General features: G+C 43.3%; 1 long non-coding RNA gene across 1 annotated transcript; it reads left to right on the plus strand.

Moving 5' to 3' along the window:
• Nucleotides 1-26,645: 26,645 nt before the first annotated feature.
• On the plus strand, nucleotides 26,646-27,454 carry LOC144761465 (uncharacterized). Its single transcript, XR_013595734.1, has 2 exons — nucleotides 26,646-26,747; nucleotides 27,187-27,454. It is a non-coding gene; the product is annotated as an uncharacterized LOC144761465 (long non-coding RNA).
• Nucleotides 27,455-72,089: the final 44,635 nt, after the last annotated feature.

A 72,089-nucleotide genomic window follows, 5' to 3' on the forward strand; every position in this document is an offset into this window, starting at 1 on the left:
GTCGTGCGGGGGCGTTGTCTGTGCGAAGCGGGTGAGAGCACCGAGAGGCGGTGCTGGTGGCGGTTCCTTTTCCTTTGCGGCGCTGGGGCCGTGCGGGGCGGCACCCGCGGTAGGCTCTGGTCACTCTCCCCGGGACAGGGGACGCTTGAGGCAGGCCGCGGGTAGGCTCCGCCGGCTCTGCCTATTTAAAGGCTCAATAGTTCTCCGGCACGGCAGGCTTCACTTTTCCCCGGTCTCCCGCCGCAGCAGCTTCACCTTGCTCACGCTGCGCGGCGGAGACCTGCCATGTACCTCGCAGGCCGCGGGTAGGCTCCGCTGGCTCTGCAGTGTCAATACACGCTGGGGTGCCGCCGGCAGGCCGCGGGTGGGCTCCGCTGGCGTTGCTGAGTCCTCCTTCGCTGGGGGCTACCGGCGGGCCGCGGGTGGGCTCCGCTGGCGTTGCTGAGTCCTCCTTCGCTGGGGCTGCCGGCGGGCCGCGGGTGGGCTCCGCTGGCCCGGACGACGTGGCGAGGGGGGTCGGGAGGCGGTTAGCTACTCCGCTCCCTCCCCCTCGTAGTCGTTGGTGATTGCGGGTCCGGCCGCACTTATGTTCACCGCGGTCTTCAGTCTCTGTGCCCCTGCCGCTTCCAAGCTCACACGCGGCGGGGGCGGGGGACGACTCGGGCAGGCCGCGGGTAGGCTCCGCTGGTCCTGCTTATTTATGGCACAGTTCGGGGCGGGCACTTCGCCCGCGGGGCTCACCTTCGGCCGGCGGGCCAGATGCTCCGTCGCGGTCGCGGCGGGTGGGCTCCGCCCGGCCCGGGTACCTCTCCGGTGGGGGTCATAAGCCTCGCGGCCGTCGCAGGTGGGCTCTGGGCGGTCCGCAGTTGCTTGGTGGCACTCGGTGGTGGCGGTCGACGCGGGTGGGCTCCGGTCGGCTTGCTGTGTGGCGCCGACGTGCCTACCGGCTTCAGGGCGCGTTGCGCCTCGCCACAGGGGATGCCCTCTAGGCGGGCAGCTCTCTACCCCTTTTCCTTTTTGATTAGCCGAGGGTAGTGGCACGCATGGGCTGCACTACCGGCCTCGTCGCCATTGTAGAGTTAGAGGTGGTGGGCCCTAGGCCCTCATGTTAGGCGCAGCAATGACCTGACACAGACACCAGATCAGGGTAGTGGGAATGGCCGCGAGCACGTGCGCTCTGCCCCTTTTATTGCCAGCGTCATGTGACACCATGACGTCTGTGGTGGGTGGGTGTAAAGTGTAATACAGACACTTGAACACTAGAACGTGTCCATGCTAGGACACTACAGAGATGTCGTTGGCTTGACGGCGGCTTCTGGACAGCCGCCGCGGCACGCTAGTGGTAAGGCTGCCTATGATATAATCAGGCCCTAAATATTCAAATACTTACATAGAGTTCCAGATTAGTCACATCCTCCGGAGAAGCTTTTAGGGGGTACCCTGCAAGATCAAAAATGGTAGCAAAAAATAGGAAAATGCTTAATTTGTTAGTCCAAAGTCCCAAAAATGTCTATAAATCCATAGATCATAGATTCTACTGGCAATTGAAAGAATATCATTTGCCGTTTTCCATGGCATCCTACCATTGTGAGGTAGAACTGATTTCCTTCATTTATATATTCTGTCCATTTTACATTTCTAAGTAGAATTGAAGTCCAATATTATAATTTAGAATCCACTGGCAGGTGGTGGGATGGAAATAGGAAAATGTATGCCGAACGAATAGAGAGAAGTCCTACCTCACATATTAGACAAACCTCACGGCAGGCACAGAAGTTGTAGCTACTGCTCAGGTTGAAACTGTAGACTGTGTAGAGTTGTGTCCCCCCACCCCTTGAAACAGAGGGTGAAATCAGTAGAAACATTATATGCGATCATAAAGTTATCATACTAGTATTCCTCTTAGAACTACATTTGATATTCCGCACATTAGGAGAGATCTCAGTTGCTGGTGCTGAGACCATCCTTTGGTAAAATATAGGGATATTTGAATTAAAGTTAAACAAATTGAATGTAAAGTATTAATATATATATTTATTTTAAAAGAAGGGCAAATAAAAAAATGCGCGAGCACTATAATTTAACTTTGAATTAAATTATTTAGTCAAAAAAATCAACAAAAGTGAAATATTTACATTTCTTTCTTATGTATTACAAATTATGAATCGAATTGATTTAACTTAATTTAATATTTCTAAAACACAATTGCTTTTAAAATGATTTCCTATGGAGTCCCTGTTTGTATTCTCTAAAGGAGAGTTTTGCAGTACAAGTGGTTGACAATATGTGGTGCTGGACTTGTTTCACCTCAGAGCTGGAGTAAATGTGCAACTGTTTTGGGTCTTTTTGGCTGTACCAATTACAGTGGTGCAATTTGTGAATGCACTGGGCTTACTGTTTTGTGAATGGGTGGTTATCTCACCCAAACCCCATCACTGACTCTCCCTTAACCTCTCCTTACGCCTTTCTAAAGCAGATCCCAATAATTTGTAAATATTGCCAATTTTCCATCCACACCCTTCTGTCCCTGCCACATTTATTACTAAAATATATTGGTCCTTGGTCAGACCGAGAGCTCCCCACATAAAATACAGGCATGGTAGTGGTGTAGACTGACCTAAATATGTTATTGAATAGCATTTTGTAGTACATTAGTAGTAATAATATAGTACTAATAAACACACTGGAAAACGTGCTTTGTGAATAGGCCCCTACATGTTTAGATAAGGGACATATTGTTAATGCATCATCTTGCAGGCTCTCATCTCACAATGAAGCACTGATGGATAATAATTCTAATTAATCAGCTTCATCAGCATACATGATAATGTGCCCGGCTATAATCACAAAATAACAGCCAAAGCTGCAATTCTTCTTTGGCACTAAGAAAATACAGTGAGTTAAATGCACACCTCAACATGAATTATTATTCAATCATCAGCGCTAAATATATGATGGAGATGTAATTATTAAATCCACAAACAACAGCTTGTCATATTCTGAGAAAAATAAGTTTGTCCTGTCTCCTCCCCCTGATGTCGTGCTAATGCCTATCCACAGGCATCTCATGCTGGGAATGCTGCACAGAAAGTCACAGACATCAGGTTCTGGTGGTCGAGCCAGCTTTTCAGCATTTGTAACCCTTGAACCCTTCAAACTCATCAACACCATTTGTTTTCCATATGCTGCCTTTCTTTGCCTGCGATATGTGACTCCTGCTAAGGATGTTGTTGGCCACCGTTTATAATGTGGCTAGCTTAGCAGACGGCACTGCTGCTGTCACTCTGTCTGTCTTCCATCACAGTGCCCGTTTCACTTGTGGAGACGGTTGGATATTGGGTGTACGGCAGGGCGGTAGGATGGTGGGGTCAGCGGGTGTCTTGTCACGCATTTTCTATTGCAATGCAATAATCCCCACATTAACTCCAAAACCGGAAATGCGACCTCAGCTGTGTGGGTGGAGGCGGCAGCTGTAGCATGGGGAGGAGGTAAATGAAGTGAACCACCATCCTTGCTGTTTGTTGCTTTGTTTGCCGTTGATTATCTGCACTATCTGTACCGCCTGTATCTCACTGGACAAGGACGTAACGAATGCGTTTGTCCCTGTTGTTGTGTCAGCACCACCCGGACTGCATTCGGCAATGTGTCACCCTGTGACCCCAGTTCCATGAAATGAACCACATGGACATAAGAGGAATTCACTGAACCTACACTCATCCATACTTTCACACTCGAAAGACCATAAACATGACAAATCTTTGTGATTAGGAATGTTTAATGCACATTCAGTGGAGTGTTGCATCTGCGGCAGTACAGGGCCATGCAAACCCCACATGACGATGTTGGCCCATGGAGGGCCAGCCAAAGTCCTTCAGGGAATGACAGGTCCACAGGAAGATGAAACGTTCAGTCTGCAGTCTGTTTGCTGTGTCATTGCTGATCAAACAGCATATGGCAGTCCATGTGGAGGTCCAAGGTGAGTGTCGCAGAGTGCATCGGGGGACAGTGGAAGGTGATGATGCAGAGGGCAGAACCAAGCAAAAACAGGACATATGGTGGGGATGAATTCTACTGCGCCCTTCTTACCACGATGGCAGAATCATCTGCATCTTCGTCCTCTGCTGTTGCATGTGCCTCACGTGTGGGTGGTGGTGTTCTGTTTGCTGCACTGTGTGGCAGTGACACCTCAGGGGCCAGAGGTGGAATGTCTGCCACACTGTGTGGCACTGACACTTCAAGGGGCGGAGATATGGATGTAGTGGTAGCAGCAGCATGCATCAGCCAGCGCCAGGCCTTGTGGTAGCAATGCTATGAGGATGGTCTTGAGGTCATTGAGGAACCCAGCTACCACTCTGTGGTGTGCAGCTGTGGCATCCACTCGTTCCGCTTTCGCCCGCTACATGTTCTCTACTAACCTCTGCATGTTTCTCAACTCCTGTGTGACATCACTAGAGCCACTCTGACTGGATAGGTGTTCTATTCTATGAGTCAGGGCTTCAGCGATGTCAGACATGGGCAATTGGAGATCATGGAGTGGACTGTGGGTGTCCATTAGGGACTGTGAGTGGTCTCTGATGATATTTAGACACCCACGTATGGCATCTAGTTTGTCTGCCATACGGTCGAAGCCCATTCAGAGATTCTCCTGGTACCCTAACACATGGCATTGGAATGCCATGTGTTGTTCTTGGGGGTCCTGGGAGGAAGCTGTGGTGGTGGGTGCTGCCTGCTTTGTGGTCTGTGCAAGGGGTGGGGTCTCCTCGTAGCAGCTGGGCTGCCCTGCTCCTAGAGGTGGGCTTTGGAGACTGTCCACGAGCTGTTGGAGGGTGTCGGAGTCAAAGCTGTGGTGGTCCTCTTCGTCTTCAGAGAAGAGAGGTTCGGCCTGCTCTGCAGGAGGTATTGATTGTCCCTCTGCAATGTGAAGGGAAGATGCAGTTTAACAATGTGTCCACATGTATGTTGTTGCATTGTACATGTTTTCATACAGTCTGCATGACTGTGATCATTGTGGCTGTTGGGGAGGAGCTGCCTGTTTGATGGAGGACAGTGGACATTTCGAAAACATGACATGTGTGTGTGTTTGCACTTGTACATTGTCCACTCATATAACCCTGCAATGCCAATGTCAGCACCAGTTATGTCCTGTGTTCTGTTGTGGATGTGTTGCGGTTTGTACCACATTGTTGTCAGTGTTTTGAGATGCTCTGCATGTTATGTGTGTGTGCTGCATTTTGAGGTAGTCACCCCTGCAGCTCTCTATTTGCTGCCCCTTATCCATTTCATGCGGTGTGCCTCTGACTTCTGTGCTTATACAGTGCTGAGATGTTGCATACCTGGGTACATTGGTCTCTTGGTGGGAGTTGGGGGCTGCGTCATGGTTTGTCTGCAGATGTGCTCGACTCAATTGCACATGTGTGCCATTGTGCCCATCTCCCCTGTCACCCCAGTCCCTGGTCGTCACTCACCCTTTTGCTGCTGTGTCCGGTCATGTTGAGCAGTGTTCGGTCCCCCAGCTCCTGCCAATGTCTCCCCACTGATGACTGCAGACATAATTTCCTCCATATCGCCCAGCTCCTCCTGTGGCGCTGGACTCCCACCTCCAGTCTGCATTGCTGCCTTCCGGTTGTTGGCAAGTTTCAGCTTGGTTTTGCGCTTGATATCATTCCAGCGCCTCTTGACCTCTTCTATTGTCCTCTTCAGCACCCCAACTGCATTCACCTTGTCCATGATGGGCTGCCATAGTCCATTTTCTGTTGCCAATGACACGGTGGAGGTGACGAACAGTTGTTGATGGTGTTCTACCACCTCCATTATCAGAATCCTGTTTTCCTGCAGACTGAAGCGCTTCTTCCTACTCTTCTTCTCCTTGGCCTTCCCTGACCCCGAGGTCCCAGGCAAGTCCTCCGGGGGCTTGTAGAGTTCTGGTTCTCCTCCGTACTTGCTCCGGCAACATCCTGTTGTTTGGCATTTGTCTGTTTTTTATTTCTACTTTTACGGTGATTTTTCCCACCTGACACGTGTGAATTGCAGGCCTGTTGCTGGTTTTTGCAGATTTTTGTATCACAATTGGCCTCATTGCAGCTTTTTTTTCATTCATGTTTTGCATTTTTGCGGCATCGTGTTAGTTTTAACACGGTCATTTGACGCGGTAGCATGGTACCGCCTTGTTGGGAATACTTAGTTAACATGGCGTTATTTTCCCGAGATAGACTGCGATGTTGCAAGTTGTGTTAAGCTAATTTTGCAATACTTATCACACGTTCTTGAGAATATCCCCCACAGTTTTTGATTCTCACTGAGGAACCATACACAGTAAGTAGTTCAGATGCTTATTACATTGTCACATTCACACTCTTCCTTTAATTGGTGTCATATCCCCGGCTAGGTGAGTGATCTGTGTTACACTGTTTACTGTGACTTTCCATGATTGATCTCCTTCTGAAGTCACAAACCAAGCATCCACGACATTGTTTGAGTGAAATTTAATTTTGAATAATTCGATTCTGTGGACTTTTGTTTTAAGAAATGCTTGCGACGGGACATTTGTTAATGGTTATTAGGTAAAAAAATTGCAGATGATGGCATCCCTCCTTGCTGATCCTGATGCAGAAGCTGTAGTGTATCTTGCATCAGCTTCTGCGCCTGGTCATTCTCCAGATTGTCCTGCTCCTCTTCGTCTTCTGGCAATGATGTGTTTGTCCATACACAGATGTTGTGCAAAATGGAACAAGCCAATATTATTTTACAGACAAGTACAGGCCTGTACATGGGCCGCCTCCACCCTGAAATATTAAGGCATCGGAACCTTAATTTGAGGACTCCGAAGGTCTGTTCTACAATGGCCCATGTGCGTCCCAGTGCAACATTGTGGTCTCTCTGTGTCAGTGCAGCAGCAGCACCCGTTCTAGAGCCTGCCCCAATCACAACATGCATGGTTTTGTGGGTCTCACCTGCCCCGTAAGGGAGTGGTATGGTGTGGGAAAAGGCATCTGTCCCACTCCGCACGTTGGTGGTTACAATGTCTTGCTTTAATGTAACCTTGCTGTTACAGGTTGCAATGCTTGTTTAGGGTGTTGCTTCAATTTGTTTTCCTTCTGCAGCTGCTGGGTTTTCCCACTGAAGTTTTACCCGCTAGGGTTTTCCCCGCTGTTGCTTCAATTTGTTTTCCTTCTGTAGCCGCTAGGGTTTTCCCTGCTGGGGTTTTCCCTGCTGCTGAAGACAGTCATCTAGGGTGTGGTCAAGATCTATATAAGCATCCCCACTGTTGGGGTGCTGTTCACTATTCTTCGATCGTGGGCAGAGCAGGAGCTCAGGTGTCTTCCCCCTTCAGGTTCCAGTGATGGCATATAAGCATCCCCACGGGGCAATTTCAGGAGCCCATCTTGGATTCTGTCTCCGGTGTGTAGTCCTGTTGTTGCTTGATAGCGCTCCAGTCATTGTTCAGCCCTTGGTCCAGCACTGGCGCGTGTCCTCCATCGAGAGCTGAGACGTTCCTCTGCTTGCTGCAGTTCCATTTTCGGCTAGCCATAATCAGGGCAAGCCATGCTCTGAGCAGTAAGACCACCCTGTGGGGGAACACGTTGATTTGTGTATTACTGTTATGTCCTCTCTTGAATTTCCACAGGGCAGTATTCTCAGAGTGTTTTCATGTATGTGTGTCTCAGGCTTGAGATTCATGACTTATTACATCAGTCAGCCCCTTTGACCATTGAACAGGGTGCTAAAATACACCAGCTATGTCTAGTGCTCATGTATCGCCATGCTGCAAGTAGTCATTGCAGAACTTTTGAGTCTCTTATAGTGCTGCAAGATGTTATTGCAGAAATCACATTGGTTTCTGTATGAGAAGGATCATAGCAGATCACAGAATATATCCAAGAGATATTTAAGATAAGAGACAGAAATGAATCTTGAAGGCTATTAAGCTTATTGTTGATTTAAGTGTGTTAACTGCTTTTTCCTCTCAGATCACCTTCCCCACAGTTACCTTCCCACAACGTTCCCCCCGCCCGGCCACTCTAAGCCTCACTGCTATAACAGCACACTGAGTTGGAGCTGCTTGGAGGTGGGCTACAATCTCGTTGTGCATATCCCGAGGAAGAAGGCAGCTGTTACACTCTGGGCCTGTGTGTGGGTCACATTGATGGGGGTCATTAGCTATGTGGACAGTGCATATCCTTGATTCCCCGAAACAGAAAATGGAGAGAAGTGTCCATTAGTATTTGTGCCCCCTGTGTTTGCAGAGTGGGATTTTTAATTTTGTGTCCATTGTGCAGCGTTGTACCTTCTAATTTGTCATGTTGTGGTACATACAATTGGCATGCATCACTGAAATGGAATTGCATGTACTTTACAGCCTACACATCACCATGATGTGATTGGTCAGGCGCTGTGTATTAACTCCATGTTGTGACTGCCAGGAAGTCTGTACCTCAGAACACCTTTGGGTTTTACAGGCCCATTGTGCAACCGGTACGCCACATATGCACGGAGTGTACATGTGGCAGCAGTGGCGCATGGTGCTTGTGAAGTTGCCCCCTTGACTTTTGGGCCATTACTATGTTTGTGCATTGGCAAGATACATCATGGTGAAATATTGTGCTGAGGGTAGCTGGCACAGGAAATACTTGGAGGCTAAACGTAGTACTAATTGTCAGTTATTGACATCCCCCTTGCTCCCCAGGTGGGCCACTGTTTGAGTCGCAGTAGCACTGCTACCTGATGCACTTGTCTTAATGGGACATGTCAAGACAACAGACATGTCTATTGATGTCCTTGTCATATGTTAACTTTGTATGCGTGTTGGGGTCATGCTCATGGATGTTGCTGTGTGTGTTTCCACTCAAAACACATTTCGTTGGCTCCATTTGCGCATCTGGTAATACTTTCCCTGCCAGGAATGCATCTGATTAATACACCTCACCAGGGGAGGTATAGGGATGTGCAACATGTGCCGAGATTTACATTTCTCTTGTTTGGATGCTGTTTCTATGCATGCTACATTCTTACTTGACTCAGACCAATGCTAAATCAACTCTTGTGATTGTTTGTGTGCAGTTAGGTGTCCCTTCATGCAGGAATAATTTACTCCCCATGAGGCAGGTACACTTGCAGACTGGATCATGCGAGCCTGTGTTTATGCATGTCAGGTAATTGTGCACATGCGCATGGGATAGCAGGGTGATCTGTCATCTTGCTGTGCATATGCCACATGTCTTTGTTTAAGGACGAATGCAGGCCAGCGCAAGCATATGTTTTGTGTCACATGCTGCATTCATTACTATACATTTTTGTCTGATGAGTTCAGCAAGATCTATATTCCGAAAGTGACTTAGTGGTTTGTGAGAGTATTTCTGGACTACTCCCTTGTTGAGCCAACTTACATATGTATGTTTCTTTTCCATTATGTGTTTGTGTTTAGTAGTTGGCCCCGTTACAATGTATGTCAGATTCAATTTGCTACATGTAAATTCTCACATGATTGAGCTAAATGATTGGTGACTTGAGGTGTGTGGTATCTTCAGTTTGTACTTACCAACGAGCAGTCCATTTCCATATGTGCCGTTCTCGAAGAGCTGATTGATGACCGATGTAGAAGTCATACACACTTCCTGGAAACTTGACGACAACATTGATGAACAGGCCCAGGTGGTCGACAATTGCCTGCCCATTCACTGAGTGTGTGTGCTCCGTGTTCCTACATATAAGTGCAGTGTAGGCAGGAGGCAAAGTTGCACATGGGTGCAACCGATTTCCCCCAACACATGCTGGAAGTCAGCACTGGCATAGAAGCCTTGCTTGTTGGCAAGTCATTCTTGCTCAGTGTTGGGGAAGCATGGGTGCTGCAGAGTCAGGCTGATAATGGCATCATAGACAGTGGGGAGGATCCTTGAGAAGGATGCCCGTGACATTCCTCCCACTCTGGCAGTGGTAGGGTGAAATGTGCCTGAGGCCAACATGTGCAGCACGGTGAGTAGCTTGGTCTGTGGGGGGATGTTGGGGATGCGCTGGGATGGGGCCTGAAGCCTTGGTTTTATCTGAGTGAGTAGGCATAGGATGGAGGTCCTTTTTAGACTGCAGTGGGCTATCACATCCTCTGACCGGAGGTTTATCAGGGTGATCCATTGGCGTAGACCCGCTCTCTTCTGCAGTGCTGCCTCTGTGTTGGTGCTGGTGGGGAGGATGGAGGTGGTGGTTGTCTTGGAGCTCCAAGCTGCAAGAGTAGTATCTCCATGGTATCCTTGAGAATGTCAATGTTGTTCTGGCATTGTCTCCCTTATATATAGGTGTGTTTGCACTGTTTTTAGACCACCTAGGCAGCTTAAGTGGTTAACTGGCACATGCATCAGCCAAAATTGCCCCCGGTAAAATAGCGAATCGGTAAAACAGGCCGTTACCAAACACAAAACCTGAAATCCCAATGCATCAACCCCAATACCTAAAAAATAAAGAATCGCAAATAAACCCATGCGCTAAATTACCGAATCGCAAAATATCAATTTGTTCATACAGAGAAAAGCATCAGCCCCAGGAAATACCGAATCCCAATTAAATAATCACAATGGAATGCATAAAAATTGCAAATATCGATAATCACCAAAATCGCTATTTAGCATGAGCAAAATAAGAGGAATGTCAACCAGGAGGTAAAGTTGGTGAAAGGCAAAAAAAAATCCTACAGGTGGATACAATCAAATACCTTTCAAATATGCCACTGGAGACCCTGTATGTCATTAAAAATGGCTGCCCTCTACGTGCTTGCTAGGAGGCTGTGAATCAATGCAGCAGCACAGCACAGGAGGAGGAACCAGGAGAGGGTATTCAGGGTGCGCATCACATTGCTGGGTCAGAATGAGGACCTAATCTATGACAAGTACAGACTGAATCGTGCCATGATCATGCGGCTTATTGCTGACCTGGAACCACAACTGCAGCACCAGACCCGTAGGACCAATGCCATCCCTGCCCACGGCCTGGTCCTATGCAGCCTGCACCTGCTGGCGTCTGGAAGTCTCCAGGGGGTTGTAGCGGTTGCTAGAGGCATATCGCAAAGCGCACTTTCACGCTTCTTCAGCAAATTCCTAGATGCCATGCTGGCAATGATACATACCCACATCACCTACCCCACAACCCCACAGCAGTTGAACCGGACCAAACAGGACTTCTACCTGGTGGCACAATTTCCCCATGTCATAGATGCGTTGACTGCACGCATGTTACCATCTGTCCCCCCTCAGCCAACGAATACATATTCCGTAACCGGAAGTCCTATCACTCCATAAACGTGCAGGTCGTGTGCAATGCCAAGCACATCATTACGGACATTGTAACACAATTTCCTGGCAGCACACACAACGCCTACATATTCAGACACAGTGGCATCCACAGGCATCTGCTCAATGGTGAATTTGGAGAGGGACACCTACTAGGTACATACTTATGCCTAATCATTAACTTCATCATCACATATGTAATTGTATTCATGCCGCTAACCCTTTGCTCCCTACCCTGCAGGTGACAGCACATACGCCTTGCGTGAATATCTCCTCACTCCCTATCTCAACCCAGCAACACCTCAGGAGCAGCGCTACAACGCAGCACATATCAGTACCAGGAATGTGATAGAGCGAACCTTTGGTATTCTCAAGAGTCGCCTTTGAATCCTACACAAGACAGATGCAGTATAACCCTGTAACCTGCTGCCGGATAATTTCAGTGTGTGGCATGCTGCACAACATTGCCACAAGAAGGGGGATACCAATAGAGGTGAATGGAGATGACAACCTTCATGCTGAGCAACCCCCTCACAACACCGACAGGCACACGTGCCAAACACATCTGAAGGTCAAAGGAGGCGGACATACATCACACAATATCACTTCAGAGACAGGTAAGAATGAGCGATCACTATATATTCTGGTGTGCAGATGTTTAATACACATGAGCACTTGTCAAGTGAATATGAATAATACATCAACATGACGCAGACTCAAAACATTATGAGCGATCCATTGCCATCACAGGAGTGTCTTGACGAAATGTAGGTGGCCCATGGTTACATCACTATGGCCAAATAGCCGGTTGTACATGGCTATTTGCGCCTTCCACATACCCCCAGACGCCTGTCGCGTGACTCCTCTACATCACCACAATGTATGTTGGTGGCTGTAGAGCTGCGCAAACTGGGCCTCATATCGCTGGTCTCCTGCACAGAGACGCTGCTGACGCTTGATGCAGCCTCACACCCCTCCTCCACTCCCAAATTACTGGCACTAAATGTCCCAGACTGCAGTGGTCACTTGGTCCAAGGCCTTGGCCACATCACCACAGTAATGACCCAGGTCAACCTGCAGCGAGACAGATCTGTGTGACAGTACAGCTGTGCTGTTGCAGAGCTTAGTGATGGCCCGAATAGATGCATTAGAACGGAGCAAGTTCTGGTAGTGCCTCCTGCGCTCGCTGTGTTGCCCTGCTAGGATGGCACGGGTTAGCTCCTGTAGGCACTGTTTGATGTCTCTATTCCCCTCTGCTACGGCTGTGGTCATTTGACGGACAGCGTCTGTCATTGTGCACACGTTGCTTGCCAATTTTGCTATGTTCATGTTCATTGCTTCCATGTGTCTCCCCTGCATGCGCTGAACACGCAGCATCTGGGACTCTACCCCACCGTAGCCATGTGTAGGCTCTTCAGATACCTCAGCAAGTCTTCCCAGGGGCCTGCGTCATTGTCTGACTCGGACATGTGCTGGTGTTGGAGCTGTCAGAGTGACATGTGACTGGCAGGAAACATTTGTGGTTACTGGCCTCTGCTCCGTCTCCATCACCTGCAGGGAGGGGACATTTGCCCTGCATCTTGGTGGTGTTGCCAGTGGTAGTGGTGATGGTGTTGATGGTGTTGGCGGTGGTGGTGTGGATTGACATCCCTATGGAGTCTCTCCATCGGTCTATGCCGGTGTTTCTGATATGATAAGGCGTTCACTGTCATCTGAGTCCACGGGTGATGCATCTGTGTGTGAAACAGTGCATTGTTATTTTTATTTCAAACTGTATCTGTTAATCATTTTGCATACTTTCTACTTCATAAATTACTTATTTGGATAGCCTGTTAGCCCTATGCTGCTGGTCTCATTTCTTGCACATTGGGGATCATACAAGCACACTTGGATGACATGTCTACAACTCCTATGATGCAACACTTTTCTGTGAGGGGAATATGTGTAAGGCACTTCTACCTGTACACTGTGATTGGCCTGGGGAGATGGGCATGGGTATACAACACGCAGCATATCAGCACATGCATCTTACCTTGTTCTCCGGTCGCTGCACTGGAAGTGGCCAGTTGGGTGGCTCCCACGACTGCGTCAGGATCAATGTTACCCTCGACGAGTGCCTCCAGGGCAGTGTTGGGAGTGACTCTGGATGTCCCCCCTCCTGTGGCAGCTGCATCCTTCACCCTTTTAGCGATTTTCTCCTTCGCCCTTGTTCTGAGGTCATACCACTTCTTCTTCAGATCATCTATGCTGTGGTGTTGACTCCCACCGCATTCACCCTCTCCTTGATGCGCAGCCAGATCCTGCGATTCTCAGCCTCAGGCATCTTGAGTGACAGCTTTCCAAACAGCTTGTCATGCTTGCTGCTCACCCCCTCAATCAAAAGTTCCAGTTCCTTGTCAGAGAACGTTCTCTTCCTCTTTCCGGGCGTGTCTGAGGTTTGGGGTGCATCTTTGTCCATCCTGGATTGCTGGTTTGTGAGAGTTGAGGCTGAGTATCTCAGCTCCTGTGCTCTGCCTCCTCCTCTGAGCTCCTCAGGACACTGAATGAAGCATGGGATGGATGACTTCCTGGTTGTGATGTCATCAACCAACTTCCAAAGTGACCTGTTTTGTGCGATTTCACTAATACCGAAATCGCTAATACCGAATCTGTTGATGCATCGCCAAAAACCAATCCTTATATTCGATTCCTCATTTATCGTTAATAAGGACTCCTTTTTCTGAATTTTGATGCATGGGCCCAATGGTGTTTTTATTCCACCTTTCCTTTTTTCTTTTATTTGTAAAAGATTTAACATGTAAGTCATGTCATAGAGAAGGACAATAATTGTTAGAAATATTCAACACAAGATCAACAATAATAACACACATAAAGTTCGACATGTACATAACCAATAAAGTAACAAAACATGACAAGAAATGACAGAAAACAAGATTGGCCAGTCCTACATTTTTCTAAGAAACAATGGTGGCACAGACTGTTTATGTTTTTACACTACTGCAACCTGCCATACAACATGCAACCATTACACCAGGTTGAATGCCTTGTTTGTACATCGTATTACTCAGTGAAGTGGCAGTAATAACAGCTAGCTGGGATAGGTCGACGCGTTTCGGAACCCTCCTTTTCTTTTTGGGTTCTCTTCGGGACCAGGACAGGTCGAACACTAAGGTATTGTGAAAAAAATTAAAACAAATGAGTCAGGTAAGTGCCCCTGTATTCTAATTGCCCAACTTTCTTATGGCAAAATTATAAGGTCGATCCTTACCATGCAAAGATGATAATCACCGGTGCTGTTTGGTAATTAATAACGCGAAAAACCATGTAACGAAGTGAGATGTCTAAAAAGTAGTGGAAAAATAGACAATTTACTGGGCTGTAGAAAAAACAGCTATAATTTCAGGGCACCACATTAAAACGTCATGGTTGAGGAAATGCTCATTGATCAGATCATTGCCATAATGTTAAGAACCTTGCCTCTTGCCAATGATGAAATGTACCATTAAGGGATTCCATTGGTTAAATTAGCTCAAGGTTGTGTAGATTAGAGCCATAGGGCCTGTCTGTGCAATATAAAGGAAAGGGGACAATTGTTTTACTTGAAATAATATTCGTACTGAACAAACACTTGCGTTATTCTATTAACATAGACGGCATACCTCACTGGGTTGAATTCAAGCTAGAGCTGTGACCTCAGGTATTTCCTGGAAATTATTCGGAAAAACGCCTCTGTTCCGTTTTCCAAATTGCCAGGAGAAGGGGTGCAGCACTATGCATGATCTCCATATGGAACCTAAAATACACAGAAGATTGCATCCCGTGCTTAGGTCTCTTCTTTACCAATATCAAGAGTGTTTTACATAATGAAGCAATGAAACGTACTCAAATTGCGATAATAGTTGTCATAGTTCACGACTGAGGGCGTTTACCTTCACTTATTTTAAAATAACATGCTAGGAAACTAAGTGTTAGTGCCGTGTGCCCGTCAGATGGTGAGCGGATCGACATCTTAAAGCACATTTAGAAAGAGTAAGAACTTGCCTGATTTTGACGTGCACTTACTGACAAACTGTGCACCATTCTTCCATCGGCAACATCTCGACAATGCGGAAGTGGGTGACACTTTCTTGATGGCCTACTATATCAGTTCTAATGTGTGTGAGTGCTTGGCATGCTGGTACTTGTAGTTCAAAAAGACAATTGTATATGAAATAAATCATTTGGCAATTTCTTGTGGCAAGGTATAATCAAGATTATGGGCCTGATGTAGGAAGCCTAATACCGGTCTGTAACGGCCGAAATTACCGAATTTTGGCCGTTACCGACCGGTATTAGGTTTTTGGGATGCAGGGGCCTAATTTAAGGATTCGGTAATTTACCGAATGGGTAATTTAAGGAATCGGTAAATTACCGAATTCTTAAATACCGATTCGGTAAATTTGCCGAATCCTTAATGTAGGAAGCACTCCAGGGAAGCACTTGTAAGGATTCGTTATTTATCACCAACTACAAGTTGGTGGTAAATAACGAAAACCGTTAAAAAAGCAATTGTGTGCTTTTTTTAACAGTGCCATGTAGCAGACATGCCACATGTGCACCCATGCACTATACAGGGGTGCAACAGGGTGTCAATGTGCCACCCTGCCACCCTTGTAGGTCTACCCCCTATTACCGATTTGGTATTTACTGAATCGGTAATTCTCATTCATTCCTATGGGCCTGGAGGTCCATAGGAATGAATGAGAATTGGGAATACCGATTCGGTAAATACTGAATCGGTATTTACCGAATTTTACAGATTCGGTAAAATTTACCGAATGATTGTCTACATATCAGTTACCGATTCTGAAGTACCGAATCGGTAAAATTCGGTATTTTATTATCGGTAAATGATATTTACCTACATCTGGCCCTGAGTGTATTAGGATATACCAAAAATTATTAGTTTGAAGTCTATGAACTTTGGACAATTTATTCAATCCTACAGAGTCAGTATTGAAGCACATGGTTAAATAAGCTTCCCATTGAAGGAGTGTTCGGTCCATATCTCCTCCTCTTGGGTTGGGTTTAATCACGCTCAGCACTGTCCACCGTAGGTCTTTCTCAGCATCTTTGAGATCTTGGAAATGAGCAACGAGGGGTGCATTGGGTACTTTGTTTTTTATCCTTGAACGATGCTGGCTTATTCGATGTCTGACTTCTTGTGTGGTTTTCCTGATGTACATCAGCAGGCAGGGACAAATGACTGCGCAGACCACATTCTTGATTTTATAAGTTGTGAATTCGATTAAACCAAGCAGCAGATTTTCTCTCCTGGTTACCCCAATGTGATAGAAAAGAGGAAATGTATGTGGAAGAGGATTTTGATGTTGTGACCAGTATGTGGAGGTAATGTTGAAATTGACCACGAAACATGTGGATTTACAAATATTCCAAGGATGTGGAACTCAATTTAGTCATACAATATGTGGTTGAAGGGTGGCCTAGTATTAAAAGCCTTGTTGGTCCCTTTCATTCCTTAGCCCAGGAGGCTCCTGAATTGTGTAAGAATGGGGAATGTCTGTTCAATAATGACAAATGTATTTCACCCGTAAATGTATGGAACTGTCTTCTCGAATGGAGCCACCAAGGGCATATGGGTATGACCTTATTAAAAAATCAAATGCTGGAACATTTCTAGTGGCCTGGGATGGATATGGATGCTGATCGTTTTGTGAGACAGTGTGAAGTGTGTAAGGTCGCAGACAAAATTTGCAAGACACAGGTTCCTCCCATGCAGGCTATTCCAAGGCCAGAATATGCATGGCAGAAAGTGGGATTAGACCTTGTGGGACCACTAGTGAGCTTACCAAGTGGAATGAGGTTACCCATAGTCCTTATAGACTATGATTCCAAGTGGCTAGAGGTAAAGTTTGTGGAAAACATAAGCACCAGGAGCGTGGTTGAATTCATCATGGAGGTATTTAGTAGAGAAGGCTTTCCTGAGAAACTGGTCAAGGACAATGATGTGCAATTTGTTTCTAGTGAGATGAGTCAGTTTCTCCATACCCACAAGATAAAGCATGTTCGCACAGCCCTGTATGATCCATAATGTAATGATTTGGTTGAATGATTTAATCATTATTTAAAAGAAAGCATACATTTGGCTGAGGTGGGAAAAATTTGACTTATTGTTCATGTTCATGTAAGGTTGTGGGCATATAGAATCACGCCCCATGCAGTCACAGGTGTATCTCCTTTAATACTTTTGAGAGATAGACAATCCCCTTTGCTTATTTGTCCTTGGTGGTTCAAATTCAAATTCTCTAACCACAAGTTTATTAATAAGCATGACATGCATGCTATCAGAAAGAAGGTCAATGACAAGCAGTGTGTGTCAAAGAGACAATATGACATGCATAGAGTTGCTCCTTGTAACATCTCTGAAGGTGATTTCGTGAGAATTAGGCAGAAGGAAGAGTAAAGGTTTGAGCAAATTGTCTGAAACCATCCAAGTGATTAAAACTAATAAGAGAGGTGTTATCATGCAAGATGGCAAATGTTGGATTATGAGGAGGCTGTCTAAGTGCACTTTTGATGGAAGTGGAAAAATATATGGGAATGTAAAAGTGGCACGGAACAGGATTTCATGGATGCACCCAGTGAAGTGGGCAGTAGGTCATTGGCGAGGAGAATACACAGGTAAATGAATATTTCGAAACTGTATGAGAAAAATATTGAGGAGCCTATGGCAGAAGAAAGTTTTGTTGTCTCCGAAAGCCTGGCAGAAAATGATGAGGACTCCATAGCCAACCGAGTGAGAATTGATGATAGTTCTAGAATCTCATCAAGGAAAATATAGTTTGATGATGAATCCTTCTTTATTCATTGTTGTTAAGAAGAGAAATGTGTAATGTTTTAATGTGTATTATCATTGTGCTTCTCCCTTAACCTCTCTCACTCACTTCCCTTCCACCATCCACCTTTTCCCCTGCGTACCCATTGATCGAGGGACTCATGCTCAGAGTGTTCATGGTTGGGCGTTCGGGGTTTTACAGTTAGAAACAAACGTTGGGCATTATGTATGTACGAGGCTTGGAATAAAGACTGAAGATAAAGACGCTCCAACTTCCTTTACCTTGTATCTTCATCCTGGATGTTACATACCTATATATATCATGTTTGATATTTAAGAAAAAGAACAGTGGCATGAGATCATGCTACAAACTGACCTGAAATCCTCCCTAAATATTATCGTAAAATCCGTAAATATATGAACTCCAGATGTGTTCAAATATTTTCAATTGGTCATTTAGCTTATAAATCACTTGCTCATGATATGCCACTGCCATCATTGCATCTGCCTATTCCTCAATCGTCTGGCGTACATTTGATTTCTAGTGTCTCAAAATGCAGATAGTAGCCACTGTAAGAGTCAAATCCAACTATGTATTTTTTATGGTTAATCAATGCAACAATATCTTGGCTGTCATGAAGTAGAGCCTTTTTCAACAATGCAGCAGTAGTTAATTCACTGGCCTTGTTTAGTTTGAGCCAGACAGACCAGTACACCCGAAAGGCTGGGCAAGGCTATAGAAAATGTGCCATAGTTCCTGATCTGCAGCGGAATCTCCAACAGTTTGAATTAGGTAGTGACTTAGCTCTGTGTAGCCTGTGAGGCGACCAATGCCGACCATGAATTATATTAAACAGTTACATTTGAATTGGCTTAATGTAGGGTTTTATCATGAGGAGATAGGAGTTCAGATCACTCAGGTTATTTGCAAGCTTTCTGAATTGATGACTGCCGTTTATGTCCAAGCTCCACTGCTGTGGATTTGGAGTACATTTCCTTAATTTGCATCTCTTAGAGATTCCTAAATGCTCTTGGTAAGTGTGCAGAGTAGATTTAGTCGGAATAGAAAAACTATTACTAAATGTATTCCTCTACCAGTGTTTCAGTTGCAAGCAATACAACAATTGCCAGGATTTGGAATTGTATGTATAGGTTTATGAAGAGTACATGATTAATGAACATGATGTCCTTCAGAGCCCATATTTGTCAATTAGGTGCCTTGCTGGCAATGTATATAGTAGTACAGTTCAACAAGCATTTGCAATGCAATTGGACTCGCATTACTGGAAGCTTGAGCTACTGTAATTGTAAATAATAATACAACGGCAATAGCTTAAACGTTTATTAATGCAAAACTTATTGGATTGCAATTCCTTGTTTTATTTGTGTTTCCTACTTGTATTTGTAATTCTTAATTGTAGAACATCTTTTGTCGAATATTGTTTGCGTTTGCATATGACAACGGGGAAATGATCTTTGTGATTAAGTATAAAGGTCCTCGTGCACTCAAAATGCATTATTTTTTAAAGACAGCACATGGTTTTTAAAAGGTCTGTCCAACTACCTCAAATTGTATGCAGCAGATCTGATTTGTTTTGCCACAATTCCAAGTTCGGCATCCAAAAATAGGGAGAAAAAAGAATTTTCTGTCCTGCAGATTTTTTTCCAGAAAATCTGACCTGGCAATTGTACAGCAATGTATGCACTGTAGAAAATGACATTCAACATGCTTTAACATTGAAATGGTTTTTGCTTCCTGTTATAGCTAATCGTCAGTCATCAACATTTTAGGACTTTACTGAGAAATGCTATTACTCACTCATTCAGACTCTCTCATAGAATCGAGAATCAGCACAATAAACACAAGTGGCATCATCTCAGTCCTAGATGCCAGAATCTTTCTCAAGTGGTCTGAATGTTTTAGCTCCTGGAATTGATCACTACTTCTGGGTATTTGTTATGTGACCATGTCGCATTGGAGGCTTGCCTGTGTTAAATAGCAGGACAGAGGAATTGTTTTAATTTGCTTATTTGTTTTAAACTCCAGTGGGCATATTATCAAGGGGGTTTATCTCTGCTTTTTTGGCTTTAAAAGCCAAGAAAGCGGAGATAAAATTATCTCCCTATTACCTAGCTGTCGCTAACACCAGTTAGCGACAGCTAGTAGGAGATAGCGACCATCTTGGGCCCCACTTTGCATGTCAGTGATATTTATCACTAATGACATGCAAAGTGGGCATCTCTAATAAAAGAGAGAGGGACCCCAAGACCAAAGGGATAGGGTTCCACAATTGACACAAGTCAGAATATAATTCCCTTTGGGCGAATTACCATAGAAACACAAAATCTTACAAACATACACATATAAACTCAACAATATCAAATCATAACAAGGAAGCAATATAAAAATATTAAAAAAGCAGTGAAAACACTATAATAAAAGTATATCTGCACAGTTTATTAGCATACACTATATTTTGTTAAAAATGGGAAACATATACAAAACGGAACATTATAAAAGAAATAAATCCAACATTCCTATAAAAAAGGAGGTACAAGTAAAGGACTAAATTCCAACAAAAGCTCAGAATTTTCCTTAGTCTGTTTTTCACGTATTACTCCTTGTGCATCAACGCGTTTCGGCGGTTTGTTTAGTGTTTAACCACCTTCATCAGGACAATTACGATAAATGTTTCCCAATGGTTCTGAAATTCAAACAAAACCAATCTTAGTGACATATAATTCAATCTTTGTTTTAAAAAAACATAATGTATACAAGTTTCTACAATCCTAAGTACATATAAAATCCATAACATTGCTTCCATGTTACACTAGACAAACAATACATTCTATTTCAACATAACACTAGTTACTATCTCCTGTATATAAAAAAACCAAATCATAAACAGTACATTCACTGATTTTGGTCACATGAGTATATTCCTCGTGCTCACAATGTCTCATAGGGTCTATACATGTTAGTCATCTATTTATAAGTAGCCTACACAGTGCTCCAGTCACTAAACGTACAACATTAAGTCCACATCAATACATTTCTTAGAGAAAAAATAGCCAAATAGTATAATTAGGGCCTATTTTGGGCAAGAGAGGCGGCTAACGAGATAAACTTGATATTTCACCTACCTCAATTGTTATATATCAATCAAAACAGAGTCAGGGGTACTCTGCCTCCTTCTGCGTCTCAAAAGAAAATAATGTTATCCTATATAGAGTAGATAAACAACTGATTTTAGTGTCTGTAAAAGGTGGTAATTATTATCACACACAAATATTTTCTAAAGGCATTATTAGTTATCTATACTAGGACTTGTAACACGCAAATATTTTCAAAGGGCATTAGGATACTATTAAGTAGTGGCCTCATTGGTTATCTATACTAGGCTTATGCTGAGCAGTTATATAGGCAGTCCACGCAACAGCCTAAAAGCAACCAGAGTCCAGAAGTATCTATACTACATCCGTGACTTTTTAAAGAGGACAAAAAAGTGGCATGGAATTACGATATTCACTCGCCACAACAACGCTCACCTCCTAATGTGTCTTGATCGTGATTAGGTGACCTCGGCACTTATATTCTGCCTTGTTGCCAGACTTAGTAACTGACAGCATGTGCCAATATAGATCTGTGGACATATATAAACAAACGCCTTTATAGACTGCTGAGGATATATGGTCCAAATAGCTCTTCCTATACCTATTCCCTATTATACTTACATAGATGTGGAGTGATACAGCCTCGCACGCGGTATCAGTGTGATCGTATATACACACTCTGTCAGGGTTTGTGTTTAAAATACCATTAAAGACAGGAAAAAGAAGAAACCGCATCTTATTCCCTCATCTATACTTGAAGGCTCGCTACTTTAACAGACCCCTAAGCTTATCACAACCATAACGATAAAGAATATCTTACTTGCTAAACGGGAATCCCAGGATCAGGGAACCATTAGTAACACGTGAAATTACCAGCGTGTAAACCCTGAAAGACATTTAAACCGATACGACACGTTTTGAGTGATAAATTCAAAAATAATCCCATTTGCCAAAGCAAAGCAACGCCAGCTCCTTACCTCTCGGCGCTCAAGCAAAAACGTCCCGCGTGCTGGCAATCAAAGCTGGAAACGGCAAACAACAACGCCGTTCCAGCCGCCGGTTTAAATATCCGGTCCCTCCATATTGTATAGCGGAGGTTCCTGTCACATGACCTAATCAGTAACAGATACAAATAACGGACTACACGATGGAGGCAGAGCTAGAAATACTCACTTCCTCCCATATGTAAACAAAACATCGTAGCCTTCTTATTTATCCCATTTGGATATAGCACTAAGATAAAGAGTAGTTTTTGATGAGCCTAGAATGTTTTTATTGGTATAAAACAGCACAAAAGATCGTGCTTGATTCGTGCTCTTTTCAAAAGCAGATTGTTTACGGCTCAAATGGAGTCGACTCTTTTAGACAGTTTTAAATTAGCACAGACAATTTTTGTAAGTTTTAAACAGCACAAAAATCATGTTTAAGTCGTGCTATATTCAAAAACAGTTTACATCCATCCATTATATGGTATAGGGTTATGTTCAAAGCAATTATTATTACACATAGATGTTAATAATTAAATTTGCCAAACACTCCCATAATCTTTGTGGCTTATTTTCGAGGAATAGAAATCAATTAAGAAAAGAGATGGATCATCACTACATCTTCAAGCTTCCGTGGATATAAATCATACTCTTAACTGTTTATGGTTTCCTAAATTTAGTTTAGCCATGCATTAGTAAGTGTCAAGGACGTCATTCTCATATAAATTTATCCCTATCGAGTGTTTATGAAATAAGATTGCTAGATACTCCCATAATGCTTATGGTTTATTTTCAAGGAATATGTGATCGTATTAAGGAAGTAATTAGTCATCATTATGATTTATTTTCAAGGAATATGTGGTCATAATAGGAAAGTAATTAGTCATCATTACATATTTACGCTTTTATAGATATAGATCCTACTATTAACTAGTTTTAATTCATACTACAATCAGTATCAAGGACGTCAGTCCCGTATATATTTTCCTTATCAAGCTCTCCCAGCTTAAACCATGAGTTGAGAGAGGATGGAGGGAAGATATTGTAAACTAACAACTCTAACATTCTGTAAGATGGATCAAATCAAGAAGAGTTAAACCGCTCCAATAATGCGGTCCCATTCTTCTCTCGAGTTGAGTCCCCTTCTTACCGTGTCGAGATAGGAGATATACCATTGTTCTCTCTCTTTTCTTCTAGAAACAATATTGCCACCTCTCTTGCCTATTTTAATTTTCTCCAAAATGAACCAGTGAAAATCTGATTCCTTATGTCCTTTCTCCAGGAAATGGGCAACAATTTGGGCAGTGATCTTTTTTGTCTTGATAGCTGATCTGTGTTCCTGAAACCTAGTCCGTGCCTCCCTTCCTGTTTCTCCAACATAACAAAGGCCGCACGGACACCTGAGGAGATAAATGACATTCTTGCTCCTACAATTATTATGGGTCTTACATCTAACCGTCATGGTGTTACAGGCGATTTCTGACCCTACAATACATTGAGCACAGATATTACACATATCGCACCTAGTTGTTCCAACCACCTTTGTGCCATCAAATGTTCTTTGATTTTCCAACACCTCATCTTTGTACGTGTGTACCAGTAGATCGCGCAAGTTTTTGTTCTTTTTAAATGCGAACAACGGTTTCTCTAAAGCTAATGCCTCCTCATGATTTAAAATGTGCCAATGCTTATTCACTACATTTTTTATCTGGTTGCTTATATTGGGAAATTTACTAACAAACACAACTTTGTTTAGAGGGCCCTTTTCTTTCTTTTCATTCCGAATTAGTACCCCACGGTCATAAAATCTCGCTCTCCTCATTGAGTGCGACAAAAGTTTTTCGGTTATCCCCTCTCTTTAAATTTTGTTTTGAGGGCCTCTGCATGTTTATGGTAATCATTAATATCAGAACAATTTCTCCGGAGACGGAGAAATTGACTGAAGGGGATGCTTTCCCTTTGTGATTTGGGGTGAAAGCTAGAAAAGTGTAATAGTGTGTTTTTTGCCATTGGTTTAGTGAACAATTCGACAGCCAGGACTCCATTGCAGTTTTTAATGGATATATCCAAAAAATCGACTTTTGTGGTACTATATGTTGATGTGAACCTTAGATTTGGATCACCTAAGTTGATCCAAAGAAGGAACTCATCAAGAAGTTCAATGGAGCCTTCCCAGATAAAGAAGATGTCGTCAATGTAGCGGTACCAGCCCGCTACATTTTCGAAAAAAGGGGCTATCTCATTATCGATATGTTTGGTCTCAAAATTACCAACATACAGACAGGCCAGACTAGGAGCACAGGTGGCCCCCATGCTGGTCCCTTTTAATTGTCTGAAGTACTCGTTTTTAGGAACACGTTATTTGTTAGGATGAGTCTAACACAGTTAACTATAAACTCCCTGTTAGCACCACCAAGATCTTGACCAGATAGAAGTTCGTCTATAACCTCTATTGTATCAGTCTGTGGAATGTTCGTGTAAAGAGACTCAATGTCCAGGGTAACCAGACACTGAGTCTCTTCACAGAACGACAAACCCTCCACCATAGATATAATATGTGCTGAATCACGCACATATGATTTTAGGTTACATACAAGGGGTCTCAAGAAGTGATCTACGTACTTACTTATTGGTTCTAAGAGTGAGTCAATACTGCTCACAATAGGTCGCATTGGTGGGTCTAGTCTGTTCTTATGGACTTTTGGTAAGCCGTAAATGGCTGGTGTTTTGGGTTCCAAATTATTCAAAAAACGAAATTCATCGTCACAAATGAATCCTGCCTCCTTAGCTTCAGTCAGTAATTCTAGGCATTTGCGTGCCACTCTCTTAAGGCTAGTTTCAGTGGTCCGGACATAACGTTCCTTAACATCAAGCAACCTGAGCATCCTCTGCTCATAGTTGCTTGTGTCAAAGACCACCACTCCACCTCCCTTATCTGCTGGCTTTACGGTAAGGGATCCATCTTCCTTTAGTCTATTTAGAGCTTCTCTCTCAATTTTAGAGACATTATATGTGTGACATTTATTCTCCTTCTCTAGAAGTGTATGGATCCCACTCTCTACAGCGGTCTCAAATGCTTCTATGTTCTTATTTACCATACTCAGTGTAGGTGTAAAATTTGACTTAGGTTTTAGCCCAGAAATATTAATCCGATCTCTGCTCTCCCTGTTCTCCAAAAATCTTTTTAGTCTGATTTTTCTGAAGAAGGATCGCAGATCCTTCTCCAACTGAAATTTGTCTAGGTTGGTCGAAGGAACAAAGCTAAAGCCTCTACTGAAAATTCCTATTTCTACATCGCTAAGGTCTTTGCATGATTGATTGATTACTGGTAATTTACTGGTTTCCAGTATCTTTTGCTCCGGGTGCTTAGATAATCCTGTCGAGGAGGTCCCTGGTTGTAATTCTGCTGAGGGGGTCCCTGATTGTAATTCTGTTGGGGGTGTCCCTGATTGAAGTGCTGTTGTCGGCCTCAATTGAAATGGCCCTGTCCTCGGTGCCCATTGTAATTCTGACCTCTCCTCGGGCGTGGTTCTAAAAAAACACCCTGATCACACCCATTTCTCCCGGGATCAATGCATCCTTCTTCCTCAGAACTAGAGCATGATGAGTTGGAAAAAGTCACCTGCTTGTTACCCCCTCTAGAATATATTTGTTTGTTAGCAGGTCGCTCCCAACTCCCATTATATCTATTTTGAAAATAGTTTTCTTGTAGAAAGGGGTAAACTCTCTCTTCTGCATATTGCTCAATATCCTTTTTCAATTTATTGGTCTTTTTATTGAGCAAGTATGTACTATATCCTTCTACATCTCTATTTATGTCGGTCAATTTCTTTTTAGCCTCTTCCAGAGCAGGACAGAGTGTGTATATACGATCACACTGATACCGCGTGCGTGGCTGTATCACTCCACATCTATGTAAGTATAATAGGGAATAGGCATAGGAAGAGCTATTTGGACCATATATCCTCAGCAGTCTATAAAGGCATTTGTTTATATATGTCCACAGATCTATATTGGCACATGCTGTCAGTTACTAAGTCTGGAAACAAGGCAGCATATAAGTGCCGAGGTCACCTAATCACGATCAAGACACATTAGGAGGTGAGCGTTGTTGTGGCGAGTGAATATCGTAATTCCATTGGCCCTTTTTTGTCCTCTTTAAAAAGTCACGGATGTAGTATAGCTACTTCTGGACTCTGGTTGCTTTTAGGCCGATGCGTGGACTGCCTATATAACTGCTCAGCATAAGCCTAGTATAGATAACCAATGAGGCCACTACTTAATAGTATCCTAATGCCCTTTGAAAATATTTGCGTGTTACAAATCCTAATATAGATAACTAATAATGCCTTTAGAAAATATTTTTGTGTGATAATAATTACCACCTTTTACAGACACTAAAATCAGTTGTTTATCTACTCTATATAGGATAACATTATTTTAACTTTGAAGAGATAATTCGCTGGACGGATATCTTTTGAGACGTAGAAGGAGGCAGAGTACCCCTGACTCTATTTTGATTGATATATAACAATTGAGGTAGGTGATATATCCAGTTTATCTCGTTAGCCGCCTCTCTTGCCCAAAATAGGCCCTAATTATACTATTTGGCTATATTTTCTCTAAGAAATGTATTGATGTGGACTTAATGTTGTACGTTTAGTGACTGGAGCACTGTGTAGGGTACTTATAAATAGATGACTAACATGTATAGCCCCTCTGAGACATTGTGAGCACCAGGAATATACTCATGTGACCAAAATCAGTGAATGTACTGTTTATGATTTGTTTTTTTTATATACTGGAGATAGTAACTAGTGTTATGTTGTAATAGAATGTATTGTTTGTCTAGTGTAACATGGAAGCAATGTTATGGATTTTATATGTACTTAGGATTGTCGAAACCTGTATACATTATGTTTTTTTAAAACAAAGATTGAATTATATGTCACTAAGATTGGTTTTGTTTGAATTTCAGAACCATTGGGAAACATTTATTGTAATTGTCCTGATGAAGGTGGTTAAACACTAAACAAACCGCCGAAACGCGTTGATGCACAAGGAGTAATACGTGAAAAACAGACTAAGGAAAATTCTGAGCTTTTGTTGGAATTTAGTCCTTTACTTGTACCTCCTTTTTTATAGGAATGTTGGATTTATTTCTTTTATAATGTTCCGTTTTGTATATGTTTCCCATTTTTAACAAAATATAGTGTATGCTAATAAACTGTGCAGATATACTTTTATTATAGTGTTTTCACTACTTTTTTAATATTTTTATATTGCTTCCTTGTTATGATTTGATATTGTTGAGTTTATATGTGTATGTTTGTAAGATTTTGTGTTTCTATGGTAATTCGCCCAAAGGGAATTATATTCTGACTTGTGTAAATTGTGGAGCCCTATCCCTTTGGTCTTGGGGTCCCTCTCTCTTTTATTAGAGATTCTGTGTACGGTCCGTGAGGACTGGAGAGTTTTGCTGCTTGATAGTAAAAATACTGTTAAAAGAAAGATATTTATTCTTCTATGGATCAAATTAAAACCTTTGGGTTTAGTGAAGACCAATTACATCGAATTATAAGCACTAAAAGTGGAAATAGAATTACTGTTGCTTCTGGTAAAGGAGAAAACTGGGGTAAGCTACTGAATTTAAAGAAAAAGCTTATCCGAACCGAGGCACATGCAGACTTTTTAGTCGAATATGTGACATCTGGGACTATTCCCATCGGCTTACAGGTTCGTAATGAACCTGGGGTTTTCACAGAAAACAGAAAATTTCTTGAAACTTGGGCACTGATCTCGAATAGATGCAGCAGAGATTGGATGCTGTTAATAATTGAAACAGCCCAAGGTTTAATAATCCTTGAAAAAGAAGAAATTGATAAATTGGAAACTGAACTCAAAAACTGTCCTGCTCTGGAAGAGGCTAAAAGGAAATTGGTCGACATAAATAGAGATGTAGAAGGATATAGTACATAATTGCTCAATAAAAAGACCAATAAATTGAAAAAGGATATTGAGCAATATGCAGAAGAGAGAGTTTACCCCTTTCTACAAGAAAACTATTTTCAAAATAGATATAATGGGAGTTGGGAGCGACCTGCTAACAAACAAATATATTCTAGAGGGGGTAACAAGCAGGTGTCTTTTTCCAACTCATCATGCTCTAGTTCTGAGGAAGAAGGATGCATTGATCCCGGGAGAAATGGGTGTGTTCTGGGTGTTTTTTAAGAACCACGCCCGAGGAGAGGTCAGAATTACAATGGGCACCGAGGACAGGGCCATTTCAATCGAGGCCGACAACAGCACTTCAATCAGGGACACCCCCAACAGAATTACAATCAGGGACTCCCTCAGCAGAATTACAACCAGGGACCTCCTCAACAGGATTATCTAAGCACCCGGAGCAAAAGATACTGGAAACCAGTAAATTACCAGTAATCAATCTATCATGCAAAGACCTTAGCGATGTAGAAATAGGGATTCTCAGTAGAGGCTTTAGCTTTGTTCCTTCGACCAACCTAGACAAATTTCAGTTGGAGAAGGATCTGCGATCCTTCTTCAGAAAATTCAGACTAAAAAGATTTTTTGAGAACAGGGAGAGCAGAGATCGGATTAATATTTCTGGGCTAAAACCTAAGTCAAATTTTACACCTACACTCAGTATGGTAAATAAGAACATAGAAGCATTTGAGACCGCTGTAGAGAGTGGGATCCATAAACTTCTAGAGAAGGAGAATAAATGTCACACATATAATGTCTCTAAAATTGAGAGAGAAGCTCTAAATAGACTAAAGGAAGATGGATCCCTTACCGTAAAGCCAGCAGATAAAGGAGGTGGAGTGGTGGTCTTTGACACAAGCAACTATGAGCAGAGGATGCTCAGGTTGCTTGATGTTAAGGAACATTATGTCCGGACCACTGAAACTAGCCTTAAGAGAGTGGCACGCGAATGCCTAGAATTACTGACTGAAGCTAAGGAGGCAGGATTCATTTGTGACGATGAATTTCGTTTTTTGAATAATTTGGAACCCAAAACACCAGCCATTTACGGCTTACCAAAAGTCCATAAGAACAGACTAGACCCACCAATGCAACCTATTGTGAGCAGTATTGACTCACTCTTAGAACCAATAAGTACGTAGATCACTTCTTGAGACCCCTTGTATGTAACCTAAAATCATATGTGCGTGATTCAGCACATATTATATGTATGGTGGAGGGTTTGTCGTTCTGTGAAGAGACTCAGTGTCTGGTCACCCTGGACATTGAGTCTCTTTACACGAACATTCCACAGACTGATACAATAGAGGTTATAGACGAACTTCTATCCGGTCAAGATCTTGGTGGTGCTAACAGGGAGTTTATAGTTAACTGTGTGAGACTCATCCTAACAAATAACGTGTTCCTATTTAAAAACGAGTACTTCAGACAATTAAAAGGGACCAGCATGGGGGCCACCTGTGCCCCTAGTCTGGCCTGTCTGTATGTTGGTAATTTTGAGGCCAAACATATCGATAATGAGATGGCGCCTTTTTTCGAAAATGTAGCGGGCTGCTACCGCTACATTGACAACATCTTTTTTATCTGGGAAGGCTCCATTGGACTTCTTGATGAGTTCCTTCTTTGGATCAACTTAGGTGATCCAAATCTAAGGTTCACATCAACATATAGTATCACAAAAGTCGATTATTTGGATATATCCATTAAAAACTGCAATGGAGTCCTGGCTGTCGAATTGTTCACTAAACCAATGGCAAAAAACACACTATTACACTTTTCTAGCTTTCACCCCAAATCACAAAGGGAAAGCATCCCCTTCAGTCAATTTCTCAGTCTCCGGAGAAATTGTTCTGATATTAATGATTACTATAAACATGCAGAGGACCTCAAAACAAAATTTAAAGAGAGGGGATATCCGAAAAAACTTTTGTCTCACTCAATGAAGAGAGCGAGATTTTATGACCGTGAGGCACTAATTCGGAATGAAAAGAAAGAAAAGGGCCCTCTAAACAAAGTTGTGTTTGTTAGTAAATTTTCTAATATAAGCAACCAGATAAAAAATGTAGTGAATAAGCATTGGCACATTTTAAATCATGAGGAGGAATTAGCTTTAGAGAAACCGTTGTTCGCATTTAAAAAGAACAAAAACTTGCGCGATCTACTGGTACACACGTACAAAGATGAGGTGTTGGAAAATCAAAGAACAATTGATGGCACAAAGGTGGTTGGAACAACTAGGTGCGGTATGTGTAATATCTGTGCTCAATGTATTGTAGGGTCAGAAATCGCCTGTAACACCATGACGGTTAGATGTAAGACCCATAATAATTGTAGGAGCAAGAATGTCATTTATCTCCTCAGGTGTCCGTGCGGCCTTTGTTATGTTGGAGAAACAGGAAGGGAGGCACAGACTAGGTTTCAGGAACACAGATCAGCTATCAAGACAAAAAAGATCACTGCCCCAATTGTTGGCCATTTCCTGGAGAAAGGACATAAGGAATCAGATTTTCACTGGTTCATTTTGGAGAAAATTAAAATAGGCAAGAGAGGTGGCAATATTGTTTCTAGAAGAAAAGAGAGAGAACAATGGTATATCTCCTATCTCGACACGGTAAGAAGGGGACTCAACTCGAGAGAAGAATGGGACCGCATTATTGGAGCGGTTTAACTCTTCTTGATTTGATCCATCTTACAGAATGTTAGAGTTGTTAGTTTACAATATCTTCCCTCCATCCTCTCTCAACTCATGGTTTAAGCTGGGAGAGCTTGATAAGGAAAATGTATACGGGACTGACGTCCTTGATACTGATTGTAGTATGAATTAAAACTAGTTAATAGTAGGATCTATATCTATAAAAGCGTAAATATGTAATGATGACTAATTACTTTCCTATTATGACCACATATTCCTTGAAAATAAATCATAATGATGACTAATTACTTCCTTAATACGATCACATATTCCTTGAAAATAAACCATAAGCATTATGGGAGTATCTAGCAATCTTATTTCATAAACACTCGATAGGGATAAATTTATATGAGAATGACGTCCTTGACACTTACTAATGCATGGCTAAACTAAATTTAGGAAACCATAAACAGTTAAGAGTATGATTTATATCCACGGAAGCTTGAAGATGTAGTGATGATCCATCTCTTTTCTTAATTGATTTCTATTCCTCGAAAATAAGCCACAAAGATTATGGGAGTGTTTGGCAAATTTAATTATTAACATCTATGTGTAATAATAATTGCTTTGAACATAACCCTATACCATATAATGGATGAATGTAAACTGTTTTTGAATATAGCACGACTTAAACATGTTTTTTGTGCTGTTTAAAACTTACAAAAATTGTCTGTGCTAATTTAAAACTGAGTTGACTCCATTTGAGCCGTAACCAATCTGCTTTTGAAAAGAGCACGAATCAAGCACGATCTTTTGTGCTGTTTTATACCAATAAAAACATTCTAGGCTCATCAAAAACTACTCTTTACCTTAGCGCGATATCCAAATGGGATAAATAGGAAGGCTAAGATGTTTTGTTTACATATGGGAGGAAGTGAGTATTTCTAGCTCTGCCTCCATCGTGTAGTCCGTTATTTGTATCTGTTACTGATTAGGTCATGTGACAGGAACCTCCGCTATACAATATGGAGGGACCGGATATTTAAACCGGCAGCTGGAACGGCGTTGTTGTTAGCCGTTTCCAGCTTTGATTGCCAGCACGCGGGACGATTTTGCTTGAGCGCCAAGAGGTAAGGAACTGGCGTTGCTTTGCTTTGGCAAATGGGATTATTTTAGAATTTATCACTCAAAACGTGTCGTATCGGTTTAAATGTCTTTCAGGGTTTACACGCTGGTAATTTCACGTGTTACTAATGGTTCCCTGATCCTGGGATTCCCGATTAGCAAGTAAGATATTCTTTATCGTTATGGTTGTGATAAGCTTAGGGGTCTGTTAAAGTAGCGAGCCTTCAAGTATAGATGAGGGAATAAGATGCGGTTTCTTCTTTTTCCTGTCTTTAGGGGTATTTTAAACACAAACCCTGACAGAGTGTGTATATACGATCACACTGATACCGCGTGCGTGGCTGTATCACTCCACATCTATGTAAGTATAATAGGGAATTGGTATAGGAAGAGCTATTTGGACCATATATCCTCAGCAGTCTATAAAGGCGTTTGTTTATATATGTCCACAGATCTATATTGGCACATGCTGTCAGTTACTAAGTCTGGAAACAAGGCAGAATATAAGTGCCGAGGTCACCTAATCACGATCAAGACACATTAGGAGGGGAGCATTGTTGTGGCGAGTGAATATCGTAATTCCATGCCACTTTTTTGTCCTCTTTAAAAAGTCACGGATGTAGTATAGATACTTCTGGACTCTGGTTGCTTTTAGGCCGTTGCGTGGACTGCCTATATAACTGCTCAGCATAAGCCTAGTATAGATAAGCAATGAGGCCACTACTTAATAGTATCCTAATGCCCTTTGAAAATATTTGCGTGTTACAAATCGTAGTATAGATAACTAATAATGCCTTTAGAAAATATTTGTGTGTGATAATAATTACCACCTTTTACAGACACTAAAATCAGTTGTTTATCTACTCTATATAGGATAACATTATTTTAACTTTGAAGAGATAATTCGCTGGACGAATATCTTTTGAGACGTAGAAGGAGGCAGATTACCCCTGACTCTATTTTGATTGATATATAACAATTGAGGTAGGTGATATATCAAGTTTATCTCGTTAGCCACCTCTCTTGCCCAAAATAGGCCCTTATTATACTATTTGGCTATATTTTCTCTAAGAAATTTATTGATGTGGACTTAATGTTGTACGTTTAGTGACTGGAGCACTGTGTAGGGTACTTATAAATAGATGACTAACATGTATAGACCCTATGAGACATTGTGAGCACGAGGAATATACTCATGTGACCAAAATCAGTGAATGTACTGTTTATGATTTGGGTTTTTTATATACAGAAGATAGTAACTAGTGTTATGTTGTAATAGAATGTATTGTTTGTCTAGTGTAACATGGAAGCAATGTTATGGATTTTATATGTACTTAGGATTGTAGAAACTTGTATACATTATGTTTTTTTAAAGCAAAGATTGAATTATATGTCACTAAGATTAGTTTTGTTTGAATTTCAGAACCATTGGGAAACATGTATTGTAATTGTCCTGATGAAGGTGGTTAAACACTAAACAAACCGCCGAAACGCGTTGATGCACAAGGAGTAATACGTGAAAAACAGACTAAGGAAAATTCTGAGCTTTTGTTGGAATTTAGTCCTTTACTTGTACCTCCTTTTTTATAGGAATGTTGGATTTATTTCTTTTATAATGTTCCGTTTTGTATATGTTTCCCATTTTTAACAAAATATAGTGTATGCTAATAAACTGTGCAGATATACTTTTATTATAGTGTTTTCACTGCTTTTTTAATATTTTTATATTGCTTCCTTGTTATGATTTGATATTGTTGAGTTTATATGTGTATGTTTGTAAGATTTTGTGTTTCTATGGTAATTCGCCCAAAGGGAATTATATTCTGACTTATGCAAAGTGGGCGTGCCAAGATGTTAGGGACTGGAAACAGTCGCTAACATCGCTATCTCCTATTACCAACTTTTGGAGATATTCGCGCTAAGCGCGAATATCTCCAAAAGCTAACACCTGCCCTGAGCAGTTCTTAGCCATGTTATCCAATGGGAGGTGCATAACATGGCTAAGAACATTAGCTCGGTAATGCATGAATATCACTGACTTTTCAGCGATATTCATGTATTGCAGCCGTTTTTTATCTCATTTGCGATAAACCTTGGTAATACCAAGGTTTATCTGCGATAAAAATCGCCGCAGCTCAGCGGTAAAATGTTGTCTCTAACCAAGCAATAGCGATAATTATCGCTATTGCTTGGTAATATGCCCCAATATTTCCAAAATCTGCAATCTAAAATTGTTTATGGTTATTGTGACATTCAGCCCAAAAGGATTCGAGAATAACTGCAGTCTCATTATTCCCAATTTGGTGTGGTGTACATTTTTGCCTGATATTCCTTTCTCCTTAATGCTTAATTTATGCAGGTGCTGGACACTGGCAATCATTTTTGGGGACCAGGACCTATTTTTCAGAGAAAGAAAGACAGTAAAGGAAAAAAGGTAGAAGAGTAAGACAGGAACACTTTTACCAAATTGTGGAAAAGTAAATTTTGCCATGTTATATGTGCCTACGTGTTCCCCATGTTATGTCATATGTGCATGATCGATATGCATGTATTCCCCTCTGATCGATTAAAGACGCAATTACAGTTGTGTCCATCTCTAGTATGCCAGTTTCCAGTTTTCGTGAATATAACGAATATCAGGCCTATGTAAAGCTACGTTGCCACGTTTTACAGTGTGCACGTTAATTCATTGAATTGTCCCCGTTTCTAGGCCTCAAAAGGGCCCGGACTCAGATTCAGCTCCTGTCTCCTGAACCCTCTCCGAGGAGCGATACAGCCCCCACCTGTATCCCTGACCCTTAGCTTACTTTTTGCCACGCAGTGCCCGGCCCGGCCTGGCTCTGCCTCCCAGTCTGCCAAGAATATGTTATGTTTCTAGTTATCAGTCCAGCCCTCCTTCTCTGCATTCCTAAGCTACTGAATCGCATCAATAGTTTCCGTCATGGTCTAGCCTTTATGTCTCCATGTAAGAGAAATACTGTATTAATATTCATAGAATATTCCTCGCACATGCAATACATTTAGAATAATGCATGCACCAGTCTTAATGTCTGTTAGCCTTTACCCTGATAACTTTTGGATTCTATCAACATGTACTCTAAACACCAGATACTAGATATGCCTAGGTACATGTCGCTCTGACCCTCCAGACTTTCGTCTCCTCTTCTAGTGCAGAAGTCATAGCCCCAGTTCTCCCTGGTAACACGTCATTGCCAGTTTACGCGCACCACTAGGTTAGAGGTCCCAGCTGCTCAGGTAGCCCCCTCCATGTTTCCGCCCCGTTTATGACATATTCTGTTACATTTGCATCACATGTCTATGTATACGCCCTGTACACACCTCTTGTTACACCCACTTTATGCCTTATCTTTCGCGACTGCTACAAACTCCGCCTACTGCTACGCCTACTGTATTGAATGCAATGTAATTGTTTTTAGTATATATATTAATGCACTGTTATTAAAAGCCAGCCAATTCCCAGATCCTGCCCCCGGCAGCTGCCATCCTATTCCCATGCAGGCTGTCCTGTTCCTGTCCTTTTATGCCTGATTAAAGCCTGTATACTTCAGCTACCTCGAATCTTGACTCTTATTTATTGAGCTATCTGTTATTAGAGTATCCTGAAAAATAGAACCGGTAATTAATTATTTATTTACCACATAATGGCGCCCGAATAGGGACTTGCCCTTTCCCCACGCGCCGGAGAAGCCACGCAGGCCCCCTGATCCTCTGCAGCCGTGACGGAACCATACCGGCCACGTGCAGATATTTCTGCTTCAAGTATCCCTCAGGCCCACGGAGGAGACGGAGGTTGCGGTCCAGCGTCCAGACGAGGCGGTGGAGGAACGCGGCGAGTCCCGACCAGAGCCCAAGCCGAGAGTCCAAGGTCCGAGGTATCCGGAGGCCCACCTGTAACTGAAGTCCGGAGTTCGTCCGTCCGTCGTCGTAGCAGTCCAGTCCAGTCCGAGGCCTTCCGTTCTGCTGCCCGGTGAGTACCGTTGCTGGGGTAGTATCTAGACAGGGTCAATTAATTTGTCTCTGGTCTGTGGGTTTGGGTACACAGATCCAACACGAAGTGTCCACCTAGGTGGATGCGGGTCCTGACGTGTCTCTTTATGAGACCGGTAAGTTTCGTACTGTTTTAGCAGTGCATCTAGTCATTCCAGTAAGTTCTGTTCTGTTCTCGAGAAATTCATGTGTTTCTGTTTTCAGTATTCCAGGTAGTATTCTGTCCGAACTGTTATTTTAAATGTTATTTCATGTGTTTTCAATGTTCTGGTATGAGTGATTTGTTTTCAAGTTATTATTGTGTTTATCGTGTATTGTATTTGTGTCCAGATTCCAGTCTAAGTCATGCCTCTGTTCTCGAAGTTACGTCAGTTAAAAACCAGAAAAGGTCTGCTCGAAGAAGCAGTTCCTGTCCCGCCTAGGGACAGTCCAGGTCATTTTATGTATCATAAGCATGGCATAAGTGCCATATTATATCTAGACTTATGGGTCGAGTATACTAAAGATCTAGAAGAGAAATATAGATGGCCTGTATCAGGTACATGGGATGCCGAGTGCATCATGCGAGTAGAAGAAGCATTATGGAAAAAGAAATCCAGACAGTCCCAGAAAGATGCCATCGAGTTATGGCGCAAAGAATCTCATAAAAGAACCGAAAAAGAAATCAGAAAGTCAGAATTAAGTAGAGAATCCTCAGAAAGAGCCCAAGAAAGGGAATTAATCGAAGTAGGTGAACGAGTTAAAGCCGAACAGTCAGACAGACAGAGAAATGCCCTTATTAAGGGTATGTATCCTCTTCTTGCCGAGGGCTTGCCAAAAGCAACCCCGGAAGCACCATATAATTTTCCGCCGACATTGGTTCCGATTAAGCTACGTCACAAACCGACCGCAGCTGATATTTTTCTCTCGTCCTATTTGGACGACACAGTCCCAGAATATGCAAATCCTGTTCCGCCAGCTCCTGTAAATAATGTAATTCCTGTTCCTCCAGCCACCGGGGCACCTGTTACAGCACCTGTTACGGTACCCCCGGTCCAGCCCGTAGTACAAGTTCCCGCTACATCGGTCACTCTGCCAGCCCGAAGAGTATCAGTCGACGATTCTAGTATAGGGGCCGCGGGGGGAGGTCCTCCTGGTACCCCGCCGCCACACAAACGTGTAACATTAGTCGAGTTACATGAACGTGCGTTACAGCGTACGCCCAAACATCAGTCCGTTGCAGATATCAGACGAGCTCTCACCGAATGCCGTTATGATCCAGTCCCAGGCGATGATAATATGGTTATATATTCATTGCGTGTAAGACGGGTGACCGAGTATTTGGACACCCTACCGAATATGAAAGAAGATCTAGACAGAATATATCGTTTCATCCGTACAGGAGAAGACCCAGAAAGTATTGGCGAAATCATGTCTCTAAGGAAAGCTGAGACTCAGCTCATGCTATTAAAATTTCTAATCAATTGTTTAGTAAGGGAACAAGATTGTCCGACTAAAGATCCGATCGAAATGAGAATTCTGACAAAGTGGAGTGATCATATAGCGGAGGGAAGACACAAGACACTCAGTAGTATAGAGAGTATGTACAAGAAAATTCGTAAGGAAATAATAAGGTTACACGAGAAACGCAAAGCAGCACAAGTAAGCGAGAAAGAAGACAACACTGATACTGAAGAGGTAGAAGACGAGAATACCGCCAGAATAGCGTATGTAGGTAAATCTAGACTTCTAGACCGACATTCACGCCTAGAACACAAGAAAGTTTTTCACCTTCCAGCACTAGAACAAGAGAATCTTGAACAAGTATTTTAAGCTACCGATCACATTCTGAAATCACGTATCGGTTATAGTGAACTTAGTACCATGCATGAACTAGAACTAGCCCGATCAGCAGTCCGATGGACTACTGATTCTACCACTTTTCCAGACGAAATAGTGGCACAAATGTTTCTGAAACTGCCCCCAGCCGAGCAGCGACTGGTGGGTATGTATATGATCCAGCACCTCATTACACTGTATGAGGGACAACATTCTGATCCAGGTCCGTTACATGATGTTCTGAACGAGTTGCTCCAGTATAGATGGAAAGGTTTAGGTACCGATTTAATTAGTGTCATTCTAGAACAGCGCCACAAATATAGAACGTTCCTGAATCCGCATTTTGTTCACGTCTCACCTCCAGAAAGTAAACCATTTTACATAGATAGACAGCATCCGTTATGAGAAGTACATCCAGTTAGGACCGCGGGTGGTGAAATGCAACGAGTATTTGTTTACACCCCTATCACAAAGATGGAACTCTTAGAGATGAAGAAATTAATTCCTTGTCATGACAAAGATCCAGCAGGGTTCCATCGAGAATTAAAAGACATGCTCCGTATGGGAGAATACACGTATCCAGATGTCATTAAAATGCTAAAGGTCCTGTTGCCCGCAGGGGTATATGAAAAACTCAAGGAAAAAGAATGGGAGGTGGGAGAGAAAAAGATTGATTGGACAGCTCTAGAAGCTGAAGATAAAATACGAGTACCAGGTACCGGTCTTGGGGACAAATGTAAAGAATTGCCCGAGTTATTGATACAGGTCTTGCCAAGGTTACTAGCCACGAAAAAGGAAGATTGGGATGCAATCTCAGCATGTAAACAGAAACAGGATGAAGACACTAGTGATTTCTATTCTAGATTTGAAAAATGTTTTATTATTAACAGTGGTTTGAAGACAGGTAGCGAGTCATACCCTCATCTTTTTGTTACTAAACTAGTCGAGAATTCAAGCCCACAAGCCCACAAGTTAAAAATCGAGTTTTGAAAGTCGAAAGTACCTGGCAAGCTAGTACCCCGTCACAAATGCTTCAAATGCTCCAGTATCACCAGAATAGAATCAGGGAAGAGCAAGAACACGAAAGGAGACGTATGAAAGACACGAAAATGAAAGTACTAGTTGCACAATCTGTTCCACAAGACAGTCAGAAGAGGGGTCCGAATCAAGCCAGTCATCCTGCAGCTCCCGTTAAAGGGACATGCAATTATTGTAAACAGCCAGGTCATTTTATAAACGAGTGTGCAGTTCTGAAACACAACATAGCTACTGGTAAGACTAAAGAAAGACCACGTCCGCCTAGACCAGAACAAGTCTCACAGACTTCTCAGTCACCGCAGAATGCACAACAGACAGTTCCAGCACCGCAGCCTATCGCTGCAACACAGCATGTTACACAGCAAATGTACCAGTATGCTCAGACAGAGTATCCAGAGTATCAACAGTATTCATGAAACAGCCTAGAGAGGGAGGTAGGCTTGCCTCTCATCGAGATACCTGTAGATCAAGAGGGTCCCTATGTACACAGTCAAGTATTAGGGAAAGACAGAAAGTTTTTGATTGATACAGGGGCAAGTAGGACTACTATCAGTCATGACGAGGTTCCAGAGGCTCCGCTCTCAGGCTCTAGAAATGTTTCCCTTGGATTTTCAGGAAAGCCTATTGTTAACGAGATTTCAAAACCAGTTACTCTAGAAGTTGGTCCATTGTCCCGAACTACTGATTTGTTACTTACGAAATCATGTCCAGAAAATTTGTTAGGCATCAAAACATTGAAAGAATTAGGTGCAGTAATTTGCTGCTCTCCAGAAGGAATACGATTGTTTTTGCGTGACTTTAAAGGTCACTATGTATTACGCGATTTTGATCCAAGATTATCAAATGTTCCACAGCATCTATGGGCGCAAGGTCCAACTGATGTAGGTTTTATGCAAATCACACCCCATCGTGTGACTCTCAAGCAAGGTATAGTCTTGCCAATCAGACAATATAGATTGCCACCTGAGGCTGTAGCAGCCTTATCCAAAATTATTGATGAGCTCATTGCTCAAGGAGTGGTTGTAGAAACTGACTCCAATGTATGTAATTCTCCTATCATTCCAGTCATGAAACGTACTGATCCAAATGCACCTCCAGTATATCGATTAGTGATTGACCTTCGAGAACTTAATAGATGTATCATACCCCAGTATCCAGTAGTCCCAGATATTTCATCCCTATTGACAGCCATTGATTCTGAAGCTACATTTTTCACTGTCATCGACCTCAAGAATGCATTTTTCAGTGTCCCCATTCATCCAGACAGCCAGTACCTTTTCGGTTTTTGTTTAAATTGAAGGAGCTATAAATTCACACGAGCTCCTCAAGGTTTCACAGAAAGTCCTAGTATTTACAGTCAAGCACTTAAAAGGCAACTAGACAATATCCACATGCCAACTGACACTGCCCTGCTCCAGTATGTCGATGATCTACTGATCACAGCCCGTTCTGAACGTGACTTCGAGCGTGCGTCACTTACAGTTCTGTATTTTCTGGCCGAACAGGGGCACAAGGTGTCCCCTTCCAAATTACAATTCTGTGTCCAGCAAGTGATCTACTTAGGCCACTTACTGTCCAAGTTGGGTAGGCAGTTGACACCAGACCGTATCCAGTTGATAGCGAGTCTTCCACAGCCCAAGACACAGAAGGAGGTACGTGCTTTTATTGGCCTCACTTCTTACTGCAGACAATGGATTCCTCAGTATGCATTTCTAGCCAAGCCACTGATACAGTTAATGACACAGGAGGCAGCCGTATCGACTGTCCTCCCTTGGACATCTGAACATACACTTAGTTTTAATGAATTAAAGAAAGCCTTATGCCAAGCACCTGTTCTAGCAACACCGAACTACAGTAAGTCTTTTACACTTTTTGTCACAGAACGTGATGGTACTGCATTATCTGTTCTCACACAAGATCAAGCAGGACAGTACAAGCCTTGTGCTTATTTTTCGAGCACATTAGATCCAGTAGCCCAGGCTTTGCCTGCGTGCCTCAAGTCAGTTGCAGCCACAGCTCTAGCTATCAGACAAAGTGATTCCATAGTATTAGGACACTCCTTGACAGTACAAGTTCCACACTCCGTGGAAGTTCTTTTAAACCGAACACAGACACAGCACTTGACCATTGCACGTTTAACAGGTTATGAACTGACACTGTTCCAGCCACACATAGAAATCAGACGCTGCAACGTTCTAAATCCTGCTACCCTGTTACCATCAGTTACTTCAAATCCTGCCACACATGACTGTGTGGAAGTCATTAATACTATGACCAAGCCAAGACAAGACCTGACAGACATTGCATTACCTAATCCCGACCTGACACTTTATGTGGATGGTTCATGTATGAGAACTAGTACAGGAGAACTAGCAGCCGCGTACGCAGTGACTACTGAAACCGAAGTTATAGAAACACGTCGTATTGACACCCTGTCTGCTCAAGCAGCAGAGCTAGTTGCTCTGACCCAAGCCTGAATACGTGCCAAGAACCTGAAAGTAAACATATATACAGATTCACGTTACGCATTCGGAGTTGTACACGACTTCGGAGTACTCTGGCAGGAGAGAGGTTTCATGACTTCTCATGGAACCAAGATTCAGCATGGTCTCCTCATTCAAGCTCTGTTAGATGCAATACATTTACCGACAGCTATCGCTATCATGAAGTGCAAGGCACATACGAAAGTTACTGACATCATTTCCCAAGGTAACGATCTAGCAGATCGAACAGCCAAGCTTACAGCTCAGACACCAGACATTCCAGTTAACAAGACACAGACATCCACTCCAGAACAGACTACCTGTATGACAGTTAAGGACCCTACACAAGATGTCATAGACATACAGTTACATGCTACTCCTGAAGAAATCAAGAAATGGTCCGAACAAGGAGGGGTCCAGACAGATCAGGGATGGGTGACGAAGGGAAAAGCCACATGGTTTCTCCCCGACTCCATGGTTCAAGTCATTATCAATACCGCACATAGTCCAGCACACCTAGGAGAAAAAGCCATGTTAGACAGTATACAGAACCTCTGGTTCAACAAGCATTTACGAGCTGCAGCCAAGCAGAAAGTCTGTACCTGTATGATATGTTGCCAGTTCAATCCAGGTAAAAGTGTCCCGGTGGAACAAGGTGGATTCCAACCTCCTGACCACCCTTTTGAAGTCCTCCAGATGGATTATATTCAGATGGAGCGATGTCGAGGTTTCAAGTATGTCCTTGTAGGTGTATGCGCTTTGTCCAGGTGGACAGAAGCATATCCAGTTCCAGATTACACAGCAGCGACCACTGTCAAGCAGTTGGTTCGTGAATTTTTTCCCCGTTATGGACTCCCTAGGGTCGTGTATTCTGATAACGGCCAGCCATTCTCATCCGAGTTAATGAAACATGTTTCCCTTCTGTTAGGGTACCAGTGGAAGTTCCATTGTGTGCGCCATCCTGAAGCAGCCGGTCTCGTAGAGAGACATAATCAGACCCTGAAAATCCGTATTGCCAAGACATGTAAAGAGAAAGGTGTAGACTGGCTAGTTGCCCTGCCAGTTGCTTTATTCTTCATGAGGATGGTTGCACATTCCAGATCAGGTCTGTCCCCTTATGAGGTCGTATTCGGCCGCCCCCCAAATATGTGGGGTACACCTAGACCCCGCAGTATTACAGATGTTTCCAGTAATATGTTGACAGATTACCTAGCTTCCTTGATGTCTGCCCTACACTCTTGTCGTTCACAGGTTGCCGCTGCATTTCCAGACAACACCGAGGTGAAACCGCATGAGGTCATTCCAGGCGACCTCGTATTGGTCAGGAACTTTGATCGTTCAAGTCCGCTGGAGCCTCGTTGGAAGGAGCCGAGACTTGTCCTTCTGACCACCCGTACGGCCGTGAAGTTGGAAGGCCGCAAGGGGTGGGTCCATCTGTCCCATGTAAAGAAATTCCATGGAGTCCGGAAAAAGACATTTTTAAAGGACACTTCTAAAGACTGTTCCATTCCTAAAGACTGCCTAAAAACAAACTCTGAACTCAAGCCTCCCCTGTTAGAGAAAACTCCGCAGCAGGAGTATAAAGAGAAACTCCGGTCTAGTAAAATAAGTCAGCCAGTTTAATTGTCTAAGTCCCTCTCGGGTGAAACGGTTAGACAGGTTCCTGACATGTATGAGATAGACCCCCATAGTGAGAGAGTTAGTCAAAACTCTATACGATGTATCGTCATTCTAAGTTTCCTATTGTTTCTAAGTTTGATGGTTACCTGCACAAGTTATGCATTACATTTATGTTTTCCAATTTCGCATATAAATAAGTTTGCTAATGCTACAGTAGAGCACACATTTAGTGATCTGCCTCCTCACGAGCTATCCTATCGTCTTGCTATGCGTAATAATACATTCATCCGAATGTTACACTATTCACACCAGACCAGCAATGCCACTAATTGTTGGGTGTGTGGTCGACTCCCCCCTTTCCAGACACCGAAGGGAGTTCTGCCACTCTTTCCTTATCCGTTTTCACATAATGGTTCGTGTGGAGCATGGTCCATGTTAACGTCATCTTCAAATGATATGTCCCTTCTGAATAGAACATGTTTTCCAGACAAGCAAGGTCTCCCCCATAGAACAGGGTTAGATCTAGAAAATGAAGTATATAATTTAGGTAATTATTCTTCGAATTTTATGGTATTGAATGTTCAGTCTGATACTACTCCAGACTTACCTGCTATTTCAGTACTACCAGTCAAAGGCGAATTATGTGTCAGAAAGAATGGTTCCGCACATCTAGGACATAGTGATTGTACTACTACTGTCAAGTATAGTGACAGTGGGAAATCTATTTTCAAAGCATCACGTCATTCTTATTTTGTTTGTGGTCAGACCGCATATGTTCGTCTGCCCCTCGATTGGGATGGAACATGTTACATTGCCTTCCTACTGCCACCAGTTTTTCTAGCCCCATCTGATTATCATAGAAACACACATCTAGTACACGTCAGACATAGAAGGGAGATTGAGTCCCCGATTGTCGATCAAACTGAAACTACTCTAGAACAATATCAAGATTTCAATAAAGGTTTCTTCTTCTTTATAGGACCTATCCAGAATAGTAAGTTAATACGTAGACTAACCAGAACCCTTGAAGCAGTAGTGAATGAGACTACTTCTGCTCTAGGTAACTTAACCGAAGAGCAATCTGCTATGAGATTTGTCGTGCTCCAAAATCGTCTCGTTCTTGACGTCATACTGGCCGATAGAGGAGGAGCATGTAGAGTCATCGGATCTAGTTGCTGCATTTTCATTCCTAATAACGCGCCGTCTGTTTATTCAGCTATAACCAGACTTCATAAAATTGCCCATCAGTTACACCAGAATCCAGGCACCTGGACATGGTCCGGTTGGCTCTGGAGTATCATATCTGCCTGGGGATGGAAAGTATTGTCATTTCTAGGTATTGCAGTAATGATCCTATTCAGTTGCTGCCTCTGTATACAATGTGGCCCTGCGATTTGCGGCATTTGTGCTACCTCTTGTATTCCTAGTCCTAAGTCCCGTTCCAAGACAATTCGAGACGAGCAAATGATGCTATATGAAATGATAGATGGTATCATGAATATTGATGTTTCCTGATGGAAACGTAGGGCACAAGGAGGGAATGTGGAAAAGTAAATTTTGCCATGTTATATGTGCCTACGTGTTCCCCATGTTATGTCATATGTGCATGATCGATATGCATGTATTCCCCTCTGATCGATTAAAGACGCAATTACAGTTGTGTCCATCTCTAGTATGCCAGTTTCCAGTTTTCGTGAATATAACGAATATCAGGCCTATGTAAAGCTACGTTGCCACGTTTTACAGTGTGCACGTTAATTCATTGAATTGTCCCCGTTTCTAGGCCTCAAAAGGGCCCGGACTCAGATTCAGCTCCTGTCTCCTGAACCCTCTCCGAGGAGCGATACAGCCCCCACCTGTATCCCTGACCCTTAGCTTACTTCTTGCCACGCAGTGCCCGGCCCGGCCTGGCTCTGCCTCCCAGTCTGCCAAGAATATGTTATGTTTCTAGTTATCAGTCCAGCCCTCCTTCTCTGCATTCCTAAGCTACTGAATCGCATCAATAGTTTCCGTCATGGTCTAGCCTTTATGTCTCCATGTAAGAGAAATACTGTATTAATATTCATAGAATATTCCTCGCACATGCAATACATTTAGAATAATGCATGCACCAGTCTTAATGTCTGTTAGCCTTTACCCTGATAACTTTTGGATTCTATCAACATGTACTCTAAACACCAGATACTAGATATGCCTAGGTACATGTCGCTCTGACCCTCCAGACTTTCGTCTCCTCTTCTAGTGCAGAAGTCATAGCCCCAGTTCTCCCCGGTAACACGTCATTGCCAGTTTACGCGCACCACTAGGTTAGAGGTCCCAGCTGCTCAGGTAGCCCCCTCCATGTTTCCGCCCCGTTTATGACATATTCTGTTACATTTGCATCACATGTCTATGTATACGCCCTGTACACACCTCTTGTTACACCCACTTTATGCCTTATCTTTCGCGACTGCTACAAACTCCGCCTATTGCTACGCCTACTGTATTGAATGCAATGTAATTGTTTTTAGTATATATATTAATGCACTGTTATTAAAAGCCAGCCAATTCCCAGATCCTGCCCCCGGCAGCTGCCATCCTATTCCCATGCAGGCTGTCCTGTTCCTGTCCTTTTATGCCTGATTAAAGCCTGTATACTTCAGCTACCTCGAATCTTGACTCTTATTTATTGAGCTATCTGTTATTAGAGTATCCTGAAAAATAGAACCGGTAATTAATTATTTATTTACCACAAAATAAGAAATCTGAAAGAGTGAGATAAAATGAAAGCAAGTGTGTGGTGGTAGAAGAAAGAGGCATTATGTGGAATCAAAACTAGCTAGTATTGGTATGCATTAAGTTCAGCATTAGGCAGCAATGACGTTGGCTACTCCAAAAAACTTCAGCACCAGTCTCTAATTAAATTGTTTTAGTTACGCATGACTCAATCATGGGCCTTTGAGCTTGCATTTTGGTTTTTCTACTGCATCGACTATTAATGCGTGCCAACTTTGAAATATCATCTCGCTATCTAGTATTGCCCCTTCCAGAGGTCAGCAAAAGGAATATAATGCCACTGATATATTGATTCTGCTGAATGGCTATACATATAGCTCATTCCACATGATCTAAAGTAAATAATACAAAGAAGGCCATTATCAAGCAACAGAAATTCTTAGTACGCACTAAATAATGGATGCTGCCATGTGAGTGCACTTGCACATTCTCTGTGATTGTTACTTGCTAGTGAGCATAGACAATTTTACCTGCATATGGAATCTGCTGTTGTGCTAAAAATCCATTACAGGAGCATTTTCAAGTACTTCCAGCAGTCCGATCTCGAGAGTAATCCCTGTGGAACTCAGCTGCTAGGCCTTTGCCCCAGCAACGTAGTCAGCAGGCATTCCAACCCGTAACCCCTCCCATGCTGATGACACACAAGCACTGTGGCTGATGACGAGCTCAGCTCGTCATCAGCACCGGGGCGCTGTGCGCGCTCCCCCGCCCCCAGCACAGCTGGGGAAATTACCCCCGTAGAGAAGGGGTTAAATATGCTGTATGTTTGTTGTGGGGCTCTCCCAATTCCATTCCAACCCAAGGGTGGGTGGTCAGCGGGATGAAAGATTGTCTGTTACCTGAAGCAGGGCTCCCTCAGCCCGGGTACCATTGTGATAGAAAACATCCAGCTCCCACAGCAAAATGCAAGTGCACCATCTGGGAAGCGTCACATGCTCCCATAGCAATAAAACAAGTTTTAAAGTGGGCACCATGCTTAAAGTAAGTGCCACTGTGGTCCACATACATGTGTCCAAAAAAGTGCAATGCGTGTCCACATAAAAGTAAACAAAAAATACATAAAAGTGAACACAGTGCTTAAAGTAAGCATGACACCCATACCCATAAAAGTGAATTACAAAAAACAATAAAGAACAAAATTAAACATGAAAGCCCAAAACTAAAGAAATAGTCCCTAACATCGAACACATAAAGACCTACAGCGTAAGTGAACTGTAGTTGGCCGGTGCTCCTACCCAGAAAACGGAAGTGATGTATCAGGAGCACCAACCAAAATGAAGCCAATAAAGAAGATCAACACAGGAGTGCACTAATGGCAAGCAGCAGGTTGGATTGCACTCCATGTACTGATTACAGCAGGTTTCCCAGACAATGCTTGTGCACTGCCTAAGCTCGACCTAAAAAGGGAGCTTGTTATTTTGAAAAAAAACTTTTTGAGTTTTTGGGGCCGATAGTAATATTTTTGGGACTCCTATCAGAATGTGATTATTTCTCCTGTCTAGCAGCAAGTGATGTATGGAGAGTACTGTGGGCCTGTTACCCCATCCTGCATTTGTTGGTCTAGAATCATCTAGTCTGGAGTTTCTAAGGGCCTAATTATGAATCTGGCGGTTCCAGGACAGCCACACTCATGGGGGCAGGGCAGTGGCAGTCCAGCCACCGCTGCTCTGGATCTCAGTCTGCCCTATTACAACTAGGGCGGTCAGACTGCCACAGCTGCCAAGGAAATGCCATTCTATGGCAGTGAAACTGCGGCCTTGAAGCAGCAATATGCTTGGTGGGATAGCATCGGTCCCGCCAAGAATATCACAAGTTTTCTCTCTGCCACAGTTTTCATGGCGGTTCCTCCTCCATGAAAACCGTGTCAGAGAGGAAATAAATGGTGCTCTACAGGACCCCCTGTTGCCTCAGGGCCATGGTTTGCATGTAGGGGGCACAGCATGTGCCCAACTGTGTGCATGCACTTCAGTTACTGTGTGGCATGGACTTTACAGTCCATGCCGTGAAGAAACTTTTTTTGCCATTCCCATTGTGGTGCCCATTTTCAGAGACACCGCCGTGGGACTGCCAAAAAGAGTCCGCCATACACGAAAAACACTTACACTCTGGTAGGCTGCCAACAACAAGTTTTGCGGTGCGGGAGCGGGCTGGTGGCACGGTGGTCTGCTTCCGCACCACCAAACTCATAATCAGTCCCTAAGTCGGAGGTAAAACTGCCAAGACCGTTCTTTATGTTCGGGGTTTTTATTGTTGTTGTTTTACCTCGTTCTTTCCATTTGCTGTGTGAGATTTTACTTAGAATTGTGCCATTTGTTCCTTATAGTCTTTGAGCTTGTGTTTGATAAGCTATCATACTCCTATTAGATTCATGTAATTTTCCCTTTTTAGTGGTACCAGGATTATTGGAAGTAGTTTTTTTTATTTGAGGCTTGAGATGAACTAATGGGCTAGCATTTTTTCCATTACTCACCTCGGTGTTGCTACACTCATTTCAACCGCTCTTTTCGCCAGGAACCTGACTGCAAGCACATCTTGTGAAGTTGCCTCTTCTAGACCTGATACTGCTTTTAATAGTTTTTGTATATTTCTCTTATTGAGAATATGGTGCAGCCCCAGGAGCAGGTATTATGAAAAGAAGCTGATGAGTTGGGTAGAATTCTCTTCTAGTTGAGACTCCTTGTTGCAGAAAAGATGTTCCAGATCATTCTCTCTCATTGAATTTGCTAGCATGTGGATTTCTTAAAGGGGGACTGCTTCAGGTTTCTGCATCATAGCTCTCTTTAGTTCTGAATAATTAGGGAGTAGATTTACCAGGTGGATTCCCTGCAGGGATTTAATTTAATTTAGGTTCACCCTTTCCTTGACCAGGATCCTCTTGGTAAATTGGTGTTGCGCACCTCAGTGATTTCCCCTCGTCTGTGGTCGCAGATTAAGGCGGAAACATTTCAGCTTCTAATAGCTTCTGATTATGGTATTTAGGGACGCTGAAGCAGCTGCCTGGCCCTCAGCCCATCTTTGATGCTATAACTGATCATATGGGAAAAAGCTTGCAATTACGTGGTCAATCTGGGATAGGTTCATTTTCACTAGATAAAGCACTGGATGGGAAAGAGAGAGGATATTGAGTCCCAGCAGACAAACTTAACACATTGGGTGTCACAGAGCCTGAGTCGAAAGGATCTTTGTTTTTGATCTTGCCTCTTCTTGCCTCTTTGTATCTCTGCTTTTACTCACATAATTTGCAGTTCATTGTATAGCGGAGCTTTGTTCAGTAGCTAAATCATAGCTGTAAAGGCTTCAGTAAAAAAAGGCTCCCGGTGAATGAAATACATAGCCATTATACTTGGTGGTTCAATTGTTATACGCTGCCCATCTCTCCTGCTGTCACTCAGTATTTTAGTCCCTACTGAGGGACGAGATGCTCCCCTGTACCGAGCTCATTTGTAGATGTAGACAAAAATGAGACATGCGCCCATTAATTGTTTTAGTCTTGACAAATGGCTTTCAAAGGATTGTGCACTTCTGCAGTATCTCATTTACAATAACTACAGTTCCTCTAGGCCTTGTCGTGGCACAAATCAATGATAAATCACCATCTACTGAAGTCCTTCAACTCCCCCGTGTCAGAATGTAGTCAAGCTCCTTCCCTGTGTATGTTGACACATATAAGATTTGTTCTGTGCCTTTGAAAAATGGCATTTTCTAAATAGATAGTTTTTTCTTTCTTTGTCTTTCCTCTTCCCTTTATCTGAAATACATGGTGCTGAGAAAGAAAAATGAAAATGCAGAGAAAGAAAACTTATCTCCATTTGCAATGCGCGGCCCGAGAGAGCAATTCCATTTGTGAAAAGAATGCAGTAGAGCAATTTTGTCCCAGGTACTATAGTGGTTTCTGTTCTTTTAAATTCCCAGATGCATTGACCTCTTTGTGGCACAGCTAGTAATTATTTTATTAAGACACAATGCAAGCATGATTGAACATCACCTAAGGCACATTTGGCCTGAATTCTCTGAACTAATGATTAATAAAGATTAATTAGGACATCCTCCTGGACACTCAAATTGCATACCAATCTTAAAACCAATTACGCGGTCAGCAGAAACATGTCTCCATGATGCTGTTTTTGTTATTGACTTACCACAGGTTTGTGTGTGTGCTACAAACATTACATAATAGGACGGAAGTAATTTAATATGAAATCAAAACACGTTTTAGTGTCATATTTGTACTAAATGTCACTATAAATAAAGTATGTTCTGCTAGTGAAATGAAAGTTGTCCTGTCTATTACTTTTTTCGTTATATCAGACCTGCTCTGTCTCCAACTGTAACCTATTACTATAAATCCTTCTATTATAAACTGCAAATCTTGTTCTGCCTTTGACTTGACCTGGTTTTAACCCTACCACTCCGATGCGTTCTGGTCCACCTAGCACTCTCTTTCCTAAAATCTTTCCGAATGCTGGTGTATAAAGCTCCCCTCTGAAGCATGTGTCTGGCGCTATTAAATGGTGGTGCACTGAATACCAAGGCTTTTTTGTTATAAATCCACGTCATGCCATATAACCCACTACCTGCCCCATTATTTTACTCGTGCAGGTTCCTGCTTTTTCCCTTTGTGACGGATTTTTTATCTTTCTCCGTCTTTCCACTTTGTGTGTTTTTCCTCTTTTGCTCTCGGTAAATGTCTGATGCGAACAAATAAGTGACAGTCCCCAAAAATGAATTCTGGTGGCCCCACTGGCATTCACTGGCTAAAATTAAGCACTGGTTAGTTATTTCCTAGGCCTGGTATCTCATGTTTAAAGAATCCCTTCATCATGATGGTTTCAGGGGGGCTGTTGTGTGCATCCTAAAACCTGTGCCTTATTTTTCATACATTTTTAGTTACAGATACATTAGTTATATGCAGCCCATTTCTCCTGCTACCACTCAGCATTATATTCCCTGCTGAGGGTGGAGATGCTCCTTTATAACCAGCTCATTTCATTTGTAGATGTAGATATCAATGAAACATTATTTTCTAAACTATTCTTTATCATATTTGGCCTATTTTCACTCTGCATCACAGTTTCCTGTTTGCATGACCCTTTTCATTTTTTTGTTTTATTTATACAATTACCCAGTTTCTGAACAGGTGTTTCAAATCCTAGTCTGCTTTCAAAGCTGATCCAGGTCCTGACCAGATTAGCTACGGAAAGTTTCACTCTTCCAGGCTATAGATTATCCTCGGTATAGGCTACACCTCCTCCACCTGAATGCCACGTCTCTGCATTATTAGTTAAACCAGTCCTAGGACCTTATTATGACTTTGGAAGTGTGGCAGCGGGCAGCCACACCAGCGCCCCACTGCCACACTGCCAAAGCCATATTGAGACCACCTGCTGGATTCAAATGGAATCCAGATTGGGCTGTCGTGCGGCAGCTGGCCCGCTGTGGTGCAGTGCTCAAGCTCATATGTGAGCCTTAGCTAGGCACCTCAATGGGAACACCATTATGTTTTACTGCAGGGCATAGGTTGTTAGGTCTATGCCGTGCTGGAACTGGGGTTGCGTGCATACAGGGGGCACACCATGTGCCCCCCGCATGGATTCCCTGGTACAGACCCCCTTTGTTTCCTCACCACCATACTTTTCATAGGGGGTGTGTGTAAACTGTGACGGGGAGGAAACTCCTAATGTGCTTGGTAGTGCTACAGCATCACCACAATCATATTAGGGGCCTCAGACCACTGCGAGACAACCAGGGATCGCAGATCTCTGGCAATAACAGAGGTCCCATTGTGGTCTGACTGCCCTACTTGTAACCGCCATAGATTTTGCTGTCCATTGGACCACCAAACTCATAATAAGGCCCCTAGTCTAAGAAGGGTGTTGTGGTCATGATAACAAACTTGTAAGCAGATGAACTTCCCTTTCCCATCGGTTGCCAGGGAATTATTAACTAAGTACATTGGTAATGGAAAAGAGCAATTGTGTGCCAAATTACCTGTGTGCATAAATAGTTTTAGTGGTGCAACTAAACAGTGTTATTCATATAATCTGTACTGGGCAGGGCAAACAGATTTTTAAAATGGTAGCCTCACATTAAAATGTACTTTATTCAGTTCCATCTTGGTCCAGCATGGTCATCCTGCTCCTCGATTGGTGTGTTGATTACAGCATTCCAGACTCTTCCTCCAAGGCCCAAGTTCTGTGCAGAAATGTCAAAGTTTCAAGTTAAGGTGGGACAGCATAGGCAATAGAACAACAGAGAGAGGACTCTGAGGGGTGGAAAGTGATCCGAAGGACAACATGAATGAAACAATGGAAGAAATGGAAATCTGTTTTCTAACACACTGTTTAGGGGGACACCTCTGAGATCTTGTTACCCCCACGAGCAAATAATACATGCCCTACTCTTTTTGGAGAAAAGGAGAATAGCCAGGTGTCTCTCACTTCCTATCTCTAATGAGTTATGCTCTACTAGAGAGTGTTAAAAGTCAGAGAAAACCTTTTCAGAGGACTGCTTATCTGTAGGGGATATTGTGGGTTAAGCCTCCCCTGGTTCTCAGAAACCGAAAACACGCTGATATTCCACAAAGCTTAGTTATTTAGTATGCATAATTTGTCATATGAATCAGAATGCTAATAATTGTAACAATTTTAGCAGTTGTAACTAAAATTGGAGCAACATCAATAAAGAAAAAAAACGAAACATTCCCAAACACATTTCATCATAAATCCCTACTCTAGTAGCCTAAAACTATCTAATATGCATACACATTCTACAGATCATATGGTTATCGCTAAATCTGGAGTTGGACATCTATCTCTAAGTATGTAAAATTAAATTGTAAATTGTGTGTCTTGTAAAGCGCACTGCTACCCGCACCGCAGGCCTCGTAGCGCTATAGACCGCTGGGGAACCCGTCCTGGCTTTCCCTGTGAGATAGTCCCTCCTGGGAGTCTCCAAGGTGAAACCAGGCATCCCCGGCGTTTGTGAGGGGCCGTTGTGGAGATGAGGCAAGCTTAATGCCCAGAGTTGCCGAGTGTGATCCCTGGTTAGAGTAGGCACCGAGGCGAGAATTATCGAGTCCGCTGATCCTGGTCCAAGACCCTGCCACATCGGGAATCGAACCCTGGTCCCAGGCCGTTCTCTGCTCTCGGGTCTGCCCTCTAACCAGTGAGCCACACCACTCCACCCATGTCCCCTTCAGCAATTGCTCTTTCTGTTCATCCATCCCTAATTGCAGTATTTTGTAAATACGTTTATCTCAAAATATTCTCTCTGGAGTAAGGCGGTGTCACTCCTGCACAGCTCTTATGTGGGTACTTTAGAACACTGACAATATCCCTTTTACAGAAGTGCATGAAAGGCAAACAAATGTAACTATTTCTGCTTCCTTACAAGCCAGATTTGTGAAATCTGCAGAATGGCTTGGTGACTGTAATCATTACAGGATGCTCTGAAGCTTTCAGAAAGAAGAACGTTTTCAGCTCTCTGTTCTATTAATGTGACTAATGTCAAAATGCAGCACTGAATAAAATGTAACAATCAAGGACAGCATTTTCTTTCAAACAGTCGGTTAGCGTTCTATGTCATATGCCTGCCACAGATGCACTATAAGGAATTAGCCCCTTCATGTTGACATACAATGCAGTCTGGCTTGTATGTAGCATGTATGTACTACAAGGAAAGCCCTGCCACATATGACTAAACTAGAACTATGGACTGCGGGAGCGCATGTGATCCAAGATGGCAGACGTAAGCTTTGTCATAGCCTGCAATTGTTGCTGATATGTTACAGACATATTGCAGTTTTATGACTGCAACTGCATAAAAACTGAGATTTCACATGCCCTGGCGCTTACCTGATGATTTTCACTCATTTTTATGGTCTTGATGACCTCGCTTCTGTTGTTTCAATGTTCCAGTCAGAAGCCTGAATTCCCAGACTCTGCCAGACGGAGGCTTCTTGAAAGAGGGCGGTCTAATTCAGCCTGCTGCTGTTTCTTAAAGGTACTGTCTCTGCCTTTTGCTTCAGATATTAAAGGCAACGTCTGCTTATATTGGCACCTGGCAATTATTAAACATGATTTTCTGAGCACCATCATTCCATTGGGTTCTTGCCGGCTTTTTCAGCAGTTTTAACGCAAAATAGAGGATTATGTTCACTATTTTCACATTTATTCAATTTTGACAGCCTTTGAGGGAATTGTCTTTTATTACTACATAACATGGATTCTAACAGCACACAAAATCTTCATCAAAAGCAAAAACAGGAATCTTCTCCACCTCCTTGCAAAACAAAAATGGTGGATTCAAGCGCAGAATCTATGGCAAAAGTTCTGAAAGAAATACAAGCTATAAATAATGATATAGACACCATCTGCTCTGATATTAAGCCTTTGCAGAGAGATATGGCAGCGCTTACAATGCAGACCTCTGATAACGCCATTAAAATAAGAGAGAATAAGTCTGCGATTGACCAAATGTCTCCTCTGGGTAATATTATTGTGCCTAGGAGGAAATATTTTCTTGACCTACAAAACGGAAATTGACAATATAATCTGCATATTTTCAATCCTTCCCTTCCCATTTGCGAGTGCTTTACCACCCTTCTGAGAAGGGTGGTAAACTGCAAGTGTTTTGCGACCTCAATTGCGGTCGCAAAACATTCTTACATGGGTGTTGGAGTCGCTAGTAGGAAGGAAGGCCCTTGGCATGCCCCTCCTAATAGCGAGTCACTAACCTTCTTTTGCAAGTTGCTAATTGATTAGCGACTCGCAAAATAGGGTTGGTACATTGGCCAGACATTTTTTGTGGTTGCAAAGAGGCTGAAAGCCCCTTTGAGACCGCAAAACTCAGTTGTACCTCTGGCCCTAGATTATTATACAAATATAAAGCTGACATCTGTTTTCTACAACAAACCCATATTGATGATTATATCTTAGCATATATGGTTAGATCGTGGGTAGGAGTTATAGTGTCCTCACCAGCTTCTGGAAGCAAAAATTGTGTTACTTTCCTTTTCTCTTGCAAATTACAATTTGCCATTTTAAATCGTAAAGCTGAATTAGATGGACACAACATTAATGCCCATATTCAAATTGAATATTCGTCTCTCCATTTAGTCAATATTTATGCTCCCACTCAAGATGATCCCCATTTTTGGCAAACAATTACATCTTAAATCCTCGTTATAGGACTTGTACCTATTATTATGGGAAGTGACTTTAATATAATATCTGACCCACTATTAGATAAAATTTCCAAAACGAACTTTCATCCTATAAAAAACATATGCATTGTTTAAAACCTTTCTGTCTACTCCTAAATTATTAGATCATTGGCGACTCCCACACCCAAATAACAAACTCGTTACATTCTTCTTCAATACTCATTTTACATATTCACATATTAACCGTCTATTATCCTCCAGTCATTTAATTCATATAATTTCCAATTCTAAAATAGAACATATCACTGTATCAGATCATGCTCTAATTTTCTTTCGTTACCCTTAGCTGCATATAGGTGGATAACGTATACTGACACTTTATTTACTGGTCAAAATCAACTCAAATTGGCAGCTGCTATTACAGATTATTTCCCAAAAAACTAAATTGAAGTTATATCCAAAATTAATCATGGGGAAGCTTCCAAAGCTTAGGTACGAGGAGTTTCCATTTATATAATGGTGTATGAGAACAAATTATTTAATTCAAACTTATATAATTACTAGAGAAACAAATGACTATAGCGGAACAACTGTTTTATATCATCTAATGATATACAATTTAGGGTACAACTGCAATCCCTTCGATATGAATGCAATACAATGCATAGTAAAATAGCAAATCTTTATATGTGTAAGCAGAAAGTTAATTTTCAGTTTAATGCTAATACAGCAAGTCACATTTTTGCAAACTACCTGACCTGACCTGACCTGGTCGGACCCGGTCGCTCCTCCCGCCGCGTGGCCCACCCCGAGTGCGCCCGGCCTCCTCCTGCTGACCAGAAAGTTCTGCCCCTGCTGGTTTGGCCCCCTGACCCTGCCTGCCCTCTGGTAACTGTATCGCCGTCCTTCCCGCACTGTACTTTTCTTTGGTTCCGTCGTCCTCTGTGCCTGCCTCGTTGATTGTATTGTATTTTGCATTCTGTTCCCCTGCCTCGTTGATTGTATTGTATTTTGTATTCTGTTCCCCTCGTCATTTTTTGCATTGTACTTGATTTTTTGTCCCACCTTGTTCCCTGACTCACCCTGCTCCCTGCCGCTGCTCCCCGCAGCCCCACCCATGCTCCCTCCAGCATCACCACACCGCTCCCCCCCACTCGCCACCCCGCTCCCGCCTCCCAGCTGCTCCTCCCTCCCACAAGGGTTCATTAGGCGAGGCTCACGGGCGAGGAGCTGTGACCTGACCTGACCTGGTCGGACCCGGTCGCTCCTCCCGCGCGTGGCCCACCCCGAGTGCGCCCGGCCTCCTCCTGCTGACCAGAGAGTTCTGCCCCTGCTGGTTTGGCCCCCTGCCTGCCCTCTGGTAACTGTATCGCCATCCTTCCCGCACTGTACTTTTCTTTGGTTCCATCGTCCTCTGTGCCTGCCTCGTTGATTGTATTGTATTTTGCATTCTGTTCCCCTGCCTCGTTGATTGTATTGTATTTGGTATTCTGTTCCCCTCATCGATTTTTGCATTGTACTTGATTTTTTGTCCCAGCTTGTTCTCTGACCCACCCCGCTCCCTGCTGCTGCTCCCCCGCGGCCCCACCCACGCTCCCTCCAGCATCACCGCACCGCTCCCCCCCACTCGCCACCCCTCTCCCGCCTCCCAGCTGCTCCTCCCTCGCCCCGCCCCTCCCACTCTCCATTTATGGCAGAGTGCATGCGGACGCGCAGCGTTCACGCACAGCGGGTTCACCAATGGTGCGCCGAAGGCGCGCCAAAGGCAAGCCCATCTGCGCCCGTCCGCGCCTGGACAGCGCACAGCGCCAGACCCCCTGGCCCCCGCAGATGCCATCCTACCCGCCGGATCTACGACGCCACCACCCTCAACGCACTCAACACCGGCCGGATCCCCGGCTGCCACCGAGCCACCCCAGGACGCACCCACGGACCCTTCACCTGCCAATCCTGCAAGTTCTCCTGCATCCGGACCTGCAGCGCACCTGCCAAGCCGAACACAAGCAGCAACCACCTGAAGTGCATCCCGCTCAACACCCGCTCCGTCCACAGACACGCCGTCGAACTCTGGAACCTCCTCTACTCCACATCTCCAGACGTCGCCTTACTCACAGAAACATGGATGAACGCCTCCTCAGCGCCCGACATCGCCATCGCCATCCCGGACGGATACAAGATCATCCGGAAGGACCGCGTCAACCAGACCGGAGGAGGCATCGCCATCGTCCACAGGCACACCATCCGCATCACGACCAACTCCGTTGACACCCTCACAACCGCCGAACACCTTCACTTCCAGATACACACCGACCCCAAGACCACTCTCAGAGGCACCCTAATCTACAGACCTCCAGGACCCCGCGCACAATTCAGCGAAGACATCGCCGACTTCATCAGCCCGCACGCCCTCCCCTCCGCTGACTACATCCTCCTAGGAGACCTCAACTTCCACCTGGAGAACAACAACGACCGCAACACCACCACCCTGCTGGACAACCTCGCCAACCTCGGACTCAAACAACGGGTGACCACCCCCACCCACTACGCCAGCCACACGCTTGACCCCGTCTTCTCCTCCAGCAACGACATCTCCTTCAGCCACACCACCGGACTCCACTGGACAGACCACAGCTGCGTCCACTTCAGCTTCAGTAGGACCACCACTCACCACCACCCGCAACAGGTTCCCCGCAGAAGCTGGATCAAGATCACCACCGACCAACTCACCTCATCCCTAAGCCAGAACCCTCCCACCAGCTCAACGAACCCCAACCAAGCCGCCAACAACCTTACAAGATGGATCACCAGCTGCGCAGATGACCTCGCCCCACTGAAGACCCCCCCCCCCCGTCAGACCCGGCTGTAAGAAAGCATCCTGGTTCACCGATGAACTCAAGAGCTCCAAGAAGAACTGCCGATCCCTCAAGAAAGCCTGGTGCAGGGACCCGACTACAGACAACATGACCACCCTCAAGCACGCCACCCGAAAACACCACCAACTGATCCGCACCACCAAGAAAACCTCTTTCAAGGAACGACTGGACAACAATGCCCACAACAGCAAGGAACTCTTCAATTTCGTCAAAGAGCTCTCGAACCCAAGCGCCGGAAACAACGACATCACTCCCTCGCAAGACCTCTGCAACTCGCTCGCCTCGTTCTTCCACAGCAAGATCGCAGACATACACAACAGCTTCAGCACACATCCAACGCACCCTACGACCGCACCAATGCCACCCACCAGCACTCTCCGCACCTGGACCCCGGTCAACACGGAAGACACCATCCGCACGATGAACTCTATCCACTCCGGATCACCAACCGACCCCTGCCCTCACCACGTCTTCAACAAAGCCGACTCAGTCATCGCACCCCATCTCCGGGACATCATCAACGCCTCCTTCGACACCGCCACCTTCCCAGAGAGTTGGAAGCACGCCAAGCTCAGCGCCCTACTGAAGAAACCATCAGCGGACCCCACCGACCTCAAAAACTACCGCCCCATCTCGCTCCTTCCTTTTCCCGCCAAAGTCATCGAGAAGACCGTCAACAGACAGCTGGCCGCCTTCCTCGAGACAAATGGATCCCTCGACCACTCACAATCTGGCTTCCGGGCCAACCACAGCACCGAAACCGCCCTCATCGCAGCCACTGACGACATCCGAGCCCTGCTAGACAACGGGGAAACAGCAGCCCTCATCCTCCTGGACCTCTCCGCAGCGTTCGACACTGTCTGCCACCGCACCCTAGTGCAGCGCCTGAACAACATCGCAATCCAGGAGAAGGCACTGGAGTGGATCACTTTCTTCCTCACCGGAAGAACACAGAGAGTCCGCCTCCCCCCATTCAGATCCGAGGCCACCGAAGTCATCTGCGGTGTACCGCAAGGTTCATCACTGAGCCCCACGCTGTTCAACGTCTACATGAGCCCCCTCGCGGCCATCGTACGCCAACACAACCTCAACATCCTCTCCTATGCCGACGACACCCAGCTGATCCTCTCCCTCACCAACGACCCCGCAACCGCCAGAACCAACCTACACGAAGGGATGAAAGACGTAGCCGAGTGGATGATGAACAGCCGCCTGAAACTCAACTCAGACAAGACGGAAGTCCTCATCCTGGGATCATCACCCTCCGCCTGGGACGACTCCTGGTGGCCCACCGCCCTGGGCAGCGCACACAAACCAACGGACCATGCACGCAACCTGGGCTTCATCCTGGACTCCTCCCTCTCGATGACCAGACAAGTCAACGCCGTGTCCTCGTCATGCTTCAACATCCTTCGCCTGCTACGCAAGATCTTCCGGTGGATCCCCACCGAAACCAGGAAGATGGTCACCCAGGCCCTCGTCACCAGCCGTCTGGACTACGGCAACTCCTTCTATGCCGGAACCACATCCAAACTCCAGAACAGGCTCCAGCGCATCCAGAACGCCTCAGCACGACTCATCATGGACACCCCCCGACGCAGCCACATCACCGGACACCTGAGAGACCTGCACTGGCTCCCCGTCAGCAAGTGAATCACGTTCCAACTCCTCACCCACGCACATTGTTGATTGGCACTTCCTCCTCAAGTGGCTCCACCCAATAGCCACTAATTTAGAGAGTTTCGTGGGGTTTTAGGGGGGGGGGGGGTTTGAGGAAGAAAGTTGTGCTTGCAGTTGAAGTATCCTATAGTCATGTAGTCCAACACACATTCTTTGGTTTTATTGTTCATTTATTTGAAGTACATCCAATGTGTCAATACAAAAAGGAAAAGCAGCCAACACATGTTTTGCCCACATGGCCAATTGGCAAAGGGCTTTTTCAAGGCTGATAAACACAGTGAAACCCATGTGATAAACACAATGTGACAAATCCAAGGTTATAGGAGTGTGATTGATGAGTGACTGGACTACATCACTATAGGATGCTTCAATTACAAGCACAATGTTCTTCCTCTAAAACCCCACTATGCTTATTAATCAAGACTGCAATATATATGCAAAAATCATCGCAATCAGACTATGATAAATCAACGTATTCATCCTGACTATACTGGTGTTATGAAAGGATGTCTATATGCATGTAATACAAGACTTGTATGTCACACTATTGCTTCAGTATCCAAAATTAGGCACCCTATTGATCTTTTAGCTCTAGATTCTGAAAAAGCATTTGATAAAGTTAATTGGATTTTTTTAAAACTATGGAGACATTTGGTTTTAGAGCAGAATTCCTTTCAATGGTTAAAGCTTTGTATTCAGCATCTCAAGCTACTATTTATGTTAATGGCACTACTTCGAAGTCATTCACCTTATACAGTGGTACAAGACAAGGTTACCCTCTTTCGCCCCTATTACTTTTACTAGCAATTGAACCTTTATTGTGCCTCCTATGTAACTCTCCAGATAAAGGATTGAAAGTTAATGATATTATTTTAAAAACATTTGCATATGCTGGTGATGTTTTTCTCTGTATTAGTGACCCCATAGCCACTATACCCAGTATTCTGCACATTATACAAGATTATGCTTCACTCTCAGGATACACATTGAAGATTAATAAAGCTGAATTTGTTTTCACTCAATTTTTATTGTACTCCAGATATGCTTAGTAATATCAACGTTATTTGGAATTCATCTACCCTAAAGTACTTAAGAATGTATTAAAAAAATTAAATTAAGAACAATGTAATATCTCACATTACATAAATATTAGACAATGGTCTCACTTGAATTTATCCTGGTGGGGGAAATTAGAAGCAATTAAAATGCTGATTACACCTCAAATATTACATAGGCTGTCAATGTTACCTCTGTAATTTCCCACTTCTTTTTACAAGACACTCAATACAATTCCCATTAAATGCATCTGGAATAATAACCCTACAAGAATTAAATATAAAACATGACAACTTTCAGAACTAGAAGGTGTCTTTGGTCTTCCTGATTTTCCCGAAAGTAATTTCTCTTTTTTTAGTTGCACAAATTGCTCATTGGTTTGCATGCTCAGATTTCTGGTAACAAAGTGAGCCCTAATTAAGAGGAGTATTGCGGCTCCTTTTCCTTTAGCTGATATCCTTACCATGGACCTTCATAAATGAGGGTGGAATTTGTGAATATTAAACGTAACAAAATATGCTCTAACTAAGGTTGGTGCATTGTTTCATGATAAAAGGACCTACTCTAAAAAAACATCACTATTGCATAATTCTTATATCAAATTGCATTCTCCTATATCTTCAAATTGTTGCTGGGATATTTTATGTTTCTGACATTTGTCATAATACCATGTTTTAAACCTTTTCAGATCTCCAATCCAAATATAATATTCCACCTCTGCATTTCATCAATTTGACATCTTATGTAATACAATTTTCAATTCCTATATTTGCTCCATCCCTCATCCTTTATGTTCAGATATGGAGCTTTTCTTCAATATATATTCTCTGGCTATAAAAATGTATACAAAAATGCCTACTAATTCCAACCTCACACAGATATGTCAAAATGTGGTCATATTCGTAATACCAAATATGCTACAATCAATATGACTAAAATTGGACTCTGCAATATTTCTGGTTGGTTACTTTCATCTCTTTGCCAGGACAACACATTTCTTTTAAACAATTGCTATTGGACTCATTTCAAATTACATGATGGCCACATTTCTGATAAACCATATTGTTGGCATTGTAATTCTGCATCTGGTCATCTCAAACATAAGTATTTTGATAGCCCGCTCATTTTTAAGTTTTGTTCTAATGTTTGGAAACATTTTTTTTAAATATTTAAACTTGATATACCCCTACTACCTTTTAACATTAATATAACCAAATATTTTTCCCTTCCTAAACATCTATCACATATGGATATGAAATTGATTAATCCTCTTGTTTCATGTGTTATCAAATCTGCTACTATGAACTGGAAATCTGCTAACCTTTTATCTGTGAAATTAGGGTGGGATTGGATTCTTTATATAAGGAAAGGAATTGATTTTTATTAAGAAAACTAAGAAATCTCCTTTAATCCAAACCCTTATATGGAAAACTTTGCATGAATATATTTCTAATTGAACGGATATGAATATGCATTTCTTTTCAATATTATGTTTATAATTAATATATAATGTTTATAATTTATATTTCTTTTTAACGATTATAAATAATTCCAATGTATTTCTTATTATACAATTACATAGCATATGTATATATTTTTTTTAAATGTGTACCACACTTCTACTGATACCTTTTGTCGGATTCTTGTTCATTAATCTGTAAAATGTAATAAAATATTTTGAACTTAGAAAGAAAAAAAACCTTCTCCTAATGCTCCCATCTCCCTTGTGTAGGATATCATTGGCTCACCCTATATCCACTGTCGATTATGCTCAGAAAGTAGAGCACCAACAGCCACTGCAGGTCACCAAACTCTCCTCCGACAGATACTTAGCTCTGGCCAACATCTCCCTACTCAAACTAGTCACCCTAGATGCAAACACCACAAAAAATAACCCCTCACCCTACCCCTAAGACACACCCCTAAATGGTCAAACACCCGACAATACAGTACGCGAAAGAATACTAAATACAAATACAATACACAAATATCAGTTCACCTACACAACGGGGACAGCTGACACTAACAAGACCAAAAAATAGTGCAATTCGCAAGAGCACACTCCAAGCACCTCCAAAAGCCAGGACAGACAAAGAGACTGTGAGTTTGAAGTGAAAGAAACTTCACACTTCCGAGTTTGCAGCATGGCTGAGCCATTGCAGCATTCCCTGGGTGGATGCATCACATTTCCTACTAAAGCAGCACGTTTCCAACAAGGCGTATATTTTAATGATGCATTGCTACGGAAATAGCCGGTGTTTGAGTTACACATGATGATGCAGAAAGCATTATTTTTGAAGCTTTGCCATTGATAAGTGGCTTCCGACGGACGGTCTTTCTACTAAAGCGTCACATTTTCTACTAAAGCGTTATTTTAGTCAGACACCTCGCTAGAGAAATGGGCAATGTGTAAGTTTGTATTTGTATTTATTGTTAACTGTACAATTAATTAAAATCATTACAGTAAAAGCAGTCATCGTGTTACAATGTTACAGCTAAAACCAAGAGTACAAAAAAAACATTTAACATATTTTTTTCTTATAAAAGAAGTTTGATGACCCTCCCCAGTTCCACCACAATCAGCCTTCCCCCGGGTTTGTGGATGCGGGGGTAGGGCCTTATGACAATCCGAAAGCCCACATTGTTCTTTTGGGATGGATGACATTGTGCAACTGTGGCAGATGTCCATTGACCATGGGTACATATTCCTGTATGGCTCTGTCCTGGGGGGGATGCTAGAAGTACGGAGAAGCATCAATGCACTTACGAGGCCACCTCGCCGTCGTTCCTTGGATTTGTAATACAGTGCTCCAGAGTTTTGTTTCGTTCATTTGCCTTTTTTAAAATGAGCCTGATGCTGTAGATCAATTTCCCCAGTCCTGCTAGGGTCATTGTGCTAGACTTGGAAAAGCACATCCCTGACGCTTTGCTACAGGATTTTATTCCATAGATGTTACAAATTGGGTGAAGTAGTCTTCTTCGATCGTCCTTGAGATTCGGTCGGCAGCAAAAGAGGTGCAGCTACAATTCCTTCTTAGATGAACAAAGTCTGCAATTTGTGGCATCTCCGCTTCAGGCCCATGCCGGACTGAAATCCACAATTCCTAGAGTGATTAATCTCATGGACAGTATTTTACTTTGGGTTGATGAAGTGAGAGCGTCACTTAGGTAAACCTGGGCTTTGCTTACCATGTAGGAGCTATTCAGGCAGTCTAGGTGTGGACTTGAGCGGAGGGATTTAGAATCGTGATCAAATGAATTTTCGCCCACTTGTTTATTTATAGCTCTTTTCCAGGTGGTTATTGGAAATTCCGGCCTCGGTATGCTCTCTTCCACTATGTTCAATGCCTTTATTGCTTTGTGCAGGGGGATGTGCCAGAGCGTGCGTGGCTCTTCAAAGGTAAATCTCAGTTGGTGTTTTAATGAATTTGCTGGGGCCCTTGAAATCCTGAGATAAAGTCTTATAAAGTCCCCCTGGCACATCAAATCGGGCCTTGCCAAGCCTAATTCCAGCCTTAGCCTTGCGTTCCTTGCTGACCTCGGAATTTGGAGCACCGTTTTATAAGCTTTAGATTGTATTGAATTTAAGCTAGCGTGCTGTGACCTGAGTTAAGCGAGGTGGCCATAACTGATTGCTGGTAGAGGTTTCGCTTTTAGAACTTTCAGTATTGGGCCGGCAGTTGGGCTGATCAGGTGGTGGTTTATTTGCTTGAGTAGCTGTAGCACCATACAGGCCTTAGTACTCTGGTGTTTCAAGTGGGCCTTCGCGTTTGCCCGTTCCGTCAGCCAGACACCCAGGTAGTTGTATGACTCTGCTGTATTGATATGCAAGTTGCCCATTTGCCATTGCGCTTTCTTTTTCCGGTCGTAGGTCCCGAAGATGACGACCTTGGTCTTTCCTTGGTTTACTGTTATTCATTTTGTTGAAATTATTTAGTGCGGTTTGGGCTCTTTGTAGGCCAACCTTTGTGTGGTCCATTATGGCTGTATCGTCCGCGTATTGAAGCACCAGCAACCTCAAGTTACCTAGTCTTGGTGCTACTAGGCAGGCTCCTTTTAGGACATCCCCCAGATCTGCTGTGTATAGGTTAAAAAAATGGGTGCCAGCACCAATGTTCCCTCAAATGTTTTTCCCCTGTGTGTGGCAGTATAAGGTCTCTGTGCCTGCAACTAAGGCTATGTGCGCCGGGAACCAGACAGCATATGTGGTTCAGCGCCAAATTTCACGCCAAACCTTTGCTTAAAAAAGTGAAAAGAGAGTGCATTTCTACACATGTAGCGCCACATGAAGTGTCTTAAGGCAGATTTTCAATTTAGATATACTCGCAATTACATGAATTAGTTACACAGGCAAGTACACTTTGGGTTTAGAAAAGCACAGGACTCCAATGGTGGTATCATAACAAGATTTTTCTGAAGATCCTCAGCTCAAGGACTGTTCATAGGGTGGGGAATGTTGTGAGCCTATACAAGTTCACATATATACACAACTACATAACATATTTACAATTAGACGTGCAAGCTATGGAGTAATGTCTGGATATCCCGTCAGAGATAGTTTGTCCTGATGCATCATCCAGAGAGGTCTGCTAGATGCCACAACCCTCCCGCTTTGTGAGACCGGAGCCTGAGAAGACATGCATCGGTATTCTCTGAACTCGCTGGCTGCCCCGTTCTGAGAAGATTGCTTTAGTCAGCCAGGCCTGCTCATATTGATTCTTAAGGCCGGAATTAAACTTCGTTGCATGGTGACTAGCATGGACCATGTCTGAAAGTCACCTTAATTGTCAAATGGGGAATAGCCAGCCCTGTTCAGGACAACACTAGTTTGTAGATTTTAAGAGACTATATAATATTTAGAGTGCTGTTGATGTACTGTGTGTGCTTTTATGAAATGCTACGATTATCACCAAAGTTAATATTTGACCGGAAAAAAAGGGGGCGGAAGGAAGAACAGAGAGTCAACACACAGGGCAAGGGAGAGAACTCAAGAAAACACATGTGCTCACTCCTGTACAGGCTAAAAATAACAATTTCGTTATTTGAATGTGAGCAGTGGAAGGATACAAGTCATCCAATCAAAAGGGTCGTAGAGAAAGTATGGTCCAGGAGAAGAAAAAACACAAGAAGAGTGACAAAAGCCATCCGATAAGAAACTAGCTAACTAGATTGACTTTAGAGCCAACCAATTAAAAACAATTTCCTAACCCAAAGCCCACTGTTCAGTTTTACCCACAAGAGGTCTTTTGACAATTTTTTTTTATTGGATTTAAATTGCTGTAAAACATTCTCTTTGCACTTTCTTTTTCAGATATGTTGACAACAAATCTTATGATAACCACACATTGAACTTCGTTATTTTACCTTAAAACAAAATACCTGAGTAACTAGTTATACTGTGTATTCAAAGTAGAATGCTTGTTAATTCGTATTATTGACTATTCCTTCTAATTATTTGTTTTGCACTCCTCTGTTGTAGCCCATCATAAGCTATAGTGAGTGCTGTTTGAGGTGGAGCCCAGCATTTAGAGTAATTTTTTTCGCTGCATTTGCTTCACTCTCTGGATAATGTCCTACTATAACATAAGTGAGGGTTGTTCTATATGATTATTATACGTTTTGCGGTCAGTGCTTGGCTAATAAGGCATTATGTGCATACTCTAGATGCCATTAATCTATGATTGAAAAAGGGGTTGTTTCTTCACAGATACCAGGATAGAGGCACACATTTTGTAATTGCCTGAATGTATTTCAGACTTGCCTTCCAAAAAGGCATGTAGTGAATAGTGAATACTTATGTAGTCTCATGTCCGATTCAATTGTTTTGTTTGATATTTCACTGCCAAATGTTCTTAAAAGAGACTGAAGTTTAGAACCTGCTTCTTAAGCATATATCGTACTAAAACGTAAATCACAGAAAAAGTGCCAGCATCTTTGTTCTCTGCTCTTACAACGCAAACAATTTCTAAATCGCATCATAGTAAAACAAATCCAATCCGTTGTAAGCCAAAAAACAAGTCCTAAACAACAAATGTATATTTGTTAATCCATTCATGCAACCCATGTGTATACATTAAACCATGTGTGCATTCACAGTTGCACACGTATCATCTACTCACACAGTGGTGCATTCCTCTTCCTGTATGTCTGAGACTGTATGTATGCCTTTGTACTGTTGTCTGTAGGTGCATATGTGTTGTCTGTTTGCTCTGATGCACATATGTCTTGGTATCCCTAGATGTCCATTTGTCTGCTTGCATCTTTATCTCTTTGTGCTTGGGGATCTGTGTTTGCGCGTGCATAGTCTGCCATGCCCCTCTGTGACTTCATCCAAATCGTAAGCCAAACCTATTCACTAACCTCTACTTTAAATAGAAGCCAGTCGCCCTGGTTTGGCTAGATCCCCAAAGCTTTCACAGCAGCCACTAGTTAAGCACTGTGCGCAACAGAAATACACTTGAGATACGCATAGCAGATAAATATAGAAAAAAGACAACATCAGGACACCTTTAAGTATTTTTACAGAACATAGATGTGTTAAGAATAACTTGAACAAAAAATGAAAACATTCCGAGCAGTATGTGTAAAATATGATTTTAACTACCATCAGTGAATATTGTAAATGAAAACGAATTGCCAGGGCCCCAAGTCGGGGAACCGAATACCCAGACAGTGTAGTTCTGAATTTACCTTATGCCTTTAATCCACCACCAGCCCCTTTATTTAACAGGTTCCCGCTTTCTCATATGTCACGTATTTTGGTCTTTCTCTTCCTCCTCCTTTCCCTCCTCGTGTGTTTTTCACTCTCTTGCTACTTCACTAAAATTGATCGCAGTCACTGTCTTCGAATTCGGAGGGATATAAATGATGAGCTAATTAAAGAAAATGCTGTAAATACCTACTGCATCGAGGTCTAAGTATTAATTATGTAGTGCATTACAGGGTCTGCACAAGGTAGTTGAGTTTCGAGATGTGCTTTACACATCTATTTTACCTGTTAGACCTTGGCAGAAGAAAACTGGCAAAATGCGGAAAACTATAGAAACAGCCTATGATTACTATGTATGACTATAGCAAGAGCAGAACATCGAGCGCAAAATGCACCAATCCATATCACCAAGTCAACACCAGGATACCAGAGAGCCACTTACGTTTTTTTACATTTATGTATAAAGTTTTATATAGCGCGAACTTGATCCCGAAGGATATCAGAGTGCTTTACAATCTGAGGCAAAGGTAACAAATCAGAACATTAGTCTAACATTGGGAATTTAATGGGCATTGCCTAGGCTCGACCTAAAAAGTAGTGCCTGAAAAGGGAGCAGTGGAAGGACACAACCAATGGCTCACTGCTCCAGAGGAGGGACAAACAATACAAGAGGTAAGGATAGCATACGGAATCTGACAAGTAGGAAACAAGAAAATGTGAGTGACAACCAAACCAACCAATGGCAAAAAATGGGGAGGCTCCAAGCCCACTATAAGCCCACCACATGTCTCAGAACTGACAGCGCATGTGCTTTTAGGCAAGACCTAATAATCTGTAAAGCCAGAGGTGATTTTACTCCACCTCTTTATAGAACCTACTTACAGTCATTTGATATGTTGTGTTCTCTCTCTTCTTCCTATGTGCTTCTTCCCTGCACGCTTCCCTTGCTCTCTTGCCCATTTACTTCCACCATGCTCCACATTGCTCTCTATCACCTTTAATTTGATTCCCTCCTTGAACACACTGTCTTGATTCCCTCACCCAAACCCCTCAATGTCGATTCCGACTAACCCTCTATGTTGCTACCTCCGGCCCTCTGTGTAGCTTCCGTCCCATCGAGCTCCACAGCCTCAGCCGCAGAGCTCTCAATCATGCTCCATTATAAAAATCCCCCCACAACCAGAACTCACCCAGAAACCTACTAGCAACTATTCTCACATGTAACATACAAGCATTGGAAAACCCAATAATTCATCTTTATTGGAGCCAAGACGTCTTCGCTTTCCCTATACTTGGAAAAGTCAACACCTATTACAATGTAAAATTGCACTAAAACAAAGAGAGTTTACAAATGTTAGCAAATACAAGTCAGATTTAAAATTCACCCAATCACACAACACAAACAATACACATAGGGCCCGATTTAGAGTTTGGCAGACACCATACTCCGTTGAAAATGCATCTGAGTAGTGTCTGTTTTTTTGAACATTTAAATATAAATACAGAGAAACAGGTGTTTCTCTGTATTTATCTGGACTGTTTCTGTATATGTAAGAATTGTATATGGTGTAAAGTAGGCCAAATATTTTGAATCATTTTTTTCTAAATGTTGCTAAGAGTTAAAAGCAACAGCAGGCCTCAGGTCCCTAACATATGTGTGGCATTTGGCATGTGTTGTTATATTACCTTCTGTCAATACAATGCTTATTAATGACATTGTGTCCACCGCAAATGCCAGCATTCCATCATTTCCGAGGATACCCCACCCTTCAGTCTTTCTCATAATTTAATTTATTTAATAAACTCTATTTTAATCTATGAATTGATTAAGCCTTATCCTCAGCTCTCTCATATGGAACTATGTAATGACTTAGGATGCATAGGAGAGGTTATATTGGTCAGTTGTAGTGTGGGCAATGCTTTGGAGATATATCGCGTGCAGACATGTAATGTTCTGATTTTTAGTCATGCTCAGGTGGCAACTATCGAACAGGTGGCAACTATTGCAGCACAGCTGTAGTATAGCAGGTTTTATCACTACAGGCACTGTTCACAATTCCAAGTCATACCTGCAGGGGGAAACTACGCTGCTTCATGCATGGAGCAACTTGCGCGATTTGGTCTGCTGGTTGGCGCGGGCCAGCAACCCAACCCGTGGTTATGGGGAGGAGGTAGAACCACACAGTAACGGGTTGCTCACCTAAAAGGGACGGACTTTGAAGGGTGCAGAGCGAGTAAGGAAAGATAAGGGTGGTGTGCAACACATGAGACAAGAGATAAGGGACCTGCGCTAATGACCTGATAATTGTTTTGGCACGAAATCCTGATGTCCACTGGGACCCCGGGGGCGGTGCGAGTAATGCCCGAGCAACCCAAACTGTTTGGCCCTTGCAGGATCGACCAAGGGGCCTTTTCCCTGTTGTCTGGTGCCAGGATGGAAAAGGTATTTTGAATGTGGCACCATCTGAACATCTATGCCCCACTCTGCAAGTTGTGTGGAGTTGTTCACAATTGCTTGTTGTATTTTTATGTGGTTTAATCCCACCACTGATGAGTCGCCATGTGTGTCCCCCTTCGTACTCAGGAATTTCACCCATTCTATGTCGCCTGTTTGTATTTGTTCTAGGGTGGCCAGGTGTTTAACGAGGCGGAGTATATTACTCCTGTTCAAGATGTCATGCTGTCCAGTGCTGTGATACCTTGGGATGAGGAGTACCTCATGGACCACTGTTGGTGGGCCGTGGATTGAGGCCACTCTGCCAATGTGATTTAGGGGCTCTGCTGGCCTTAACCCTGTGCTTTGCCTTCCTAATTTGATCCTAGACTGTCTTGCTTGGGACCACTTGTTATGACATTGGTTGACCTCAGTGTCAGACTCTTGTCCAGATTCTTTTTGAAGTGGGGACAGATCCATCTGTTCTAGCGCTATTGTGGGCGTCTCTGCTTGGGGGCTTGCCTCACGTGCTGCCGAGCTTAGTGTGACTGCTCGATCGTGGCCGCTGAGGTGGTCAGGCCTTGTTAAGTGTTTTTGGGCCATCCCAGTGCGGGAGGTCGGGGAGGTTGGTTGTATATGCTCTTCGACCAGAAGATGACGGGCATGGGCCTCCTTTTTACTCCAGTTTTTGGCAATGAAAATTGGGTAAGGCTGATGTGGATTGGTATTTCCATACGGGGGCGCGGTTGCACTCTTCATCAACTGCTGCTGTCTCCCTCTTATCTTCGTTTTTCCATTGTTTCCTCAGCTTTTTTTTTGCTCACCTCGATAGAGTGCTATCTTGTGCTTCCACTGGACTGGGGATGTGTTCCTGCAAGTCTAGTGCCGGAGCCTTGTCCCCTCCACTGCGCCCCTTGATTACGCTGGATGTCCCTTTGGCCCTTTTGGAGCTGCCCATATCATCTGGAGTCTTTGAATCCGGGCCCGCTCGCCATCCTACTTGTTGTCTTGCCTCCAGGTGGTTGCGTTTTATTAGCACCATGTCATCTGTGGTGGATGTACTAAATGTCTCCCGGCATCCTTTGACTGTTTCTACTATATTCGTTAACATCTCAGGGAGGGAGGCTCATTTCTCAATGAGGGTTGAGCAACAGCAGGCTCAGTCGCCCGACTAGAAGTCATGTACTGGTGGAGCTTGTTGTCTAATTCATCCATTTCTGGAACTTATGTTTACTAGCCGGGCTGCGATGGCTTGAAGGAGGTCTATTTGAACTTCCATTTTGGATGACTGCCATAGAAGGGCTTTGTTAGCGGTATAGCTCATCCCAGATGGGTGCATTTTCTCCCAGTCCGTGTCCATACTTACGTTGCAGGGTTTGTTGCCAGTTTTTACATTGACGCCCCCTAGGGGTGCCAAACCCATCAGCAGAGTTGGGGTTAATTCAAGTGTTCTTTCAATCTTCTGGCCCAGATTGTGGAGAAATTGAGTCTGTTAGATCCCCTCCCACTGGGGAGACTGGTTCCTCGAAGGCTGAGTGTGGACATGTGCTTGTGCGGTTTGGTTCGGGTTCCATGTTCTGGGAGTTTGGACCGTAGGCTGTGGCCCGATGAATTTGCTCTATAGTCGTTAAAGTTGGTACGTCCTTGATTGGAACTGTTTTGTGTGGCATGGTGGGTGTAAAGTCTCCCTTCATGGCTGAGATTTGAGGAGGAGTTGGGCACATGGTTTGACCTTTGGGCTGTGTTAGGGCGGGGAGGCCTTGGGCCGCACCCTCCCTTTCCTTCTGTCCACTGGGTTCATTGCTCATGAAAAGTCCTTCTCCTCAAGAATGCTCCAGGGTTGATCTACTGAGCTCTTTGAAACTGCTGTCTTGTGGCATACTTAGGCCATGGGGTAGAGCGCCAGGGGTTCTCCCCTGGTCATGGTTGGCATTGATGTTATCCTTTTTTCTCAGAAAGTGCCTTATCGAGCCGTTATGTGTAGTGTCTTGCGGTGATTCCTTTCGGTCATCTGTAAGTGATTTACTCCTTGTGGTCCTCGTGGACCCAATGTTTTGGAGGTTAGCATTGAGAGATTCCTCTGGAGTCATGTGTGCTTGTCCTTTTCTTTTGGGTACCATGTCTAGGTGGAGCACTGGAATAGCTCCTCCTGCTCTGTCTCTTCTCACTTACAGATCTTGCCGGGCTGAGCAAGCGCTCCCTCGTTGGTACAAAGGAGTTGCAGCAATGCTGGGGGAGGAATGGCTTTAAAGGATCTTAACGTGTCTGGCAGTATGCTCTGTAGGCCCCTTGCTGCTACTAAAGGGCAGCCGCACTTGCCTCCAACACTGGTCTTTTCCCAATTTTTCCAATTTTCCAGTTCACTTTCCAGCAGGGGATTTTTCCCCAGAGCCCAAAGTCCAAGGGTCATGTGCACACAGCACACGGTTTTCCCATTTTTTTCCCTCTCCAAGACCAGTGGTGC

The sequence above is a fragment of the Lissotriton helveticus genome, chromosome 6 (assembly GCF_964261635.1).
Source record: "Lissotriton helveticus chromosome 6, aLisHel1.1, whole genome shotgun sequence".
Classification (NCBI taxonomy): domain Eukaryota; kingdom Metazoa; phylum Chordata; class Amphibia; order Caudata; family Salamandridae; genus Lissotriton; species Lissotriton helveticus.